Genomic DNA, 72,089 nt, shown 5'->3' on the forward strand with positions numbered 1-72,089 from the left:
TATAACGAATGATTCAACACGTTACCAATTACAAAGCAAAATATAATACTCCCTCTGTTCCTTTTTAAGTGTCGTTTTAGCAAAAAGCTCTTCAACCAAGATAGTGGGTTATTAGAGTTACTTTTCCTATTATATCCCTATTTATTTTTCTCTTTCTAAATAAATTCAATCATACACTCTCTTTTTCCAATAATTAATTGAAAAATTTGAGGTTGAGTTATTGAGAAAATAAGGGTATAAATGACAAATTATAACATTAAATTATAAAACGACACTTAAATAGGAACAAAAAAATTCTTCTAAAACGACACTTAAAAAGGAACGGAGGGAGTATATACTAAATCCATATTGGACCAAACTAATTAAAACTCAACACAAAGCCCAAAACAAACTAACAACAAACACTCTAAATGTCAAATTACACTTCAACAAGTTGAAACTATTTGATATCAGAACTGACTCTCGAACCAAATTATGCGGTCAGTGAGCCGGATATTGATGGTGAATAAAAAAATGACCATAAATTATAAGTTATTTAATATTAATTTGTAAATTGTGCCTTGGGTTATAAATTTTAGTATGGAATTGTAGTTGTTTACGACAATGGTTATTTAAGCATGGTACTATACTACAGAGAAGACAGTGGATATCTAATGACCTTTTGGACCCTGTAGTTACAATCTTTGCATATTGTATATTTTTCACTTAGCTTTGGATATTATATTTTGGTTAACCAAAACTGTTAGGAAAATATTCCTCAGAGCCGTCAACACGTGTATCTGAATTCTGGATGATCATCATATATGTGGAGGTGATATGGCCACATTGGCGGGTAGAGAAGATATGGCGCATAGAAACAAATTAATTAACTGTGGGAAGGTTTTCCTTGTACAAGGTGCCAACAGGGGGTTGGAATTTTCGCCATTCCTTATTTTCCATGATTCCTCGGTTCCTTCTACCCCACATTTTGCTTAAATCTCCATTTTACGCTTTTAGACCACCTACAATGGTTTCAACACTCAACACCCACTTTTTCAACTTCCAACACTCCACATTATTTTCTTTTTCTTCCACCTAATAACTCAACACCCATTCAACTTTTACCCTCTCCAATGGTTTTTCCCTCAACACCCTATCCTACCACTTTTTATTTTGATATTCTTATTTAAATTTTATTTTTATGATTACATAAAATTACAATTATCGATTAAAATTAAATAAAAATAATAAATACTTAATAATTTATTTTTTAATTTTTTATAATAAAAACAAAATTTATTTAAATAATTGGATACGATACAAAAGACACTTAACTTCAAAAAAAACACTAATAGAAAGATAATAATAGAGAAAGATAGTGAAAAACTTGGTTTTTTTTTCTGTGTCCAAATCAAATGAACCAAGTCTCTATTTATAGAGAAAAAAAATTCATGAATTTTGGTAAAAAAAAAAATTAATTTACAACGAAATAATTGAGTTCAAAGTATTAAATGGATAAAAATCTGGCCAGCCAATCAAGACCAGCCACGTCAGCCCCTGCGTCAGTGTACATGGTGTTGAGTTTTCTCAACATCTCTCTCCTCCAACACACACTCAACACTACTCTAAACTAGGGGTGTTCATTGTTCATGAACTGCACTGAACTGAACCATATAAATGGTTCAGTTCAGTTTTTAATAACTACATTAATAACAATTCAATTAATTGTTAAAGCAGTTTGAATTCAGTTATAAATTGGTTTAAACCAGTATGTATATATAAACTGGTTTAAAACCAGTTTGTAATTATAAACCAGTTTTATATTAGAAAATGTTTTGAAATTAGTTTATTTTGAAATTTTATTTTTACAAAATTAATTTATATAACTGTTTAGCATTTTAACGGCCAGCTGAAAAAACCAAAGTCCTTGCTATATTCCATACTAATCATATTTTTTTTTTTACAAAAACAAATTTGTAAGTAAATTTATACATAGTACCAGTAGTAATTGAAATTAACATTATGAATCAAATCGATTACTATTTTTTTAGTAATCAAATTTTTTAACGAAACAATTTTATTTAATTATATTTTTTAGTGATCAATCTTTTTACTATTTCATTTTAATAAATTTTGTTGTGTATTTTATGAACATTATGAACATGTAATATCTCTATTTGTAGTGTATTTTAACCATCAAAATATTTTTTGACAAAAACAATTTTATAATGAAAAAAATAAATTCTTTGTATATTTTTTTGACAAACACTTTAAATTCTATAAAGTTGTTTCAGTAAAAAAATTGAATATTTTTTGTTTGAGTTATAATTCAAAAAATAAAATTATCAAAGTTTTTTCTTTTGGTTATAATTATTATTATTGGTACTAAACAATATGCACTAATTTAATTAAAAAATGTTTTTGTAAAACAGCCACGTTAAAGGACTTTGTTCTTTAACCACCAAATTGATAGGTAAAGTGCCAAATAGCTACATTAATTAATTGATTGCAAAATAAAGAGAAATTTAGTTTTTGTTCTTCACACTATTCTTTTTTACTTTCAGACTTTCTTTTACAAAATTTTTATTTTGTTCTGAACTTTTTTTAATTTCAAAAAAAAATTATTTTCAGAAATTTTTATTTTTTTATTTTAAATTTTAAAAAAAATTGGAAAAAACATGATTTTTTATTTTTAGAATTTTATGAAAAATTAATTTATATAATTAAACTAGTTTATAAAAGAAAACTGGTTTTGAACCGGTTTTAAACTGAATCTGAATTGTTTAAATTAAACGGTGCAGTTCATTAACCATTTAAGTGGTTCAGTTTTTTTATGGTGCAATTCAGTTCAGTTTCAATATACAATTCAATTAACCATATTTTCGAACACCCCTACTCTAAACACACCATTGCACATGATTTTGCCATGTTGAGTTCAATCAAACACACCATTGCACATGGTCTTAGAGATTTTTTTTTTTAATTTTTATTCTTCAAATTTATTTATTGTTTTGCAACAAAAACAATTGCTTATAATTCATGTTTTGAAAATTGGTGGAAACCGGATGGATAATCGGTTCCATTGGATCAAACATGCAATTAAATTGTTGGAACTGGCACGAACCAGAATAAATTGATAAACCGGATGTTTTTGCAATTAGGAAGAATTGATGTTTATTTTTTTCTCTCTCCCAATGTAGGTTTAAATTGATGAAATGTAATAAAATAGAATAGAATGGTATGATATGTATTTATATTATTTTGTTTGAATTAATTAAAAATAGATGAAATAGAGTGGAATTGAATTAAACCACTTTGCATCATTTTTTTTATATTTTTGAATTGAGCGGAATGAAAAAATTTGTCTATTTTATTGTAAAAAATCCAAACAATAATGAAACCACTTTGCATCATTTTTATACCATTCAATTTAGGCAAAATAATAAATTGGTTTATTCTATTATAAAAAAAAAAAACTAAATAATAGAATAACATTTTTATTCTACTCCATACTATTGTGTTCAGTTTACTTTACCTATTTTAATGTATTCAAACATAGCCTTTAGATAAACAAAGCCGTTTTAAAATACTAAATAGTTTTCAAAAAATATAATTTAGAAAGTAATAACAAAAAAAGTGTCATCAATCTGACATTTATCTCCGTAAAAAATTTAAAAGAAAAAGTTTTATATACATAAAAAAAGAGTTTATGTTTTGATATTTTTGACATTTTTTATATATTATAATTTTTAAAAAACTTTTAAAGATTAGATTATCTAATTTAATCTGATTTAATATTTATATAGTAACTTCTTTATTCAACCATTAATTTTATGATCTCTTAAATTCCTATGAGATTTAGTATAAAATTTCATAGTGAAATATTTAGATACAATTTTTTAGATGTGATTTTTATTATTTTTTAATAAAAATATGATAATTGTATAATTTTCTTTTATATATAATTTTTTTTCTTCTTATTTTCACTTCTTCAATGATATATAAATATACTTGTTATATTTTCACTAAAAAAATAATAAAAATCACACAATTAAGAAAGGTTAATTTTCTCTATTTTCATATTCTTGTTTCGAAAATTGACCTTAAGTTAATTAAAGTGGTGATGGTGAATCATTTTATTCAATTTAGTTGTGACATCATAAAAAGAGGAATTTTATCATTATAAAAAATTATCGAAAAAATAAATTATAGAAATAAGAAACAAAAAGTTAATTTTAAACAAAAAAAAAAATAATGCAATTAAAGTAATTTTTAAATGTAAAAAAATACTTTTTTTTTCCTGAATTACAACTCTATTTTTAACTTTCTTTTCATTTTGGGAGAAAAACATTTTAGGTCTGGGCCACCTTAACCATTACTTTCTAAGGAATGATACATTATTTTTGAGGAATGGCACTTTCATAGTTGTACATAGCACCCCACATATTTTAAAAATGTCAATTGTAAATCTCCTATAATTTATTTTTCACAAAGTTTAAAAAAATTGCTTTACATGAATCAGTAAAAACGAAAAAAAATTGGATAATTGTTATATCAATTCGATGAAAATTGAACATGGTTTTGGTGAAACTGTTGAAAAATAATCTGATTTTTGAGGTTTATGCTATTATTAGTAACTATTTTAACTAGATTTTTTGAAAATCCGGTGAATATTATATTTTTCACCTGATTTATACAAAATATAGTTTACTGGATTTTTTGACACCATTGTAATGTCTGGTAGGATGGATTATTATCTTTTTATTCAAGTTGTCTTAAATGGATGAAGATGGAATTGATGGAGCAGTTATAGATTGTTCACATATTTTCACCACTATAGATGTATGTTTCATTAACATTTCATCTATGTTCATTTGATATTATGTAGGTATGTCATTAATTTGTTTTATGTTATGATTGATAGATATTTCAATCTTGAGGAGAAGTACTTTTATGGGCACAAAGGATTGGTTGACAATATAATACTATTATATTACCATTTGCTTTTATACAATGAATGTGATGACTGAAAGACGCGACAAACGAATTCTTGTTTGTGAGTGTGGAGAAAATTACATGAATAAATGGAAGTCAAATATCACTTGTAGCAAAAGAGTCAAATGTCATTTTCGGTTGAGATCTGAGTTAGGTGGTTGTGGTCGGAACATAAAAGTTAGATGTGATATTCACAACCATGACCTAGCTGAGGATTTTGAAGATCATGATATATATTTTCATTTAAAAATTGGCGAAACACAATTTGTGTATGATATGACAAAGTATCACCTGGAGTGGAGGTTCATAATAGGTGCATTGAAAGATCGAGATCCAAAAATTCAAACAACAGTAAAAAAAAAGTGTACAAAGCAAGAGACACATACCAAAATACTATGAGAGGTCCATTCATGGAAATGCGACACCTAATGAGTTTAATTTATGATGAGAGGTATTTGTGTTGGACAAGAAATAGGAAGGACTCAAATGTTATTAGTGATATGTTATAGGCACATCCTAATTTAGTGAACTTCTTAATATGCTTCATTTGGTTTTGATCTTTGACTTCACATATAAAACCAACAAATATTGGTTACCACTACTTGGGATTCTTGATGTTAACGGTGGAGAAAAACACAAGAAATGGGGGTTTGAATTGGGTTTTCTAAAAACTTTTCTTCTTTAGACAAACTATTAGCAAAGTTAACGAGATAGTTGTAAGGGAGAAGAAAACGAACACTTGTGGTTATCCAAGTTCACCTTAGAAAAGGATAATCCTGTCCATCCACCAAGATGATTTTGTCTTAGAAAATGACTTAATCCACTAATCTTGAAAGATTACAAACAACCTCTAAGAGTCTAGAAAGACACCTTAGCCATCTCAAGTATACAGACTAATAACCTAGTCACTTGAAGAATACAAATCTCAACAGATTTACAAAGGTAATGTTTACATAATATTGCTTCTAAAAAGCAGATTGAAACATAAACAGTTTAGCATAAATGATAACACAATTTAATGAATAACAACTCTTGTGTTCTTACAGATTCTTAGAAACTAGGTTTCTCACAATAGAGTGTTTAGCACAGTTTCTCTAAGATCTTTCTTTCTCCTTTTCACTTTGATGTTTATTTGTTGAGTTTTTTGAGATATCTTGAATAGCGTTGTTGATTCGTTCTTTTTTCAAAAGGAGAGTGTCTCTTATATATAGTCCCATGAAAAAGTTACCGTTGAGAAAGGACAAGACATAGCTTTCCTTGACGTAACGGCTCTAAAAAGTTGTGGGAAACAAAGAGCTCACCAAAGACGAAATCATATAATACATCCTGAAATAGTGGAAAGGGTGATGTACTATTGTACCATATTGCTTCTATTGCAAGTTTCTGATCTTTCTTCATTTGAGATGTACTTCTTATCTGAAGTAGAAAGTGCAGTGAAGAGATCACATCACGTAGACGTTCCAATAGACAATATCCTTCAGAGCCAGAAAGAAGTCTTTAGAGTTATTAGCAGCAGCCTATTTGAACGGCATTTTCTGAAATCTAAGTTGGAGGCGAAGAGCATATCTGAGCTGAATTCTTGATCTTGAAAAGTAGTTTCGCTTCAGAACATTTGTAAAACCTTTTTCTGATGAGTCATTCAACATTCTTTAGAACTGCTGATGTCATTTAAAAATTGAGATGAATAGTTCTTCTAATTTGTGATGACGCAGATTCTTATGATTTTTCTGGACAACAATCCTAATCAACCAAAATAGTGAATCTGCACACTTAAGAAACTATTAGACTACAAAATTGCTCCATAACAAATAAATGTATTGTTATCATCAAAGCTTAAAGATTGAATGCAGAACCAAATCTTGTTCTAACAATCTCCCCATTTTTGATGATGACAAAACCATATATTTTGATGAACAATTTTTACAGGGTAATATCACAAAAATAAACAAATCAGAGTTAAGATAGAGAAAACTCCCCCTGATATGTACTATCTCCCCCTATTCAAAGACTTACAGATTTTAGAAGGAAGGGATATCTGAGCATTGTTTGGAAGACTCCACCTGGGTTAAACAATCTCCCCCTGAATCTAAAACTTAAGACTTTAACAGAAAAAATGGTTTTTTGAGCCTTGTTCACATTTCATATGATTTTGTTATAAGTATTTACTTAGTCAGAGCATCAGATATCAGAGCAGTTAGATATTTAAGTATTAGAGCTTGCGATTATTCATAAGTCAGAGTACATATTTCTCATGTATCTCAAAACTTGAAGAATTATTTTAGAGCATGATACGATCAAAGCATTGCTTGATAGAATAGTATCAGAAAATATGATTTAACCATATCAGAGCGTTTCTCGTTGAGTTGTATCGGAGCATGTGATTCATCAATGTCAGAGTGTTAAGATTTGTGAATAAAATATTTCTAAACATCAGAGAAGTTTAGATAGATTTTAGGGATAATAGCTATTTTGCCCCCTGTCATATGGGCGAGGTTTGAAAATTCCCTTGTAAAAAAAAAGTTTGAATTCGCCCCCTAACATATGAAGATTCTCCTGTTTTGCCCCTTCAAGAAATTTAATCATCAAAATTATTGACCTGACAACCATTTTTTTAATTTTTAAAATTATTTTTAATGACCTGGCAGGCTTAGTTGAAATTTTTGTATTTTTTTAATGATGTGGCAGACTTAGTTGGAATTTTTTTATATTTTTAATTATTTTTAATGATGTGACAGACTTAGTTGGATTCCACTGTTTTGCCCCTTCAAGAAATTTAGAATTTAATAATCAAAATTATTGATCTGATAACCTTTTTTTTAAAAATTATTTTTAATGACGTGGCAAGCTTAGTTGGAATTTTTTTAATGACGTGGCAGACTTAGTTGGAATTTTTTATTTTTTTAATTTATTTTTAATGATGTGGCAGACATAGTTGGATTATTTATTTATTTTAATTCTATATGGCATGGTTTATTATTATTTTATTGTTTGGTTGTTAAAATGACAAATATTGAAGCTAAATATTTTGTCTCCCATGAGTATTGAACATGGGTGCACCACCAACCACTAGACTACTTTGCTTTTGTTGTCTTATTTCTTGCATTAAGTATATATATTATAATAATTTCTGAAAACATGTTTACTAAATATTTATTTAGGTCCTTATGTTTTAATATATGTTTTATTATTATTGTTAATCAATAGTAATATTTTATTAACCAATATATTTACGTTAATATATTTATTTAGGTCCTTATTTTTAATAAAAAATCCAACTAAGTCTGCCACGTCACTAAAAATAATTATAAAAAATAAAAAATTCCAACTAAGTTTGCCACGTCATTAAAAATAATTAAAAAAATTCCATCTAAGCTTGCCACGTCATTAAAAATAATTAAAAAATAAAAAAAATGGTTGCCACGTTAATAATTTTGATGATTAAATTTTTTGAAGGGGCAAAACAGGGGAATCTTCATATGTTAGGGTGCGAATTCAAACTTTTGTTTTTACAGGGGGATTTTTCAAACCTCGCCCATATGGCAGGGGGCAAAATAGCTATTATCCCTAGATTTTATCTTATCAGATAAATTGAACATCATAGTCTCTATATATCTTTAGATATTCTGAGCAACCGAATTTTATTAGATAAAGCTCTTCAGATATGTCTTAGATATTTCTAACTGATCATCAGAAGTTTTCTCATCTTTCTCAGGATATAATTCTGTTTATCAGAATTGGTGTATTCCTGAATCTCATTTTAAATCTTATTTCTTTAGTTAAAATGTAAGCAACGAGATTTGTTGAAAATAGATATTGATCAAAATCATCATTATATTGATCAAAATCATCATTATATTTCTCCCCCTTTTTGTCATAATCAAAAAGTTAAAAGAGAATGAAAATGTTGATTTTATCATAATTAAGAATTAAAGAAGGAACAGAGAGAGACAAGCGAAGAACAAGTATCTTCATTCTTTGATCAAAAACGCAAAAAAAAAAACAAAGTGACTTAAAAGATATTTTTAGAAAACATCTCTTTGAGTTATATGTTCTGATATCACTTCTTTTGTGGATTATGTTAACCAAACGTGGCTGTCTTCATACATAGAAAAAGTATTGCAGCATGGACCAACCAAGTCACTCACATAGGGAACACGACAACAAACATGCAAATATTTAGCACGAGTTTATAGTTTATTTAAGTTGAGTTAATTTTTTTAAAATAATTATCTAATAAATTTTTATATGGTTGCGTCTTCTCATTTGAGACTTAAGAACATGTTGAATTCTAGAATATGAGACCTTTGTAGAAGCTGGGATGCGGTTAATTCCATGTAGAAGCTGCAACTTAGTGCAGCCAAAGTATCATGTCAAAAACATATTGTGGACATCGAGCATTGACATAAAACTCATTTTTGTGTAATGTTGCATGGTCGTGTCAAAGTGTAAACAACACATTGCAAAAGAGTTTGAAAGATTAAATTGACTAGTTCTTGACAAGGTTTCTTGTGGGTGCTTCATAAGGACAACTCATGTCTCTCTTGTGCATGTGAACTTGCTTCACTTAATTTACAAGGGGAACCAATTTAACCCGGTGCAATTCATATATTTATATTTTTGAAGAAATTACACATTGAAGATTATAAAGTTATTGAAGTCGAAAGTGGCACACAATTAGACTTAAACAATAAATGTGAAGAATTAAAAAGTACTTCATCACCTTAGATATTGTTTTCCATAAGGTATTGAAGAAAAAATGAGCATTCCATAGGGGCTATGTTTGTTTAGTGATTCTTAAAATCATGTTGATTAGCTAAAAATAAGTAGGAATTGCTAAAAGAAAAAGTAGGAATTGACTACAATAAACAAGAGGGAGAGAAATGGTACCAAAAGAAGATTGAAGATGTGAAGCTTAAGTTATAAATAAAATCGCCCAAAACACAAGGAACCAAAGGAGTTGAGAAATTTTAAACATTCAAGTAGAATAAGTTCTCACCAGATTTCAGGAAAAGATGATCGGAATTAGAAAAGAAAGAAAAAGACAGTTTTTGCAAAAGGTGAAATGTAACATGAGAAGATAAACTGCATTTATATAACACATTGAGGGAGAATAATCAACAACATAGAACAAAGGAACACATGCAGACAAAAATAAATGAACAAAACTAATGGCACTCGATTGCACTCAAACACCAAAAAGTGTAGTGTTACCCTTATCCAGGAGTTTAGGGCCACGTGGGCGAAACATTTCAGTGACAAAACTATCATTTAATGCGTGTATTCCCAAGGTTACATGCTCCCATTCTCCAAGCCTTTCAACTTCTACAAGATATGGATGTGTCACGAGGACCATGGTCGAATGAGATAATGGCCCGGTACACTAAAAAGTCTCTCCATTCCTACTTAATTACAGAATTTGGGGCTATTAATTGTTTCAGACCTACCACATGCCCAAGGATAGTTAAGCCCAATCATGACAAATCTTGGTCCAAGAACATGCATGCATGCCTTGACATTAGTGGCTCGTGGCCCGGAGCGCTCACCATTGTGAGATATAATCACCCTCTCATGTATGAGGTGCCATATCACACAGGAATGAATCTAACGGCCCATATTATATAAAGTCCAACACACACCATTTTATATATTCTCTCATACACACACTCAAAATATTTTTCTCACTCATCCATAAACTTGAGCGTTGTATTAAAGTGTCAACCTTACAGGTTCACTCTCGTTCTTTCGTATCGAAAACTCATTTCACCGTATCAAAACTTAACTTCATCGAATCTCTACATATTTCTAATTTCAGTACGGAACAATGAATTGTTATATCTTGTAGTTTTTCTAATAAATAAATAGAACATATTTGTTGGAAATCCACCAATATCTATGATGAATTTCTATCAATCTTGATGAACAAGATTGTTACTACCGCACAATAACAATGAAAAAAATATGAAAGAAAGAAAGAAAGACAATGATTTTCTGCAGAGTTTCTCTCTACCCACAAATTGGTAAAAAGTTCTTATTCACTTGTAACTGCAAATTCTATGAATACAACTTGATTACTAAAATAAGGGTTACTCCCTCTATTTATAGATTTAAGTTAGCTTGCTATCTAAGCCAAAATCCTAAGCCTATCTAATCAAATCTATGTGTAACTAAATCAAATCTAACTAAATCAAAATCTAGTTCGACACACACATTATTCGACACTATGAATTACAATTAAATACACCACTTAATTCATTGTGTCCAAGCTATCCACATTCATCATAACTCTTAGCCTTATGAATATTTCGACCACCACTCCCTTTGTCATGATATCTGAAATCTGATTCCCAGTTCTGCATTGTTCCAAGTTCATCTTCCCAGCTGCTACTTACTCTCGAAGATAATGGAACCTCATTTGGATGTGCTTGCTTCGACCATGTGCTATCGGGTTCTTTGCTAGGTTGATAGCTGACATGCTGTCGATCTTCATGGTAATTGCTCCATGATCTTTACTTGTTATTTCTTCGACCAAGATCACCATCCATGTTGCTTGACATGCACAAAAAGAAGCAGCTAGGTACTATGCTTCACACGATGATAATGCCACCACTGGTTCCTTTCTCGAACTCCAAGCAACTGGTGCACCACCTAACATAAACACATATATTGTTGTGGATTTTTTATACTCAGCATCACTACACCAACTTGAATCAGTGTACTCCAAAACTTGCATTCTTTCCCTTTATTAGCTAGAGGAAATAAAATTCCATAGTTGAGTGCTCCTTTTAGATACCTCAATATCCTTTTCTCCGCTTTTAGTTGTGATACCTTTGGCTTCTGCATGAATCTACTTACCGTACCTACATTGTATGCTAAGTCAGGCCTCATATGACAAAGGAATCTTAGTGACCCAATAATTCTTCTGTATAGGGTTGGACCGACATCATCTTCAGTTGCATCTTTCGATAGTTGTAGTCTTGGTTCTGCAGGTGTCAAAGTCGAGTTGCATTCTTCCATCTCAAATCTCTTGAGAATTTCTCCTGCATATCTTCTTTGATGCATCATCAAACCTCTACCTCTCTTGTAGAATTTAATGCCAAAGAAATATGAAATGTCACCCAAATCCGACATTTCGAATTCCTTGCTGAGATCACCTTTGATGTATTTGTTCTTTTTCTTGCAGCTACCAATTATCAACAATTCATCGACATAGAGACATAGTATAAGAAACTCACTCTTGCTTATACTCCATGCTCAAGTGTGCACTTCACAAACTCCTTCTCACTTCGGAAACTGTCGATCTTCTTATTCCAAGCTCTTGGAGCTTGCTTTAGTCCATACAGCGCTTTATGCAGCCTGTACACCTTCCTCTCTTCGCCATGTTTCATAAATCCAACTGGTTGTGCAACATAGAATTCTTTGTCTAAGGGTCCATTCATGAATGCACATTTAACATCCATTTGACACATGTGCCAATTGTTCATGTTTTCCAAACCAATAACCAACCTGATTGTTTCGATCCTGGCAACAGGTGCAAATACTTCATCGAATTCGATTTCTTCCTTATGAAGAAAATCCTTTCGCCATGAGCCTTTCCTTGTGTCGAGTCACCTTGTATACCCATTTCACATTAATTTCCTTCTTGCCTTGAGGCAATTCGACAAGTGACCAAGTGTTATTGTCTTTGATGGACTTCAATTATTCATTCATATCTTTCACCCACTTCAAATCCTTCAATACCTCAGCTGCATTGACATGTTCGACATCTGCGTAGAAAGCGTAATGTATCAGCTCACCTTCGTTATCAACCACATCATCTGATGCAATTACACATTCTTGCAACCTTGCAGGCATGTGTCTTGTTTCCCGAGGTCTGCTTGGGCCTACATCACCTCTGACTTCTTCTTGTTGAACTTCTTCTCTTTCAATTTTAATGGATAGTTCTTCATAAAAGATTCTCACTGAGTCATTCTTGACATTCTCAGTCCAATCCCATTCTTTTAGCTCATCTATGATCACGTCCCTGCTGATCTGTACTTGCTTATTCACTGGGTCGAACAACTTGTAACCTCTAGTCGAATGATATCCTATTAGGATCATCTGACTCGACTTGTCATCATGTTTTCTTCTCAACTGATCTGGCATATGTCTATGTGTTATAGATCCAAATACCTTTAGATGACTCAAGATAGGCTTTACACAAGACCAACATTCTTCTGGAGTAAGTTCTTCTAGCTTCTTCGACGGACATCTGTTCAGAATATATGTTGTAGTTGACACATCTTTACCCCAAAACTCTTTAGGTAAATTCTTGCCTTTCAACATACTTCTCACCAAATTCATGATGGTTCGATTCTTCCTTTCTTCAGTTCCATTCTGCTGTGGAGTGTAGGGTGGCACCACCTCATGCACAATCCCTTCTTTCTCACATTACATGTCGAAGTCTTTCGACACATATTATCCACCACCACCAGTTCTCAGAACTTTGAGCTTTCGCCCACTTTGTCTTTCGACCATAGATTTAAAATTGGAAAATACCTCGATCACTTCACTTTTCTTCTTGATCAGGTAAGTCCATAGTTTTTGACTGAAATCATCAATGAATGTAACAAAGTTTTTGTTACCTCCATTTGAATCCACCTGGATTGGACAACATACAACAGAGTATATGACTTCAAGGATTGCCTTCGACTTGCTTCCTGCATCCTTGCTGAAATTGTTCTTGTGCTGCTTCGCCTGCACACATTCCTCACACACTTCTCTCAGAATGTCGATCTTTGGTAACCCTGAAACCATATTTCTTCTTTTCAACTCTCTAATGCCATTGAAGTTGAGATGACTTAGTCGATAGTGCCATATCCATTCTTCTCTACTAGTTGTAGTTGCAAGGCACTCGTGCTCCATCACATTGATTTCAATCTTGAAGGTTCTATTATGAGACATAAGAGTCTTCAAGATTAACCTCCCACTTGCGTCGACAACTCTCATCATCTTGTCTTTGATCGAAACCTTGTAGTTTTTTTCGATCAACTGCCTAATGCTGAGCAAGTTGCTCTTCATGCCTGGTATGTACAACACATTGGAAATTACTGACTTTTTTCCATCTTTACTCGTAATCATAACATCACTAATACCCTCGGCTACTAGAGTATTGTCATTTGCAAATTTCACCATGTTCTTCATTGAGGGCTTTATATTGACAAACCCATCTTTCCATCCAGACATGTGTGATGAGCATCATGAATCTAAGTACCTTTGGTCCTTGAATTTATCTTCATCTTTTGTTGTGACCATCAGCAACATCTCTTATTCTTCTTCTATTTTGCAAACTGTGCACCACTTTCTTAATTATTTTGCTTTTCTGGACAAACTGTAGAATAGTGACCATACTTCTGACAATTGAAACACTGAATGTGACTCTTGTCAGGCTTTTGACCACCACCTCTTCCTCTACCTGCAACACTACCTCTTTGGTTGCTTTGGTATGAGGACTTTCTGATTCGACCATCTTCCTTCTTGTTGACTTCCACCAGTCGAATTGTTGTAGGCACCTCTACATTTTTTTTCCATTCCAACTTCCCTTACCTTTCTTTTCGTTTGCTGACTGAGCCTGCAGATCCACATCGCTCTTCGACTTACCTGTAGCTCTTTCAGCTATTCTTTGTTCATGAGATTCAAGCGTCCCTTGAAGCTATTCTTTTGTCAATTTCGACAAATATTTTGATTCTTCAATGGTTACCACTATGTGGCCGAACTTAGGAGATAAAGACCTCAAGATCTTTGCGGCAACCGATCTTGATGTCAACACTTCTCCACATACGTTGATTTGATTCACCAGTTTTGTAACTCTAATGAAATCAGTTATGCTTTCACTATCTTCCATCTGAAGCAATTCATACATTCTCTTGTGAGTTTGTAGCCTCACCTCTTTCACCTTTTCTGCACCTCCAAATGACTTTTCAAGAATCTCTCAAGCTTTTTTTGCAGATTCTATATCACTAACCTTTTCAAAATTATCTGGATTCAGACGTTGATGAATTATAAAGAGAGCTTTATAATTATTCTTCTTCAATTCTTTATGTGCAGTCTTTTGTTCTTCCGTCGCGTCTTCTGCAAGCGGTTCTATCCCTTCTTTCACAAGATCTCAAAGATCTTGACAGCAGAACACAATCTTCATCTACTTGCACCAATTCTCATAGTTATTTCCTTTCAGGATTGGAAGAGTTGTTGGAAAATGCTCATTCGAATGATTCATTGTCATCGTCATTCTCTTGCCTTAAATCGATTAATCGGAGCTCTAAATACCAGATGTTGGAAATCCACCAATATCTATAATGAATTTCTATCAATCTTGATGAACAAGATTGATACTACCACACAATGACAATGAAAAAAAATATGAAAGAAAGAAAGACAATGATTTTCTGCAGAGTTTTTCTCTGCATACAAACTGTGGAAAACTTCTTATTCACTTGCAAATGCAAATTCTGTGAATACAACTTGATTACTAGAATAGAATTACTCCCTCTATTTATAGATTTAGATTAGTTAGCTCTCTAAGCCAAAAATCCAAACTTATCTAATCAAATCTGTGTGTAACTAAATCAAATCTAACTAAATCGAAATCTAGCTTGACATATACATTATTCGACAATATGAATTATAATTTAACAATATTCACTTTATATAAGGTAAAATAGATATATGTCTAATTGGTACATATTCACTTTTATTATAAGGTTCTAATAAACTCCTACTTCAACCCCGATTTTCAACGTCAACGCAACTGCCATCACTTTCCTATGTGGGGCTGATGAGCAAACCCACTATCCACTACCAGACATTCCATATGTTATAGGTGTAAGCATGCTAACTACGTTTACTTTTGCAATTTGCAAATTTATTAGTAGTACTATTTTGCATGCTTAAGTAATCTCTAAGGGTATGTTTGGATCACAAAAGAAAGTAAAGGAAAGAAAGTGAAAGGAAAGAAAGTGAAAGGAAAGAAAGAAAGTGGAAAGTGGAAGGATTGTTTAATGGTTTGGTAGGAGAGAAAGTGAAAGGAAAGATAGTTAAAAAGTTAGTATAAAAAATATCTAAAATTATACAATGACAAAAATAACCTTAACAATTTTTTATGATTTTTATTTTATTTTTTATTAATTAACTTAAAACAATTTTTAAATGAGGTTTTTTTAATTTTAAATTTAAATAAAATTAATAGTCTTTCAACTTTAGTTACTTAATTTTTTCCAAAATTTATTTTTTAAATTTTAGTTTTATTAATATTTTTTTAAATTAACTTTTTACAATATTTTTAATATTACTATTTTTATTTTTAAAACATGACTATTGTCAAGTTTTCATAGTGAGGCCAATAAATATGTATCATAAAAAGGAACAAGAAAAAAGGATCGTAACTTTTATAAAAATAATAGAAAAAAACAGAGCATTTATTAATTAAAAATATTGCATAGTACTAGTTTGAGAAAAAAACCTTGCATTAGCAAGGTTACATATTATTATTGATATTATATAAGGTTAATAGTGTCCTTTTAAATAAAAGTTGGTCCAATACTTGTTTCCCTTCATTCTAGCGTGGAAAAGATTTTTAGGTGGGTCCCATAAGAAACTTTCTTTCCTTCCATGTTTTCATTCATTCCAAACAATAGAAAATAAACCTTTCCACTTACTTTCTTTCCTTCTTTATATCTTTCCTCAAAACCAAACATAGTGTAAGATCTTTCCTTTCTTTTTTTTCCCACTTGGTCAAATTAAAAGAAGCTAATTTGTCATATCAGTTTGACGTGTTTTACATTTCTAAGAATTTTAGCGACGATCGCTGGCTTGGCTGCTTTGATAAGATTGCTGGTAAGTGGTTACCATTCACTCAAAATAGAGTAAACCAAAAGAATAATATTGGCTTCTTAGACTACTTTCTCGTCATAATTTTAAATTGCAAAAATAAATAATGTATTTTCTACTAATTACATTATGTATTTAATAGTATTGCAATACTTGACCGTTGACTTGCAGTTGGCTGTGTGCATGATCTTTTTGTAGTCTGACTTTTATGTGAGCTCTCTCCATACTTCCACTGTGAAGGATCACGATGCACGTCACTCTCTTGACCCTTTCAACTCTTATTAACTTCCTTCTTTGGTTTGTAGTTCACCCACTGTTGACAAATAGAAGTTGTAGATGGATGTGTTAGTTGCCGAAACTTTTTCGTCAACACCCTCTAGCCTACAATATCCAAACTACTAAAATATGTCTTCAACTCTTCACACTCTGCATCCAAATTCATCACTTTCTCCATCACTTACCTCATGCTCTTCAATGAATAATTTCTTCTAAAATATATGAATTAATTTTAAAGAAACGAAATTGCCATTTATTTGGAAACCTGCAAGCTGACACGTACAGGACAACTCATGTGTTATTCTAATGAATCAATCACATGCATCTTGGCTTGCACCAATAATTTTTTTTAATGTAATATAATAATTTACTAAAATTAATATATTTTTATTTAAATTATAATAAATATTTTATGATGAAAATATATTTATTGAAATTATTAAAATTTATTTCCCTTAACTTATATTTTTCACTGGTAATAAAATCAAAATCAAGCCATTTAGGTGCTCTTCTCATCATATTTTAAAAAATTACTTTAAATTAAAAATAAAATAATAAATATCAAATATTTTGTTACATAATAGGTGATAAAATTTTGTTACCTATAAAAGTAATCTTTAAATTAACTAAGACACAATCTAAATAATTATTAACATTTAATTGTTATAAAAATAATTTAAAGAATTATTGATAATTTTTTTTTATGAAAACAATTATACTATATCATATAAGAAAAATGTGTTGAGGCTCTAGATGGTGGCCTTGGTCGCTTACCCCTATAGTCGGGCCTGATTGTGTTCACAAATTTTAGCTTTGACTTAAATCTCTCCGGTTTGTAGTTAACATGTGTTTTAATCTCTAATGAGTAGATCCATCCTAAAAACCATAAATATAAATATATGTTAAATTATGTTTAGTAATGTAATAACATCAAACTGACCTATTTTGTTTACCTGTTCGTTGTTGTGTTCTCTAAATGAGTTACTCTGTTAGTTCAGGCAATAACAAACTTTTCTTTATAAGGTGTCAACCATGTTTCACTCACATACTTATAAATAAAGGAATACCAGCACAAATAGTCTCCAAGTGTACCAAGTGTTCGACTAACTCAGTTTCTCTATTTGAATACATGATGTTGTTCCATAGATCCATGACATGTTCTTCTCTTTCTGATTTAACATACTTTTTACATTTCATATTAACATTTTTTGAAATATGAATCGAACACAACAGATGAGTTGAATTTGGGAACACAACTTCCATGACATTCATCAAGGCAAGTTTTCGGTCCATCTACACAACCTTTGGTTGCAATTTCTCAAAAGAGAACAACTCTTTGAGATTCTCTAGTGTCCATTTAAAGTTCTACTTTCTTTCATGTCCAAATAGGAAAAGCCAACCAAAAACGTCAACTTCATGACGTAACACCAACAATATCAAGAAGTGGCATCCGATAGATGTTGGATCACGATGCACATAATCAAAAAACTGTTAAATCAAAATCTGCATTTTTTTAATTAGCAGTTGCCATTACCTATTTGTATTGTATGTACAATTAAAAATCAACATCGATCAAATGGAACATATTAATCAACTTTACTGAATTAGGATGTGTCTAAAAGATATCAACAACATATGAGTCGTCCATTTTTCTAGTTCAGCACATGTATTTCTCTCTATGAATAAGACTCAACAGCATCTGCATTTTCGTCATTAGACCTCTCTTGCTCGTAGTGTATGTAGCTCTAGTTGTATATGTTAGTGCTTGAGGCACTTTTAGTGAGGAGAGAAAGAGAAAGTAATAAGGAAATAAGGGTTATATTATTCACTTGAATTGTATTGTACAAATAATGATAGAATAGTCAACATATTTGATATTATATCTAATATACATATAATATGTCAACATACCCCCTTATAATCCAAGTTATCGAACATACGCTAAAAATAGTCAATTTGAACTATTCCTAATTTCTTTCTCAAATTTAGGAATCTGTCGATCTTCAATCCTTTGGTGAAGATGTCGGCCAACTGTGCTTCACTTGAGCAGTTCCTAACTCCAAGTTCACCTCGATTTACCTTTTCCCTCAAGAAGTGAAACTTAGCTTCGATATGCTTACTCCTTCCATTCAGAACTGGATTCTTTGCCAAATTTATGGCTGACCTGTTGTCGATTTGCAACACAAGAGGTTTCTTTACTTTCACCTACATTTCTTCAAGTACCGATCTGATCCAAATTTCTGGACATGCAGCCAGTGCAGGAACGTCGTCGGTAACCACTTCTAGGGTTTCATGAAAGTCAAACAGAAATTGCATCTATTTTCTTCATCGGATCCATTTCTTGCCGTCAAGCATTGGAAGAGAATTCAGAATATCATTAGTACCATTCATCTTTGCAGCGATTGACTTACGTTCCCTGGAAACACAAGCAACTTGTGTGAAGTTCTTGAAAACACGATCAAGAACAATAACCGAAAACTCTGGATACCAATTTGTTAGTGCGTGAGGCACTTTCAGTGAGGAGAGAAAACTGCAAATATACCTTGGAACCACACTGTACTTTACATTGTTATTCTCAACATGCCTTTCATTCATTATTTTATAGACGGTGCAATATGTCGTGATCTTCTAATTAATTTTTTTTTTAATAAAAATTGTGTCTAGTTTGTATATTATATATTACTTTTAAAATATACGAAAAGATCAAGCCTCCTTGACACTGCTCCATGTTAAAAAGAAATTTCATAATTTATTCTATACTATGATCCATGATCCATCCTTGGTCATCATATTCTCTCTTACACATATTTAGGCAGAATCAAAATACAAAGCAACTAATATATTCTCAACCCGAGTCTTTGCTATCTACTCATATGATACAATCTTACATCCAAAATAATTCCCCAAATATTAATCCAATGAATCTAAAGCAACCAAGTAGAACTTAGCAACTTAGGGATTGATTCTCTTTATTCTTCTGATCAACCAGATTTTCTTTATTTCTTTATTCTGCTTGAATTGGCAGAAACCACTAACAAAGCATTATACTAGTATGAATATTTTCATAAAACTAAATGAAAAATAGCTACAAATATAGCTCTACTGCTCTAGTACAGTGCCGGCCACTTGTGCTTCAGTAGGTCCACTCTCGTGGCAGAATCATCTCATTCTGAACTTGTGTTGGTTTCTTCCGTGATTGGCGTTTCTGTAGGGAATACATGCCATCCCTATTAGTACTCACTAAAACATCTGCAATTTGGAATTTTCTAGTCAGTAACTGTGACATCTAGCATGTTGTTGTCACTTGGTATTTTTATATTTATAGGAATTACACCAATTTCTTGAAAGACAAGAAGTCAAAGTAAACTTGAAAAATAACAAATAATAACATTGAAAATAACATAGAAAAAACAATAGTATAAAATTGACTCTAATAAAAACTCTACAAACCCTAGTGCTACGTTTATTAGCGACTTGGGTCCTGAGCATGGTTGTCAAGATCTCGATCTAGATCTTAAAATCTTAAAATTTTACGATCTTATTCACCCCCAACGATCTCGATCTTAAGTAGAATCGCATATTGTAGTCAAATTGTAAAAAATATCCTTAATGTCTAGTAATTGGCCAAATATGTCCCTAATGTCTAACAAATTGTCCATCGGGTAGTAATAACGTATAAAAACTCAATCATACATGTCTAAAGAATTTGAAAAGGAGTCATTTTCTCACTAATACACTTGTCTAGTAACATATACCATGTAAAAATACTTAAAATATATACTATTATTTTTTTCATTTTAGTAGGATCATATGATTTCGGTTGCGATCTTTTGTTTTACGGTCATGTTATTCCCTCTCGATCTTACAAAAATAATTGTGTAGGATCTTCCGATCTTAGCTACGATTTTATATTTTACGATCTTGCTATTCTCTCCCGATCTTATATAAGATCTCGATCTTGACAACCTTGGTCCTGAGAGTATTCATTTTAACATTTCAGATTCAAATTCTATTATACAAATTCTATTATACGTAAACAATTTTTGTATTGAGTCAAATTTATATAAAGTTTTATTTCAATAAAAATCATTTCTTTGAATTAGTCGGTCACAAAGCTCAACAGAAGATTTAGAAAATTAAAAAAAAAAATCTACTAGATAGAAATTACCATGCAGGGGAGGGATAGCACGTGGTTTAGGTCCAGACGTGGCAGCAATTTGTTCAAAGTGAAGTTGCAAGGCTTGTACTACTCTCTCAGGTATAAGAACAGTTGAACAACCTTTACCTGACCAAATCACATGCAAACATTAAGTTTCAGTACAATGTGTAATTGTTTAGGAGAATCCGAAAAATTGGTCACATCTGGTACAGAAAGTATCTTTATAATAGATGTCCTACTTTAATAAAAAGAAACAATCGAAGGCATCAAACATGTGCACATGGATAAGATCAGAGAACACACTATGGTTCAAACTGTGAAGAATATTTCATGAAAATAAATATCTAGAATAATACAGACACATGCAACGTCGGTCACAACAATAAATCACTATAGAGTTGAAAAATTAAAACTAATCCGCATATATTAGACTTTATTGTAAGGTTGATATTCCTTATCAGTTTCCAACTACCTCAACTACAACCTAACAAACAACTATAGTAAAGTAAACATTACAGTTAAATTAAACCAACACCAAAATCTTAAAATTTAAGTATATGTTTGGTTTTGAAAAAAATAATAACACAATTTAATTTTGAATTAAAAAAATTATAAAATAAATTTTATGACAATTACCTGGTCTTTTACTCTGTGACTGAAACATAGTACTGACTCCGCCACGTGGCAGGAAAACACCTGTCCCACATGATGGGCCTCTTGAACCGGTAGCTTCCTGAAAATGCGGAAGCTTCTCAGAACCGGTGCGCCGGTTCAGTGAACCGGACCGAGCCATCTTAAATCCAACATCAACCTCTTTACCGTTCTTTTGAAACTGAGGCGGTGATGCATAACTATGGTTTTCTCTATACGCCATGAGTTTTTGCTTCAAAGACAGAATCTGTTCTTGCCTGAGTCGAGACAACTACACATAACAGCACAAGAAAATTCATTAAACATGAACAAACATTAACAAACATTGTTGGTTGTGTTGTAAATTTTCTATACTTGATTAGCTCTTATTTGTTCGTTGAGGATGTATTCGTGTGATGAACCGACTCCAACATGGTGTTGTGATTCTAGTGAATGAGATTTGAATTTAGAATTTCCATTTTCTTCGAGATTCATTTTCTCAAGCATCTTAACCATGTCGTAGCAATCAGAGTCATGGACGCTTGCAGGTTCATTAGGAGACAAAGAACCTTCAGGACTACTTTGGTTTGAGTACAACGGTGACCAAAGAGATGATTGTTGAGACCAACAGCATGATGTTTCCAATGGCTTCAACTGTAACAGAAACAAATATTAGATCACAGAAAAGTAAAAAAAAAAACAAAAAAACAAAAAAACTAGTAAGTACTCTACCGAATCTAAATCGTCGGAAGCAATGCACGAGGAACCGAGTTTATGGTTTTGTGGAAGAGACATCTCCATATGTTGATGGGTTAGTTCACGAGGGAGTGAAGTTGTTGTTGTTGTAGATGTATGGGATCTAATTTGGCGAGAAATAAGGAAGTGTGGATTTGAATCTGAACCGTTAAAGTTGAAGTTGTTGGAGCGAGTAAAGTCCGAATCATAAGGAAACGATGAGTCATGAGTGGCACTAGTGTGTAGGTCAACAGCCATGATAAAGAATGAATGGTAATGATCGAATAGGTAAGGTAGGGAGAAGGTTTAATGAGTGTTACTTAGATAAGGGAAACAGGTGTGTCCCCTTAACTAATGCTTTATTTTAGGTTGATATAACTCCCTTGAGGAAGTAACTGCGAGAGACTACTTTTATTTATAGGTGAGAGTTGTTAGAAGATCAAGAAATTAATTTATGCACTGACAAATTAAGACAGCCTAAAGTTTAAGCTCGAGAATTTTCTTGCGGGATTCAGGGATATATAAGGCAAGATTTGCGCTCTTAACCAATATATTAATTTACAAATTTTAAGAAAAAGAATTTTTCATTTAATTTTTAATGTGTCATTAGGATACAGGTAGCATTTTTCATGAAAATAAGATGTGATTGTTAAAGGGTGGGTCAAGTATTAGTAATAAGTTAAAAATCATCAATGGTTGTTGAGTCTAGTAGAAAGAAAAAAAATTAAAATATCCTAGAGTTTTATTGGATATATAGTGTTTACTCAATTAGTTATAGTTGATTTATTTCCATTTTTTATAAGTTAATTTTAAGATTAGTTTGTTATTTCTTTTAGGAATAAGAAATATATGAAAGGTTAAAGATACCACCGCGTAGAAACTTTCGGTATAATGATTATGATTTTTAGATGAATATAGAGGGAATTTAAATATTAATACTCGAATGTTCAAGTTAATATATAAAAAAGATAAACTATTGCAAGTACGACTGAAAGAATACTTAGGTGTGACTCAAGATAACATTTATATAGAGGAGATGTGTAGAACTATTCTCAATTTCTCCAACGTGGGATACAGTCATTCGTTGGATGTGATCAACGATTGAGATGAGGGAGGAAGTCGTGCTCATGTGTGATGTCAAGAAGTGAAGGACACTGGTGCGTTAGTGAGTGGAGTACTTTCACTGGATTTAATTGGCCTTTGGCCAACCCAGAAACGTTACCCTCCAAGTCCTTACTATCAATTTTAAAGTGATCAGTGTTAAAGTATGAATCAATGAGATCAGTAAGAGAATAAGTATTGTTGAGAGATCTTCATCTATTGATGACTTGTGTAACACCCTTCTAAACCCCGCGGCAATTAAATAAATATTTTAGAGCACATGAAACAAGGGTGCCACAATTCAATTTAAAAACAAACATCATACGTCATTGCCATGCATTCACTGAGGAAATTCAACATAATTCATCATAACTCATAAAATAATCTCATGTCAACACAGCGGAAATCCAACATTCGGATGAGTATAACATCTTTAATACCACATCCCAAAATAAAACCAAGATCATAAAAATAGAGTTATTAAAACATGAACCCTAAGCTAACGTTCCCCAGTGTTACAATTATCAGAGCATGACACTTGACGCTAAACTAACACACTGACTCATGAGCTAATCCTCACCAAGTCGAAAGCCGCTATCTTCAATCTGAAAATGACAACATGTAAGGGTGAGTCTCATTCGAAATTAATAAATATTATACATTCATCAGCAGTAAAACATCATACAATTATTATTCACCCAATTATAACATGTATTTTAGATACCCAATAGTTAATCAAATAATCATGCCAACCAAACATATCACTGAACATACTACGCAATCCATCCAGTCATACTATATCATTATGCACATGAATGAACTGACTCTATGCATGTGGTACTATACATGGGCTAAACCCATCCAACAGATCAATCATCATCATACGATCAAAACAATCACCACATGTTCATGTTATACACACACTATCAACATTATAATCATGTTGTCACAACATCACCACTGGACCAAAATGAACAATGTCATCACCAATAACTCGCCAAAAGCAACACTGAATGATATATTCGATTTCAAGATCATCCACAATTATATCACACATAATCATATCAACATGTATTCAATTCTAGCATCATCATTATTTAATTATATCACATATATTCATGTCAAAACACCACCCAATCACAATGAATTCGAAGTGGTTACATCACCATAACAACACATTGTTACATTCACACATATGTGTACACAATGCTACAATCCATCAACTAAATTAAATCAAAATTTAAAATAAAATAGGGCCACTGCCCATTTCATCAATTCATCATATAAAGCTTTAAATCAGCTTCACAACGCTCAAAACGGCGCTCAAAACGGATGTATGGTTTGATTCGGAAAATTTGTGAAAAATTTGTATGATGTGAGTCGACGCACGAGTTCCATAGGTCGACGCATAGAATTTTCTGTCCCCCTCGGGTTTGCTCAGGCCGACCCATGAGTCGACTCATGCTGGTCTTTTGGGAACCTGTAGGTCGACGCATAGATCTCATAGGTCGACGCACGCTGCGCTGATGCAGAATTTTTTTCTGCGATTTTGACATCTTTCCTCCCCCAATCTCAATCAAATCACACCATAACAGTTCCCACACCAAAACATCATCAAATCGCATAACATAACACAAATATAACACATTTTAGGGGTCATCTAACACCAATCATTCATCAATTCATCGATTACATTCAATATCAACATAAACAACCTAAACTCCTCAAAATCCCAAAACCCAAACATGCAATCGAACCAAATAACAATCCTAATCAGTTTTACTACCCTTGATTACATAATAATTACTAACCCAAAGAGCCCCTCTTACCTTAGAGTCGAATCTTCGAAGGTCCTCTTCTTCCTCGTCTTCCCCTCTTTCATGTATCTCTCTGTTCTCCAACTTTGCTCTTTTGCTTCTAATTTCCCTTTTTCACAATTCCTTTATTTTATGAAAACATAAAATAAATTAGTAATGGGCTCACTCACTTAGCACCCCCCACATTACTAACACCACCATTTGGCCCAACGACTAACATTTTATAATTTCACAATAATTCCAATACAAATACCAATAATCCAAGAAATTAATTTAAACTCCAATTAAATTAATAAATGTAAAATATGGGGTGTTACAACTTGTCTCGGGGAGAGAAAGCTATGTTGTGGCACTGAGTAATGGTGGTTGGCATTGAGAACATCTAGAAAGAGACCTTCGCGCGCACCCACATGCAAAAGGTTTGGAGGTAACACATATAGGTGTGCTCGACTGCACTCAAGTGCAATTGTGGGCTCGAGATTTCATTTGAGCTATGGGATGTGCTCATTGATCTTTTGTTGAATCATGGTCGTTGAACTTGGCGCCCTTCCTGCCTATAAAAGAGGAACATGAGTTTCATTTTTATTTTTTAACTTCTTCATTTTGTGTATCACCAAAGAGAGTTTATTTGTGCTCTATTTGGAACTTGTTGTAATTTCTATGTTTCACATCATCCTCCTAGAGCTTCTCTTGCATTTTCACTCAAGTTCTCAGCCTTCTGCTTCCTCCATTCTTTTCTTTATCTTTCAATCTTCTTTGCGTATTTCACTCCTAGGGAACTCAGGTTCTATATAACCTCGTTAAAAAATTTAGTGTTGTAGAAATGAGTAACGATGATCTCAGAGTTGAACTAGGGGTAGTTGATCGTGGAAATAGTGAGTCTTACCCCACTAGGATAGAAATAAGGTAGGTTGGTATTGGGTTGACCTCTAGTAAAATTTCAAAGATTAATCTTATCCTTGTAAAGAATCTCATGGATGATCGTAAGGTTGAAAGTGTTGCTAGGAGTTTAAAGCTTATGTTCAAGTTTGAGATCACTTAGGATGAGTTGAGGAGGTGGTGGCCGGAGGAACGGGCAAGATGTTACTACTACAGAAAACACATATGACAACAGTTGTTATATACATATAAGGACGATTGTATGTCCGTTTTTAGGTAGCGTGTGATTGTATGTATGTTGGTTTCCACCACGGGCGTGTGACCGCGGTGATAACTAGGTAGCACGCTACCTATCACAACAATTATCTTAAACAACCGTTGTGATATATATTTAGGCCATGGGTTCGAAACCCAGCAGCACGAATTTTATTTAGAATAAAATTAACATTTCACTTCAGTTACAAAAGATAATTGTTGTGGTATGTATACTTGAGTTTATTATAAAATATGTGAAATGCTTGTTTTTTCCTACACCTTACTACACATATACAACCATTAAAATTGATGTAAAAGATAATAATATGAAAAATTAAATTATTTTTGCAAAACAACTTAAATGAACCATTTTTTCGAATTGCATGCATCTCGTAATTCATATCTCGCTCTTTAACACGTTGAACTTGGTTCAATGCTCCGAATTCTTCAAAGTAACGATTCAATCTCTTATAGTTTATTTTACAAAGTAGCAATATGTTGACTAATTCAGAGTCATTATCATCACTATCATCATTATTATTTTAATAGATAATGATGATTATTATTATGACAGTGATGATGAGGAATCAAAATTTCTCAACAAATTTGATATTTTGCAATATAAACTAAAAGAGAATCAACCCTAGCTTTGAAGAATTTGGGACATTGAACCAAGTTCTACGTGTTAAAGACTGATAGATGAATTACGGGATGCATGCAATTTGAAAAAGATTGATTGATTTAATTTGGTTTTCAAATATGAGTTAATTTTCATATTATTATTTTCTAAATCAATTTAAATGAATGTGTGTTCAGTGAGGGGTTAGTGAAATAAGTAATCTACATAAGATATGATAAACTCAACTGGATCTTCTAAGAAACATTTACCAACAACAACATAGAACAATAGTCACAACATTTATCAACAAAACAACAACAACATACAACAACATAACAACTTGTAAATTGTTTCACAAACGTACCTATTATTGAAAAGATTCGTTGAATGAAGTTGATCTACTTTATGCTGCTATGAAAAATATATAAGGCGAATGAAGCTTCCACAACAGCTTCATACTTCTTGTATTGTTTCTCCATAGAAACACAAACCATTTGTGAACCACACCCATAGTATGCGCTTTCTTGAGTTAATTTTTTTCACTCACTTTTCCTACAAATCAAAAATATCATGCCAAATGACAACAGATTTGGAAACATAAACTCGATCAGATTTGGAAACATAAACTCTTGAACTAGATTTCGAAATATAAATAGTTGTCAGAATGTTAACCGGATTTAGAAACATAAACTAGCATGATATTAACATCATGTTAACATAAACGGAAACATAACCCAAGTAGAGATAACATAAAAGACAAGAAAATCATATCAAATGAAAAAAACCCTCTTTAAGAAGAACTGATGTCATACATGGATAGATATGAATAACTTGGAAGAAAGGTTAAGAAGAATAATAATAAAGAGAAAGCATATGAACTTGATTACTACTTAGTTTGAAGAAGCTTATGAGGGCATGTTCACTGCATGTGGAAGAGAGAGATGCTAGGGTTTTGTTTTGAGAAAATGGAAGATAGCGTATGAACAACATGGAAAAAAGCTTATAAAGAAGAAGAAGAAATATAAAGTGTATCAAATTGATTACATTTTAGTTTGAAGAAGCTTATGAGGACAAGTACGCTACATGTGGAATAGAGCGATGTTATGATTTTATTTTGAGAGTGACAACTATTCTGTGTTGAAGCTTGATAACTTCACTTATATATATGTAAAACTTATCACCATGGTTGTTAACAAAAAATCGTGATAAAATGTAAGTACCATTCAGAACGGCTTCAAGTAATAACTATGGTAATAAATATTTTTATTTAAATATATTTATAAGAGTATAAGGACAAGCCTTTTTTGCAACAAAAAGAGGAAAAATTGTTGGTGTTGGGAATCGAAGCAAGTAACCTTTCATCTACCATAATGGTTGTTATTAAGGAGCGTTATGAAATGTATTTTAATAAATATCAAAAATTCAAGCGCGCAAAAATGAATGATTACTATGGTTGTTTAAATGGACGTAGTAATATGGTGTTACCAATGGTATATTTTGTAGTAGTGTGTAATATTTATGTTAAGATTTTTTTTTTAACAGTGAAACAAACATGGGGAAGAGAGTTCCACAACCAATGCTTGACTTGCCTGACTATTTTGTTGAATATCCTTGGGTGAATAATGAAGTTTTGGGAACTTCGTCCTTCTATACCAATGAAAGTAGAATGAAGTTTGTTCACTTGGATGTAAGAGCGTCATTAGAATGGCAATTAACGTTCCCTGGAAATGGTAAATTCCTCTATGGCCAGTATGAGATATGTGGATTTCCTTTGCACCAGTATTTATTTTTCAGGATGAGGTTTATCCTTTATTTTAATAACTTTCATGTTGGAGCTTTGAATCATCTAGTAATTTCCCCCTCGGAACTGCACTATATAAGTTGAGCTTATGTGAAGGTGTTTCAACATTTGTGAGATTATAAGAATAGTGTTTCTATGTTGACGTTATTCTTCAACTATTTCCATGTTCTAAGAAATTTTGGTGATAGTGACCACCCTCAAGAGATGATCTCCTTGAAGCATCTTTGTAAGATGTATGAATTATATATGGATAACAAGTGTTATTTTATTGATCCCCTGAATCACCCCACTCACGAGATTCTCTATGAAATTCATGTATGGGCCTTTGATGACAAATAAAGGGCGTGCCTTATGGAAAGACGATGGTTAAATCTGAAGCTACTATTTTTGACAAGATGATTCTGTTAGAACAAGAATTGTTCTGATCAATATTCTTAGTTTTGATGATAACAATGTATATGAATTTTGTATAAGACAATATGGTACTCTAATCCTATGCATTTTCCATTTCAGGAAATATATAAAGAGTATGCACAATTCAGCGCAAGAAGCACTGACTCAGAAGGTTCAAGTATGCAACATCAGAACATGCTCTCGCAAGACATCAGAAGATGGTCAAGCAGAATCAGAACATGGTCTATTGAAGCATCAGAAGAACTTGAGTTCAGAAGCAGAAGCACTGAAGTTCTTATGGTATCACGCTAGAAGCACTTCAAAGTCAGAAGACAAGAAGATGCTCTGCACCAAGCTGTTTGACTCTGATTAATTCAAACATTGTATCTACAAAGATCAGATCAGAAGCAAGTACAAGATGACAGGCTACGATGACTGACAAAAGGAACGTTAGAAGCTATTAAAGGCAAAGTCAGTTAAAGCAGGAAAAGAAAGGCTCGAGGTAGTTGACAAAAGAGTGAAACATTAAATGCAATGTTGTACGGATCACGCAACGCATTAAATGCTCCCAACAGTCATCTTCTCAAAACGCCTTTAAATAGAAGTTCTAATGAGAAGCTGAACACACAACTCTTGCGCAAAAATACAGAAACGCTGTCAAATTCAAAAGCTCTCAAACTTCATCTTCAACCTCACTTCATTTGTAATATCTTAGTGAGATTTAAGCTTAGAACTTAAGAGAAATATCACAGTTGTGATTATAGCTTATTAAGAAGCATTGTAATACTCTTGTAAGAATTTGTTTACATTAATTTGTAAAAGGTCCCTAGAGTGATAATGGTGTGATCAGAATACTCTAGAAGACTTAGAAGGTATCTAAGTGGAAAACCATTGTAATCAAGGTTGATTAGTGGATTAAATCCTCAGGTGAGGTAAATCACTCTAAGGGGGTGGACTGGAGTAGTTTCATTAACAACGAACCAGGATAAAAATCATTGTGCAATTGTTTTTTATCTTAAGAGTTTTTAAAGTCACACTTATTCAACCCCCCCCTTTCTAAGTGTTTTTCTATCCTTCAATTGGCATCAGAGCGCCGGTTCTAAGATGCAAGCACTTAACTGTGTTTAGAAAAGATTCAGGAAGAGAAAAACACATATCTTAGATGGCTGGTGATACTGCAACACCTACATCTACATCTGGCTCTACTGAGCAATACAATGGAAATGGTAACAATGGCTACACTAGACAACCAGTATTCGATGGTGAAAACTTTGAATATTGGAAAGATAAACTCGAAAGTTACTTTCTTGGATTAGATGGTGACTTATGGGATCTTCTGGTGGATGGTTACAAACATCCAGTGAAAGCTAGTGGAGTAAAGCTGACAAGACAAGAAATGAGTGATGATTAAAAGAAGAAATTAAAAAATCATCACAAGTCAAAGACTGTATTGCCGAATGCTATCTCTCACGCTGAATATGAGAAGATATCTAACAGGGAAACTGCCCATGACATATATGAATCACTGAAAATGACTCATGAAGGAAATGCCCAAGTCAAGGAGACTAAAGCTCTTGCTTTAATCCAGAAATATGAAGCCTTCAAGATGGAGGATGATGAAAACATTGAAACAATGTTCTCAAGATTTCAAAATCTAACTGCTGGATTAAGAGTTCTTGACAAGGGATACACAAAGGCTAATCACGTCAAGAAGATCATCAGAAGCTTGCCAAGAAGATGGGGTCCTATGGTGACTGCATTCAAAATTGCCAAGAACCTGAATGAAGTCTCTCTTGAAGAATTGATCAGTGCTCTGAGGAGTCATGAAATTGAGCTAGACGCTAATGAACCTCAGAAGAAAGGTAAGTCTATTGCGTTAAAATCTAATTATAAAAAATGTACTAACGCGTTTCAGGCTGAAGAAGAAGATTCTGAAGAATCATAATCAGAAGAAGAAGATGAACTGTCCATGATCTCCAGAAGGGTAAACCAACTCTAGAAAAGCAAACATAGGAAGTTCAAGAACTTCAAAAGTTCTAAGAAGCTTGAAAAAGGAGAATCTTCTGAAAGCAGAAGATATGACAAGAAGAAGGTCACGTGCTTTGAGTGCAATGAGCCAGGTCACTACAAGAGTGAGTGTCCAAAGCTTCAGAAGGAGAAGCCCAAGAAGAAGTTTCATAAGAAGAAAGGTCTTATGGAAACTTGGGATGATTCAGATTCATTAGAATCAGAATCAGACTCTGAAGGCGAGCAGGCAAACATTGCGCTGATGGCCACAGTTGATGATGGATCAGAATCTACATCAGAATCAGATTCTGAAGAGGTATTTTCTGAACTATCTAGAGAAGAGTTAGTTTCCAGTTTAACAGAACTTCTGGAACTCAAGGCTCATCTTAGTATCAAATACAAAAAGCAAAAAAAGCTATTTGAATATGAAACTAAGAAGCTGGAAATAGAAAATTCTGAACTGAAGGAAAAAGTTTTAAAATTATCCAAAGATGTTGGATCTCCTTCTGACTCAGAAAAATCTATTCCTAGTCTGAACCATATTCTTAAAGAATATGACTTGAGCTTTAGGAAGTTCTTATCTAGAGGTATTGGAAGAAGTCAACTTGCCTCTATGATATATGCTGTTAGTGGAAACAAGAGAGTTGGATAGGATATGAGGGTGATACTCCATACAAACTTGAACCTGTAGATGATATGAAAATCACATACAAACCATTGTATGATCAGTTCAAGTATGGCCACTCCCATGATATTAGGCTCACATCACACGCTAAAAGCTTTCACATTACACAAAAACAAACCCCTCGAACTCCTCCAAATATATCTCATTTTTAACTTGCCTTTGTTTGATGTAATGTCTTCTTTTAACAAGCATTAGTTGAAGTGAAATACAAACATCTTCTCTTGATTTTAAGTAGAGAATATCTTACCTCACCCTATGGGGGTTCTCACGCACCATGTGCATTTCCAAAAGTATCTCCTGTTTTTGGAGGTGTATCTTCGGAAACAGTTTTTTTTAATTCAATGTTGATTTATTCCGTAGGTGCATCTACGGGACCTCCTGGACTGAATTATATTGAAATTTTTCCCAATGTTTACCAGTTTAAACTACTTCCGTAGATGTAGATCCGGACGTACTCTAAATTTAGCCAAAAAAAAGGTACTTCCTGATGTGTATCTCTGGAAGTATGGGCATTAATGTAATTCTGCCACATGCTTAAGAGTATTAAGGAGTGGATTGAGATATTGTCTTTTAAGTATGCATTTGTTTAGCTGTCAATACATAATTGTAACTCATGAGAACAATTATTTGACTTATCCCATCCATCATAAACACAGATGTTCAATTTCATGACCTATCATAAAAGTAGATATTCAACTTCATGACCTATCTAGCTTTCTCACAATTCTTTAAGTATTAAAAAAATAGGATGAGAGAATTGTTCATACCTACTAAAGCATACACATCCATCATATTCATTTGAGTTCTTTAAATGGGACTCATTTAATTTTTTATATTATTTCACACTTCTCTATTATTTAAAAACTCATCTACATTTTTTAAATATCCATTCAATTTATCCAAAACTTTAAAATGGGTCCCACTTGATTCCACAATACCTCATAAACCATTAACTGTTAGGCAAGTTTTGAATAAAAAATAAATAAACTTAAATATAAATTAAAGAGTGTGCTTAAACTAAAGCACGTCGTTGAATTCAAGAACGATAAAACAAGTCAATTATCCATGTAACCCTGAGATAGTTACTTTGAAATTTGTGTAGCAACCTCCAAATAACACCGATATTTATGCTCTAAATGCCATGCTTCCATTTTTTAACATTGGATTTTAGTTTCATGATTTTTTGGAAATAATGCCTTCAAATGGCGCACAACGCACTTCATCAACTACCTGTAAAACAATAAAACACACTAGAAATACATGTTAGAATCAAACGCAAACTCAATTGAAGTTATTAGCTTTAATCCAAAAATAACATCTAATGAAAACCGTTGTGAAAAAATTTATCGATATATAAGCGAATTAACGCTCACTTTTTGACTGTATCATCGTATCCTAGCCCTAACACTCATTTTTTCTCTTCTTCTTTGTCATTATTTTTCCTAGGGTTAATACTAATTCACCCCCTATAATGTTAGCGCATTTTGCTTCCCCCTCCCTACCTTTTGGCAACGGTTTTTTCAAAAAAAAAACTGTTGCCAAAACCTGCCTTTGGCAACGATGAGGGTGTAAACCGAAACACGCTCATATTACAGGGGGTAAATTACTATTAACCTTTTTTCCTATTCTACATAATATCCGTCGATCTTGTTCTTCATACATGAAGGTATTATTCTTTTTCCTTATTTTCTTGTTTTCATGTATGTTGTTGTTATGTTTCACATGATTTTCATAGGATTTTTTCTCTTCTTCATCGTCATTAGCTTTGCTGTTGTTGTTGAAAAATTTTGATAAATGTTTGTTGACATGATTTTTTCCGATTTGTCTTCACCACCTTAAAAAAGACGCATGTGTGCTTATCATACATATGGTTCGCATAGGTATGAAAAAAATTTAATAAGTATGAAGTTATTGTTGAAACTTCATCCTCCTTATATTTCTTTTTCATGGTTTCACAAACTAGATGAACTTCATAATTTATTACAGTTCGACAATCATTTTCAATAAAAGGTGCGATCTTGAAACAATTTAATATATCTTGTGATGTTGTATGATGTTAGTGTTTTGTTTCTAAAATGTATGTTTTTTTATATCGTTGCATGTATTTGTTATGTTGTTGTTGACAAATGTTCTCAAAACAAGAATAATACATTACTAAGTCACAAGAATGAGGTTTCTTTTGACTTACCAATGTTTTGTTCCTTAAATTTTTATACAGGTTGACATTAGATGAAGTATAGTTTATTATATGTTCTTAAGATTGTTTGTTTCATTAGCCTTTCACTAAAATTATATTCATTTAAATTGACATAGAAACTTATAATCTGAAAATAAAGTTGTATTTGAAAATCAACTTATACAAATCAGTATTTTCTGAACTGCAAGTGTCTCATCATTCATTTCACGTTCTTTAGCATTTAGAATGTGATCCAATGACCTGATTCCTTCAATACATCGATATCTTCTCTTATAGTTTAATTTGAATAAAATATAATTATTGGCTGGGTCTACATCATTATTGTCGCTTATCATCGTTATTGTTATGAAGATAAGTTATCACAACAATCATGATGATAAGAGACGATGATGAGGTAGACCTAGCCAATAAATTGATGTTTTTCAAATTAAACTAGAATTGAAGGAATCGATGCAATGAAAGAATCATACCATTCAACCATATTTTATATGTTAAAGAGCAGGAAATGAATAATTAGAGGCATGCAATTCGAAAAACAGTAATTTGTTTAAGTTAATTTTAAAGAATAGTTTAATTTTCAGACTATATACTTCTTCATCAATTTGAATGATTATATTTTTTTCATGAGCTGTATGGAAAAACATGCAATCTACGTAGTATATAATAAACTATGGGTACTTACCACAATGATTATCTAATGTAACCGTGATGAATTATAATTTATGTTCGAAATTGTTGTTGCTGAGAATAGAACCTAGGACTTTAGGTCTATAATAATGGTTGAGTTAACTAAATGTTGTGATAGCGCGTGTTTTCCAGTATACCACAATGGTCCCAAGATCGTGATTGTAAGTAACACATTTATAATAACACTCTACATAACAACGTTAGGACCTGCGTGATTATATATCTTTTTCAACCGTTGTTAAATGCCTTTTTGTAATAGTGGTTGATTCCTTCTATTCTCCAGTACTTATAATGATTTCTTATTTCATCTGATATGATACTAGTATTCTCTTGGTTTAGCTAGAAGCCTCAATTTAACAGGTGTGCATGAATGTCTCATGTATTTCTCAAGTCTACTTTGATAATATATCCATTCATATCCCCATCAAGATTTAAGGTTAGATTACATAATACATGTATTCTTCAATAATACAAGATATAATATCCAACTATTGCTCCAGGATGTACATTGCCACATGTATTCTTCAATACTACTTTGATAATATATTAAACAACAAATATATAACCTGTATTGAGAATACCTTGATGTAAATTGTATTTCCAAGCAAAGACAAATGAGACACTTACTTATGGAAGAGCTTCCTGTATTTTTTTGACAGTCAGATTTTAATTTACAAACATATTCAAAAAGTAAACCAAATTGTTAACAATTTCAAATGTCTATTGTACATAGAGACAATAATAAAAAATTAACATCACTTAATAACCAATTAATTGCAAAAGGATTCTTTCATTCTGGTCTTGCATACTAGGGTTAGGATGGTTTCTTTGTTTGTTGGGGTTACTAGAAGATGAAGAACCTCTTTGTATATAGAGAGAGGGACTAACCATGAATGGTGGCAATGACTCTATCTAAAAAACTTGACCATAACAAAGGAAATTGATATCTAGCTTGGGAGATACAAGAAGCACAGGCAAAGTGTTGAACATCGAAATCTCCAATCATTCGTTCCAGGTTTCTCGCGAGCTGCATTTGTTACATTACGTTTGAGGGTTTTTCTGTGTACTAGGCGTGGTGGGCGTGGGGTAAAGAATGAGAGGAAAATTAATTTAATAAAATGTTACTAGAGTAGTGTTAGTAACACTCTCTTTTCAACACTAAACACTTATTTTTTTTATTGGTTGAAATATGTGTGAGTCTCTCACTTTAAAAATAGGACTCACATATGCTTCAATCAATAAAAGAGAGAGCGTTTGAGAGAGTGTTATTAGCATTCTTCATGTTACTGTTAGATTGAAACTGAAATTGGTGTAAGTGGGACGAAAATGTGAGAGGGAAAATGAAATTGTTTGAGTGAAGAAAAATATGAGAGGGAACTGAAATTAATTGAGTGAGAGGAAAGTTGGAAAAGATTGGATTAATCATTATTGTAGATAAAGTAAATTATATTTCTAACTCTGTTAATATGTAAAAAAATTATTTTATTAGACTTTGATTTTTTTTATCATTTAAATTTATTTTTATTTTATGTTAATTCTTACTTTAGTTATGTGTAATTTTGGTCAAACAAATTTTTAATTTTTTTAACATATAATATAACATATTAAATAATATGTTTTGCTAAAATTAAATATTTATGCTTTTATTTTTATAGAATTTTATATTAATTATTTATTTAATAATATTTTTAATTTGCGGATGATTTTTTAAAAAAATAACTATTTTTTAGTTTTTTATTAATTATAGATTTTGTAAATTTAATTTCTATACAAATTTTTAGACTTTTATTTTGAATGAAACTGAAAATTTCATATGATAAAATAAATTAAACTACAATGTCATTAAAAAATCAATTTTTTCATAATCAATTAAAAACATCATAAGAGAAGATATGTCTGTACGATAACATAATTATTTATTTTAAAAAACATTTTTAATATTATTTTGAATTAAATTTTAGTCTATAATTTCATTTAAAAAATCCAAATGAAATTTATATTATATAATATAATATATTAGAGATGGAATATTTCCCTCACAAAATCATGTAACACGTTTATGAGAAAATTTGTGACGGAAACATTGGTAAAGAATAACATTCATCTCAAATTCCTTACTTTTATCAATTTTTTGAGGGATTTTTTGTGACACAAAAATAATCTTACTAATCTCTTCACTAATTTTTATTCATCTATGATTTATCATCTATACAATTTTCTCTAGGTAAATCCATCGCAATTAGTGAGGGATTTACTTCCCTCACAAATTTCCATCCCTAATTTACTTTTTTGTAGTAGTGAGTAGTGAGTTGAGTAAGACTTTCAAATTGCTACGGGCATGTGTTTGAGTCTACCGGTTGACATTTTTTATGTGAATAACACAGTTAAATTCATAAAAATCAAATTCCTTGGTTCAAACTAGGGACCATTTGGTTGCAAACGAAGGTATATTCGTTGCACTACTTTGTAAATTAGTTATTTAACTTGCAAAATCGTATATATTATAACCAAATTATATATGTTAATTAAACTCCTTTTTTTATTGAGGCCCTGGCTCACCTTGCACACCCACAGGGTCGACATTTCATATATATTTGAAAAAAATTGTTTTGTTTTTTAAAAAAAAAAATTTATTTTGGGGTTTTCTTTTTTGAAGTAATTTATTTTGTAGTTTAGTTGACATGGTAAACATGTTTATAAAGTAGAATACACAGACCTAAGTCTACATCATAAGTGTCAGAAGTGGAAGTAAAGTTTGTCTATGTCTAATTGTTGTAGAACAATGTCTCAATTGAAGATTCATACATAGATACAGTTATCTCGAAGTCGGCAAGTTTTACTATAGAAGGATTGAACAATTTTTTAAACTAAGAAACAAGAATAGAGGGATAAGGTTCAACCCTACCAAGAAACAATTGGAAGACTGAAGTGTACGAAAGAGGAAACGACTTGAAAGGTGCACTATGAAATCATAAATTTCATAAAGGGGAAAAGACTAATAACAAATAATTAGTAACAATGATTCATCAAAGGTCACAAAAGTATCATTATTCACTCATTACGATCATACGGGGTCACCAAAATCTAGAGATTCAATGATCATGTCACATATCAAAAAGTAACAGTATCATCATTATGTCATCCAAGCAAATCAACATGCACATTTTTCGCGGCACATAACACATGCAGGACTATGTTATAACATCCCATCACATCTCTCGGACTTCCGACGCCTTTTGAGCTACAAGTACAGGGAGTACAAGTCCATCTCGACTCATCTACTTTGGTGGTTCATCCCAGCTCGGATATTTCTATCACAAAAAATTTTCTTAAATTTTCACACTTCAATGTCTTTTATATCAATTACTTATTAAAATAGCTAAGGGTTTGAAGGGCTTGTGAAATGGTGTGAGCCTAAGCAAGATAAATCAAAATGTTGCACATATCATTCACCTAAAAAGTTCACACGCTTGAGTACAAAACATGCCTAATAAAGAGTCATGAGCCATTTTTGAGGTGCCCACTTTAGTATTACAAGATGATATAATATGGTACCTCACCTCCGAGAAATCCATTGAGGTAATCATGCAATTCCAAACTACATGTAGCATCATCGTATCCAATAGATTCCACCACTTATCTCAGAGTTGATTACTCTAATGAGTATTCACCTATCAACACATATCCTCGATATTACCTCGTTAAAGTTAGCAAGTACTTGGAGCGTATTAGAATTCAATTACTCTACAAATGATTGTCCCACCCCTCATATATGATCACACAACCAACTTACTCATCTTCTACTTGTTAGCACATTGTCTTGGACATAAACATATTTTTTTAGAAAATTTTATCACATTTAAAGAAGCTGTGTAGCTAGAAGATTGGGAGGAGAACTTTGTTATATTTCATATAAAATTATCAGCATTTTAATTTTTAATTATTGTTATAAAAATTTAAACTTAATTTAATTTTTTTCTCATATTAATATTAGTTAAAAATACTTAAACTAATATGTTTATTTGTAACAAAATCAAATACAAATAAAAATATTAATATGTAAAGTAAAATTAGAGTTGTATAATTGAAACAAAAAACAAATAAGTATTTTCATGATGATGTGGCAAGATGATTGATTCTACATTGAGAAATTGATTGAAGCGTTCCGAATCCGACAATTGTACCCACTAGGCCACTAGAAAAGAAAAAGATAACACAAAGACTTTCCAAACCAGAAAGCTTCTACATCAGTTATCATCATCAGAGTTCAGAACTTGTCTTGATTCAACACATGGCGAGTGATAGGAAAATTGGTGTAGCTTTAGATTTCTCCAAGGGAAGCAAGATCGCTCTCAAATGGACTATTGACAACCTTCTCCGCCACGGTGATACTCTCTATATTGTTCACATCAATCATTCACAAGGCACTGAATCTCGTAATCTTCTATGGTCAACCACTGGTTCTCGTAAGTAAACAAACCTCTTCTCAAATGAAGATGTTAGTGTATATGTATAATTCTGATTATTTTGATGTGGTTTTTGTGTGGTTTAAATTTGATGTAGCTCTTATCCCGTTGTCGGAGTTTCGTGAGAAGAACGTGATTCATCAGTATGAGGTGGAACCTGATGCTGAGGTTTTGGATATACTTGATACTGCTTCTAAACAGAAACAGGTTTTTTGTTTTTGTTTTTGTTTTTGTTTTGATTCATGTTTTGTGTTTTATTTGGTTAATTTTTTATTTTATTTTTTAGATTTTTGTTGAGGTTGACTTAACTTGAGTTAAATATAGGTGACTGTGGTGGCTAAGGTGTATTGGGGAGATGCAAGAGAGAAAATTTGTGAGTCTGTTGGTGATTTGAAGCTTGATGCTTTGGTCATGGGTAGCAGAGGTTTGGGTGCCATCCAAAGGTACTTTACTAATCAATGGTTTAATAGATTGGTTGGTTTTGTTCCGACACCGACACTTGTGATTATGTTAAGATTGGTTGGTTTTTGTCTGATACCGTGTCAGTATCAGTATCGTGTTTCTGGTGTATGTGTTTCACCGTTTTTATTTGCTGGTTGATTGTATTGTAGGGTATTGATGGGAAGTGTGTCTACTTATGTGACTTCAAATGCAACTTGTCCAGTAACAATTGTGAAAGAATGAGTCTCTTCTACTGTCTGATATCTTGCTGTGTTTGGTTGATCTCGGTGCAAATGGATGTTCACTTTGTTCTTACATGTACTTTATTTATGGTCTATTAAGACTGGGTTGGTTTATTAAGACTATTTTAAGTTTATATAAGTGCTTATGCTAAAGCCAAAAGTGTGTTAATAATTGAGCTTTGTGCTGGATATGTTTCAAATTTGCTACCTAACATGATGGAGTGGATTGACATGTTTGATATTTGATTCTTACTGTATTTGTGTTTCTAATAATCATAAAAGTGTTGCTTTATGCAAATTCTGTGTTTTGTTTGTGTTCATCTTCAGCAGGTATTTTTCTTTAACTATGTCTTCATCCTTTAACTTTTCAATCAATTTAAACATAAATGGAAATTTATCTTTCTTAAAGTATTGAACATGCATTGCTCTCAGTCATCTAAACACAACTATTAACTGTGATAAAAAAAAAACACAACTATTAACTATTAATAAAAGCAAGTGATTTACACCAATTAGAAATGAGTGAGTTGGTTTTTTTGTTTTGTTTTGAAAAGGTCAATAACTAAACAATAGAATCAGGCAAAAGACATGCCTGAAAAATATTATACAATGTACACATCAACAGGCCACCCAACAAGCTAAGAAACCAAAGCTACTACCCAAAAAATATAGCAGTAATTCGAAGCATAGACCACAACTAAGGATATCTATTAGAAAAAAGAAAAACAATTCAGACAATCTCCCACCAATCCCTACCGCTCAGCCATAAATGAAGCGCCATTGAAAACAGCAAAATCAAACGAACATCTGATACACGGAAAAAAAAATCACCATCAAACATAGGAATCCTGCTTCAACAAATACTCGGACACGCCAATACAGATGATGATGATGATGATGATGAGAACTCCAACACCAAAAAGCCGCCTGCAACATAAACGGTAACTAAATACTCCCTCTATCCCACAATGAATGATTAATTTGGAATAAAATGATGTCCCAAAATGAATGATCCATTTCAATTTACAATACACTTTTTCCAATTCTACCATCTAATTAATAAAATTTCATTATTTACAATACATGATAAGGGTACTATAGTAAAAACAACATTCTCTCTTACTTTTTTTACACTTTCCTTAGTGTGTGAAATTGTCTGCTGGGTCACTCATTGTGTGACGGAGTCACAGAGAGAGTAACAACTATCGAATTAAGCCTATGTGACTCAAAGGCACGCCTTTGGATTCAAACACTATAAAGTTGCGTTATATTCCATGCTATTTGCTTTAAATTTCAGCCGATTCCACGCATACATTTTCACTTTCTCTATCAAATTTTCAACCTTAATCAATGTCTTTGTTTTGAAATGATTTTTCATTCTTTGCTTTCTAAATACGCCACACACACAAACTATATTACTTCCGCCTGATTTGAGACTTTTAAGCCTCCACCTAGCAGACCTCCAAACTGATCCAGATGCGAGATATTTGTCATAGTGGAGAATCGGAGAAATATTTAACTAGCGGAAAATAGCAGACTAGATTCCTGCAAAAACTAAACACTCAAAAAATAAATGAGACACTGATTCTTCATTACCACACTCTCCAACACATTAGGGTTTAAGATAAGGTTTATGTCAAATGAGTTTTCAACGAAGTTGATGACATGAGCTACAAACAAGTTAGAAAAAATAACTTCTCATGTTTTTCAAAAACAATCTTTAATTTTTATCTCTTACACTTTTCATAAAATTGTAAGAAAAAAGTTTTTATCCTTCCTCTAATGAATCGCATTATCCAAAATATTATATCACGTGGACCGAAATATACCTTTCAAAGTCTCAGAAAAATCACATGTGTATTATCAAGAAGGTCCATAACAACCTCCACAAAATCAAGGACCTGGAACCTGAAGATAGGTGTCTCTGAATAAAAGATTTTAGGGACTTGAAACCCTAGACTTTGACTGTAATGTAGGTATTAGAATTCATGTACATACTTTCTAATTCTAAAATACCTCTCTTTTTCAATAGTCACTAATTTGGGCGTAAAGTGTACATACTTTCTAATTCTATAATGTAAGTACACTCCTGAACGTTAGACCGAAACTTTAAGAAATCTACAAAATCGGAGTATATCATTAAATTTGAGTTGATCTCTCCATTGGTAAACATCTTGGGTCCACGCGAGATCATTGACTCTATATGTGGGAAACGATTCAATGATGTTTTTCTTTCCTTAACTTCCAGTCTAGGTGGTGCATTCCGATAAAAGAAATCTTCAACAGAATCTCTCTAGAAGAATATTAGCACAAACACGAAGCGAGTGTAAACGAAAGAACCACTCTAGAATGGCATGTGTGAAGAAAAGGAAGTTGATTTTTCCTCCTTTTCTTTGCTAACACTCTAGGGAAAATTTCAATGGTGGAACAATGTCCGTATTATAACTTACATTGACACACAAATGTGTACCGTTTAAGAAGATTTAACTATATATTCTTTCCTCCAATACATGGCAGTGATTTAAATCCAATCCTTCGTTGGAGAAGATGACCCCCAATCTTCATACGGAACAAACAATGAGAAATTAATAGGAAATTCAGATGACACGGTATCTCCTGAAGACTCGTGGGCAGAAGAGAGACTCCATTGTCGTTCTATGTCGACAAACTAGTTAACAGTGTACTAAACCAACAGGACTAAAAGGAAAGAATTTGATTTAACAATATTTTCTCTAGACAGAAGTTAAATGTCAATAAGGCTAAAAGAAATATTTTTATTAAAATATTAATTTTTCTAAAACAACATATTATATTATGTTTGCTTTCATGTAAGTATTTTTCAAATTATTTAAAATAAAATAAAATATTAAATAGGCTAAAAGAATGAATTTTGCTTACTTAACTATTTTTTATAAGGGATGGTAGCTACAATATCAATTGGGCTAAAATGAGAAAAATAAAAATATCACCTAATTTTGTGTGTTTTTAATAAACTTTAAAGGGTTAATACCACTTTACGCCCCCTGCCATATAAGCGTGTTTTGCTTTACCCCCTCTAAAAAAAAACTTATTGGACAAACCTTGCCAAATAAAGATTCCCTCAAATTTGACCCTGATCAATTTTTTTGGCCAAGTTTCTTAGAATCTTGCCTACGTGGCATTTTTGGTAGTGCTGACTGTACAACACATAAGCGATGTGGCACAGTCAGCATTGCCACGTGGAAATTATTTTATTAAAATTTTTTTTAAAAAAAAAATATTTTTTTAAAAAAAATTTAAAATCTTTTTTCTATTATTTAAAAATTTTTTTTTTACGTTTTTAAAAAATATTTGACAATACCTGCGGATTTACCTACGAATTCGACAATACCCGCGATTTACCTACGGATTTAAAAATAGCTGCGGATTTACCTACGGATTTGACAATACCTGCGGATTTACCTACGGATTTAAAAATACCTGGGGATTTATCTTTAAAAATACTTGCGAATTTGACAATACCTGCGGATTTACCTACGGATTTAAAAATACCTGCGAATTTTCCTATGGATTTACTTGCGGATTTACCTACGGATTTAAAATTACCTGCGGATTTACCTTTAAAAATACCTGCGGATTTACCTGCGAATTTGATAATACCTGCGGATTTAAAAATATCCGCGGATTTACCTACGGATTTAAAAATACCTGCGGATTTACCTACGGATTTAAAAATACCTGCGGATTTACCTACGGATTTGAAAATACTTGCGGATTTGACAATACCTGCGGATTTACCTACGGATTTGACAATACCTGCGGATTTATATATAATAAAAATAATTTTTAAAAATGAAAAAAAATATAAAAATTTGGAAAAAAATTAAAAAAAAAATTAAAAAAAAATAATTTAAATAAAAGATTTCGAAAAAAAAAAACCAAAATTCCACGTGGAAATTAAAAATAAATATAAAATAAAAAAATGCCACATGCGCATGTCACGTATGCAGATTCTCTTGGAATTTTGATCCAGGGTCAAATTTTTTAGAATCTTTATTTGGTAAGGTTTGTCCAATAAATTTTTTTTAGAGGGGGATAAAGCAAAACACGCATATATGGCAGGGGGTAAAGTGGTATTAACCCAACTTTAAATGATTTACTGTTCATTCAATCAAAGAATAAATTGTGGTATCCTAATTTATTTTGCTTAATCTTTTCAAACTCTTAAAAATTCAAATCACAATGTAGTCAACCATAAAATATAAATCTTCAAGAATCAATGTTGCAGAAAAATGCTTTTTGAAATCATAAACTTTGTATATAAACCCTTTTAAATAAATACTTGAAAATATTCTTTGAAACTTCTGTATTTGTCGTCAATAACTCTTCTTTTTTTCAAGATTTTGGAACTAAAAATTCAATAATGTGTAGGAGGAAAGAAGGAATGAAGAATAATATTGATGAATATGCTATGAGCAATTTGATGTGTTTTAAGATTAACGAAAATTGGTGAAAATAAACAAATTGTTCAAAAATCAAAAGAGAAAATGAATAATGTAGTAGACTAATTATTTCTCTATACCATATTACTTTCTTGAATGAAATGTAAGATGAAAATGAGAAATCAATTCATTATATTGAATTACATTAAAAATATGATATTACATCACTAGATTAAAGATGGTTGCATAAGATGCTCTATAAAGGAAGGATTGTTTTTAAGAGCGTGTAAAACGGTCTACCGCATTGGGTTTTAAAGTTTTTAAGGTTAATTTATAATTAAACGGGGCTTCATAAAATATTTGTCAGATCCAATCTTGATTATATAAGAGCTTTATTTATTTTATTCTTGCTAAATTGTTACTAGCCTATATTAAGAGTGTTCATGGTTCATAAACTGCATTGACTCAAATCACATTTATAGTTTGGTTCAGTTTGCAATAACCATTTCAATAAAAATTCAGTTAACTGTTAAAGTGGTTTCAATTCAATTTAAAACTAGTTTATATTTATAAACTACTCCCTCTGTTCCTTTTTAAGTGTCGTTTTAGCAAAAAGTTCTTCAACCAAGATAGTGGATTATTAGAGTTACTTTTCCTATTATACCCTTATTTATTTTTCTCTTTCTAAATAAATTCAATCATACACTCTCTTTTTTCAATAACTATTTGAAAATTTTGAGGTGGAGTTATTGAGAAAATAAGGGTATAAATGACAAATTATAACATTAAATTATAAAACGTCACTTAAATAGGAAAAAAATTCTTCTAAAATGACACTTAAAAAGAAACGGATGGAGTAGTTTATAATCAGTTTGCAATTTTAAACCAATTTTATATTTTAAACTTTTTTAAAACCAATTTATTTAATTACATAAAAATATTATATTAATTTTTTTTTAGAATATATATTTTTAAAAAAAAAAAATTATTTTCATAAAAAAAATTATTTTCAGACTTTTTTTCAAAAATTTTATTTTAGGGAGAAAATATATTTTTATTTAAAAAAAACGTTTTTATTTTAGAAATTTTTTTCACCACTAACATCCATCTACTATTTTCAACTTGATCCAACTCTAGATCAAAACCACAGTTCTCAAATTCAAAATGCACAAACTGACACTTCAAAAGAAAATATACATATTTATTATACATACAAATTATTCTCAAATTGGATCAATTAACGACATTAAGATATATAACAAGTTATGTAATGAAAAACTCAAATTCTTAAATATGTGATGCAACTTCTAAAAGAAGGAAAAAAAAAGTGATGCAACTAGGAAATTAATGAAAGAATAAATTAGAATCACAGTTAATAAAAAAAATACTGATTTTTATTAGATTTCAATTTCAATCCATGTAAATTGAATATGCATTGATTCAGAGACACGTCTGAAAGATTTAAGTAGTGAGAGTAAATTTATACATAGATTTATAATATTAAAAATACAATATCATTTATTTAAACATAAATATTTTTTAATAAGTTTATAATTTCAAAATGTAGTGATTTATTTATTTTAATCACTGTAACAATATTTTTTGTAAAATATTTTCTGCATATATTAGCAACTTCAAATGATTTATCTATCATGTGATTTTTCATTTGATTTTTGAAAATATTCATAGCAAAAAAATGTTACACGTTATTGATTTAAAAGTTAAAATGAAGAAATTCAAAGCTCCTCCCTATAGAAATAGACATTAAACTAGTGTACTTGCCAATTGCGCTACCAAATTGTTTTCCTTATTAATTATTATTATTAGTTTGAAAACTAATTCATAATATATTTTTTTTTGGCTTCCAAAACCTCATAAAAAGTTTATTAAATTAATGACTGGTGTCCAAGAAAAAAAATTGAGGATGTGTTATTGAAGTAATTTTTTAATTTAACATAGGTGTAGGTACTATTACATATGGATATATATAAATATTTTAGAAACTTTGTGGGGTCATCTGCCCCCTTAGACGCATAAATTATTTTCAAGATTTTTTTAAAAAACAATGTTTTATTTTTATTTTTGAAGAAAAATATTATTTTTTAATTTCAGAATTATTTTACTCTTTTTATGAGAAATTAATTTTTATAATTAAATTAGTTTATAAAATAAAACTGGTTTTGAACCGGTTTTAAACTGAATTTGAATTATTTCAATTAAACTGAACTGAATTTTTATTTAAATGGTTCAGTTCATTAACCATTTAAATAGTTCAGTTTTTTTTATAGTGCAATGCAATTCAGTTCAAGTATACAATCCAGTTAACCATATTTTAGAACATCCCTAGCCTATACAATACCTCTAAAAAAAATGAGACGGCTGTGAAATAGAGTATGTAGTCTATATTAGAGTATCTAAGATATTAACTAAACAACTTATAACAAAATTAATTCTAATTAACGTTATTCTTTATTCTATTACTATTTTGTGGTATAATTTTTTTTTTACACTTTATAGAAAATGTTTTGTTCGAAATTAAACACCAGTTTAGTATAGTGGTAATAATTTTTTTAACCTATCTCTCTTCCTAAGAAGGAAACAAGTGGATTCCAAACTTCTACGCGATGCACTCAAATAAATAAATGTTGCTTGCAAGCAATAGTTTTGAAGGACGCAAGCAATAGCTATAATGTAATACAAATGCTGAGTTATTATTTTATAAAAACTACATCTCCTTATCATATCAAAGCACATATTATTATGCAATGTTTCTTCCTCCGGTTGCTTCTACCACCTCCATCTCACCGGCAATGTCCGATGTATCACGCCGGAAACTAACAACAACCAGCATTCACATTATGGCCTTGGACGGGATCGTCAACGCAAATTCCCTCTTTACATTAGCGCTCTTCCTCGGCATCACATCCACCAACACCAACAACACTCTAATCGACGACAACCCTGCCTGCATAGCTGGACCCTCCATATCACAAAGTCTCATGGCCTTCCACGTCTACTCGTTCAGCTCATTTCTTTTCTCAAGCCTCATCGCTTTGGCTATTAAAAACGTTATCAGCATCAGCAAAGGCGTTGATGGAGCTGTTGCTACCAGGAAGTTGGTGCATGGTTATGAGTTAGCTGGGGAAGTTAACACTGTTGCTTTGAGGCTTGGGACATTGGTTTCGGCTTTTGGATCGGTTTTTGGATGTGGATTTTTGGTTATGGCTTTGGTTGATTTGGTGCAGATTAAGTTGGGAACTTTGGCTTGTGGGAGTCATTATACTTTGTCTGCTATTGCTCCTTTGCTTATTCTTGTTCCTTCTGCATTACTTATCTATGTTGTTCTTGTTCTCTACGCTTTTACTCGTTAATGATATGATTGCAAACATGTATGTATTAGGACAATGTTTATATGAATGTTGATAATCAAGGAATTAATCAAATACATGAGATATTTAAAAGGAAAAGAACCATTCCAATAATTCAGGAAGGTGTAGCGTTCAATTTTGTTTCATATATGTTATGTGAAATTTGATTGTATATTATGATCATTGAAACCAATGTGGATTACATTTTGTGAAGCCAATCTAAATTCAACTCTTTCTCTAAGAACCCAATAGCAACTTATTGTGACTGCTCCAAACCAACAACTGCTGATTAAATGCCAAACTTTACTATGAAAGCAAGCTCAAACACCGAAGCACAATTGGAGGCTATTTGACGTGTTATTACTGTAAGTGGTTGGTATAGGTGTACTGATTTCCTAACATCACCAAAATGGCTACCATTTGACATGAGATTTAATTCAAAGTATTTCATTCTCATATCATTTAAGAACTTCTAAGAAGCTGGCAATAACCTAAACAGGGAAGTGAGATTGTTAACATAAAACTTATCATCTCTCAAACAATCCAAACAAACAAAGAGATTAACTCTAACTTAGTTTGACATTTTTTTCCTGTACGAGGCAGTTTTGCAGGTTTGCATGTAGAAATAAAATCTGTTGGCATTAAAATGGGTAATGGGCTATTTCTGTTCACCAAAAGAGACTTTTGTGCTATCTGAAGAGAGGCGGAAATTTGAAAATCCAGTCTAAACTGATACATACATTTAGTTAAAATCATTCCAGTCAATTCTTCCTATTCGTCACCAAGCAACAGCTAGAGGAGAAAAGAGTAAAGATTAAAACCTCAGCGAGCACCAAATATCTCTTGTGGAGGATCATAGATACTTGAATCAGGAAAGATCTCCTCGAAATCTTGTTTCACTTTGTTTCTCAAAAGAGGATGAGGCAGGAGCCCTTTCAACAAAATTCTGAACGGCAGTTCCTCTGGTGGATCCGGAGAACTCTTCATGTCCTCATATATGTTCATCGCATCTGCAGGAGATCCACTGCTCAAGAAGCCCCTTATGACTTCAGTATAAGTTTGCGAATCAGCGAAGAGGTCCTCCTTCTTCATGCTTTCCCACAATTGCAACACGTCATCCATTCTTTTAGCCCTTGCCAACGCAATAATTAAGTCCTTGTACAGGAATATATCCGGCTTGTACCAATCCTGCCTTTGCATCACCTTAAACACCTGGAAATCAATTGAAGTCATTCTAAAGGGCAACATTACAAGCATAAACCACCACAATTTGAAAAATGTTGAGTAGTAATACATTTTCACATTCTTGAAGCATTATTGAAATTGAATTAACATAATAATAAACAAACAGGTTCTCAGAAGCATTATAACAAACAGTTTACATGCATCTAACATAAGAATAAAAAAAGCACAACATTTTGAAGAGGGAGTGAGAAGATACCGTGAGAGCGAGAGAAACTTCCTCTTGGCGCTCAAGTTCAGTAAGAACAGCAATCAAGTCCATCTTCAAGAGCCGCAAAACATGAGTTTTGATAAACTTGGGAAGCTTCTCCTCATCATCTTTAAACCTCTTCAACCCGGAAATGACAAAGAGAGCTTCTTTACCAATGAGCTTCTTTCCCCTCCAAAGAGGACCCCTTGGTCTTCCGTCGTGATATTCCCTGAAACTGCCGCACACGTTTTTGTATTCAAACACTGTAACAATTTGTCTCAATGACAGTGTAGTTGAAACGTCTATGACAGGGTTTAAACTTTTCGTGAAGTTTGACGTTAACTCTCCGAGGAAAAGTGAAGCTAGACGACAGGTTTTCCATTTTCTAGTGAAACACCGAATTGACATCTTAGTTCTGAAATAATAAGGTTAAGGCGGAGACGCGAGTGCATGTAATGTTTGCGACCTCTCACCTCTGTATAAGCAATCACATAAGTATGCTAGGCATAAGTGACCCAAATTCTAGTAAAAGGTAAACCTGATATTGGTTAAAAAATAAATTGAAAATAAAATGATTTATAGTAGAATAAATTTAAGTATAACAATATAAAAAATCAAAGTTATATAGTTGGAGCCTTGGAGGTAGAATCAATTTTGAAAAATGCTAGAAAAATTAGGCATCACACTATAACTAGTGGGATACCCGTGCGTTCGCACGGTATTGGTACGGTACATATACTTTTAATTTCAAAATATAATTAAATTTAAATAAGAAAAATAAAATGAAAAAAAAAACAAAATTGTCTAATCAAAATAGTTTATTATTTTTAAAAGAGATAATAAATTAGTTTCTATATTTTCATCCTTATGTAAAAATATTTGAATCAACAGTATAATTAATCATATATATATATATATATATATATATATATATATATATATATATATATATATATATATATATATTTTGAAATTATTTATAAAAATAATTCAATCGTTAGTAAATTTGTTATCGTTATTATTCAATATTTAAATTAATAATTTAATATCAGTATCATATGTGCATATCATATCAGTACATGTGTATTTGCACAGGTGCTGGTGTGGTACGTATGCTTTTTGTTTTCAAAATGTAAATCATAGAAACAAAATTGTTTTACCAAAATAGCGGTTATTTTTAAAAGAAAGACATATATTTATAATAGATAGAAAATTATTTTACATCAATAATATATATATATATATATATATATATATATATAAATTTTCTATATATTTTCTTTAAAAAATACATTTTTCTCGTGTTTGTATTAATACATTATTTTTACTTTTATTTTTTTAAGTATCAAAAAAATAAAATAACCTGTGTGTTCGTAAGAATTTTGGTATTTTTACCCGTGCATTCACACAGTACTGATGTGTTACCAGTGCGTTCGCACGGGTACTGTGTGATATGCATGCTTTTGTTTTTAAAATATAATAAAAATGTAAATAAGAAACGAATTTGTTTTACCAAATAGTTTATTGTTTTTAAAATAAAAACATATTTTTAAAATAAAAATAAAATTGTTTTATGAAAATTATTTTACATCAATAATATATGTTTCAATTTTTCATATATTATTTAAAAAAATATAGTATCTAAACTTAAAAAAAAAAATCAAAATCAAAATATTAGTAACATAAATAATTTTAAAACAATTAATTTTTCCGTTTTTGAATTCATACATGATTTTAAATATATTTACTTTTATTTTCTTTAAATGTACATAAAATATCAGAATCCGTGTGTTTGCACGAATTATGGTCTAGATATCCGTGCGTTCTCACGGATACTGGTGTGTTACGCACATTTTTTTTAAAATGTAATAAAAATGAAAAAATAAAATGTCAAAATTATTTAACCAAGAAAGTTTATTAATTTAAAATAAAATATATTTTTATTTATATTTAGAACGTAAATACAGTTTTTTCATATATACAAATATTTAGATCAACCGTATTTTTTCCCATATGTAAATATTAAATTTGTTTTGACATTATTTATAGGATTTAATAGAAATACACCGACATTATAAAGCAGTTTTACACCGTCAGTGAAATCATTACTGTTAATATTTGTAGAAGTTTGACTTTTTCTTTAAATCACATACTCCCTCCGTCCCATTTTATTTGTCGCATTGGACCATTTCGCATAGATTAAAAAAAGGTAATAAATGAAAGAGAGAGAATAATGACTTTACCAAATTGTCCTGATTAAGTGTTGGTGTATTCAAATTAGTATTAATATTAAGTGGAAAAACAATAAATTAAGAGTATTTATTAGATGGTACAATTGGAAGATTAAATATAAAATTGCATTGATAATCTAAAGTGACAAGTATTTTGAGACAATTTTTTTTCTTCTAAATGTGACACTTATTTTGGGACGGAAGAGTATAAAGTATTTCTTTTTAAGGGTTGTAATGCACTGACCGTGTAATAAATTTTATCATAAAAGTGCACTACCTTTAAGCTCTTATTTATAATAATATACAAAAATCATTTAGTTTTATAAATATCAACTAATAAAATAATATTTAAAAATATCATTTTAATTGTATAAATAAAATATTAGTAGTAAATTGAAATGATTGGTTACTAATACTAAGTGTTGTAAATGCGACAAACTTTTAGCATATTATGAGTGCCTATCAATTGTTTTCACAATTGTCAACCACATCTAACACACGTATTCAGTGTAAATGTCCCTCACATAATTGGGCATATTATATCCAACTTTCTCTTAATTGTGTGAGCAAAGCAAGTATGACATTATAGCTAGAAATATCTTACTTGGTTATTTGCAAAATATTGGCTTACTCCTAACTGACTACAACAACCAACATCCAGTAACATTTTATATATTGCATAAATTAGATTTGAGAAATCACTTTTTTCACACCTCAAGTTTTAATGTGGTTTAGAAAACCACCAATATTCATAATTGCAAGATTGAAACAATAGTGTGTAACACAACAACTTGAATTATACCACTATTCTAAAACTCATTCATTTTCTATGCTTTCAGTAGTAGAAGCATTGGATTTAGAAGTTGAAAACATTCTAAATGCTTTCAGTATTAGTCTACTTTACTATTTTACCAAGACATAAAGCACATACAGCCAAATCTTTTTCAATTGTAGAAGAGACCGAAAATCAAAAACAATGTTACTTTAAGTCGTATGGCAGCTACACCAAAAATCAAAAACAACATCTAAATTTTCTTCAAACTTAAAACAATCCTTTTAGTTGATTACGTATATCAACCTAAGATAAAATGAAATTTTTAAGTAGAAATATATACAATAAGGAAAAATATTTAGGCAGAAACAATTTAAGCGGTAAGAAATTGGAGAGGCATGTGTATAAGATAGTAAGCATCAATGATTGTATTTGATCATTGATGACAGAGATAAAAAACAGTGGATCCACATACACAGACAAAATGCATGAGATAACAAATAATTAATTCCAAGAGAGTATCATTTTTTCTTGGGGATCTTCTGGAAACGCGCCCCAGATAGCACCAATTGAAGCGATCGACCAATTGACTTCAATCCTTCAGATCCCTTTCTCATCCCATTTTTAAAAGACGTAGAAGTTATGTTGATTCCATGATTACCATGGCTTAATTTATCAATACCAAATGCAGATTTTGTAACTCAAACATCAAAAGATGAAGATAGTGTGGAATCCAAGACATCCCACCTAGAAAAAAATGAACATAAAACACATAGATGAGATCAGTTTCCTAGCAAAGTAACTTCCATTTCATGAACAGGAATATGAAGACACATTTTATATCAGAGGAATAGATAGAGAAGATATCCATATATGAAAAAAAGTTGCCAAATTTTGTGCGCATATAGTAACACTTAAGATTATTCTTAGTTGAACAACAAAACATAAAATCGAATTAAGTAAAAATATATCCTAGAATATATTGGATACCTAAAAGAGCTTTCTCACTGGCCACCCACAGTATGATTTGAAATAACCGCGATCAAACATTTTCAATAGTAGATAACAACATATGAAACAAATACTTACAGTTTATTTACAAAAATAATCACGACAACATTCTAATAATGGTGATATCAATAACTCAGGAAAACAAAAAAATACTTGCACATTTCTTTTTCTTCATATAGATTACAAGAAGCCTCTATATATCACACTATCATTATACAATACTGTGACCAAAGTAATAAGAAATGAGTGGAAACGTGATAACACATCTTCATCGTTCAAAGTTCATCACTTCCAACTTTGAAAGTAAAAAAAGTGACTAAAACAGTTAAAAGTTCAAAAATCAGTTTGTGAAAGGATTTACCAAAATGTAAAGATGATGAAATCTATTTCCAAATATTTACTTGCCAATGCCAACCATACCTTGATCCATGCTGACATCAATCTCTAAATCGGCTCAAGCTCTAACCAATTTCCATCAAGCTGTGTCAATGGAATGAATTCAAAGTAAGCAATTTGAGGAAGAACAATATAAATAGCAAATTCAGGATTAACATTTTGAATAAGAATACTGGTTTGTGAGGTTGGTAAAGAGGTGTTTCATTGCATAGCATGAAAACAACTTCTAACATTGATGATCTACTCATGGCATTTTCTTGCACTTACAAGAATCCAATTTGAATGCATCTCAGAACTATAGCAGGAGGATAAGAGTGGTTCAGTGTTGGATCAACTGTATCCAAGACCTTTCTTTCTGTCCATAGTGTCCACACCTACAAATGCCTAATACATTCTTTAAATAAATACATCATATATCATTAGAGTTGGCCAGGGCTACCTCTTTTAATTTATATAACTTACATGTCCGATTAAATTTAGGGATGCTCTTCCTGTTTCACTATGTGTGTTTCTTTTTGTCCTCAATACGTCGATGCTCATCTGAAGACAGATAAAATAACTTTAGTTGAACAAAAAAATGATTATGAATTATAGTGTAGTTGATTCTGATGCATATATACTATGTGTGAAATGAGAAATAACATAATCTATGCTAACCCTTTGTTTGGTAGAACCATCAAATAGTGGCAATGAATCATGCTAATTATGAATCGCGCGATTTTCTGTAGATATATATACACTAAAGACGACACACCTAAAAAAACAATAAACCTAAAGCTCTTCTCTCACTCTCAATATCTAGAAGAAATCTCAAAAAGCTTCTTGTATTTATCTGACATAAATGATTTCACCACCATAGTCTGATTCCCATCACTTCCAAGAACCAAACACTTCACCGCAATGACAGTACTTAAACCTGTACAAATAATGCCAAAAACAATCTAATGACACATATTCCCATAAAGAAACAAAAGTTTGTACCAAATTTTTACATATTAAAAGTACTATCATTGTACTCACTCTCATGTACACGACCATACACCATTATTTCCTCTTTCCAATATTCCAAAGGCCTTGTCTTGAACCTGCTGCTTCTTCTTACTCCAGATTCCCATGATGTACCAATATTTGGGAAGATAGAATAAGAATATAGCATGACAACTAACAAAATTCTTGAAAATTAATGAGATAAATAAGTACAAACCCTGTGAGGCTCTTCCTCAACCAAAGTTTCTTACCCTTTGACTCTTTTTGTGCACTTATTTTAACTCTCTTTTGCACATTAAAAGGTACCACACAACCAATTGTCTTTTCCTGTACCAGAAAACAAAATTCTAATTGTAAAAGAAAGAATTAATAATCACTTAATCACATATACTAACCATACATACCAATACTAAAATTCTCAACACAACACGAACCAAATCCAAAAGAATGAAACAAATGAAGGAAGAGAAGAACAAAATGGTAAGGAGCTAAGAAAATGAGAGTTTACATGTGTCGGAAACCAGTATGATGAAACAGAAAAGTGATAATAAGATTTGACATACATTTTCTAAAACCATTATATATTACGGGCCAACGGTAAATGACAACCTCGTAATTTGTCAAGCTCTCTTAATCTGTCAAGCTCTCTTTCAACCGCTCATACATATCATCAACAAAGGGATTAGTAGAATGTTGTGTTCTAACTCCAGACCACTTTACCTGTATAAACAAAGTATTTAAACATCATATTCAATACATCAACTCAGAAAGTTTTGAATTAGATACGTACCAGAATTTGGATTTGGCACGAACCTCATTGGTAGCCCAAAGCTTCATGCAGTAAATTTTCGGGTGCTCATCGGTTTCGGTGAGAAGAACCCTTCCGACGACCTAGTATTGGTGAAACTGTTCAACAAAAATCAAAACCGAATTAGATTTCAAACAAAAATCACTTCAAAATAGAAGGAATTTAACAATTGATAGTACTATTTTCTACGACCTACCTTTGCGTTAACCATTTTTCCGACGAGATTCCGTTTGTTACTCCCCGCTGATTGAAGTCGTGCTAATTTATAAAGGATGGACTAATTTAAAGTATAAAAAGTATAGAAAGTGATTGTTCAAATTTATAAAATAAATATAAGTTTATTAAACTAAGATTTTGTCAATTCAAATAATCAAGATTATACCTTCTTTTTCGGTCTCAGTCCCATCCTCCTCAGATTCTTCATCATTATATTCGTCCTCATCGTCGTCATCTTCATCCATATCGTACTCATCATCGTCATCGTGCCTGTTTGGTTTGGCTTTTCCGCGACCAAACGCACGTGCAAAGTCCTTCCAGACGCGATTTTGAAGAAGTTTTTACCGTGATTTTATGAAACTCGCCGCCAAACCAAACATAGCTATCGTCAGTGTCATCATCAGTTTATTATTCAAAGCATTGAAATCTCTTGAATACTCAAACTCGTTTCCACCGAAATCGTTGAAATCGCTTGAATACTCAAATTTGTTCATCATTGTTCTCTCACGACATATTTTGGTGTCAGGTTTTTGAAGAAGAGTTAGAAGGCAGAAGAGAAGAAAGGGAGAAGGAATCAGTTGCATAGAAAGACGTAAGAGAGAAAAAGAGATACGATCGTGAGAGGGAAGATTTTTGGGATGGAAGAGAAACAGTTTTTGAGAAACCGTGGAAAGGTTGTGGAATGAAAGAACATAAGGAGTTGGGATATGAGACATGCAATGAAAGAACGTGGATGATGAGTGAGAGTAGGGGTGTAAGCGGATAAAAAAAATCCAATTAAACCGACAATCCAAACCAAACCAAACCGAAATTAAACCGATTATTATTGGTTTGGTTCAAAAACCGAACCAAACCAATAAAAACCGATGTGGTTTGGTTCGGTTCTCGGATTTAGTTTTTAGGAACCGCCAATCCGATGAACCGAACCAATGGAAATAATGACGCTCTAAATATTTTATTCTACCCATCATTAAACTCAAATTTTTTATCGGTCCAACCATTATCCATCTTTGTTTACACTTCCTTCCTTTAAGCAAAACACGCATCTAGAATCAAACTCTAAAGCATAGACAGTAGAAACCATAAGTCACAAAAGTTATGCTTTCACATAACTGCTGCTCTTGCTGCCCACAACTATTGTTCCTTTCACTACCTTCATTATGATATGTTATGGTCGTCTTCTTCGTGTTCAAGTTCTCTTTGTTAATTTTCATATATTTTTGTACCTTTTTCTTCTTCTTTTTCTTCATCAAAACTTATTTAGACCTTGTTACAAAATAGTTTTGATGTGTGTTTGAGGTGTGAAACATGTTAATGAGTGTGCGTTTTTTTATATTCTATATGTTAAGTTTTGAAATCCCTTTCCAACTTTCTGATACTAAGTGTTAACTTTTATATTTGATAGGAAACTTATTTCATGATGCAATGGAAATCATGTCACCATTTCGTATGGAATAAGAGCAACTTGTAATTTGTTTGAACAAATATAGCATGAAACATATTATTTAAAAAAATAATAGTATAAAGTACACCAAAAAATATGATAATGGAGAATATACAGATGAATATAATGTTTAAAAAAATAATAGTATAAAATACACCAAAAAACACGATAATGGAGAATTTACGGATGAATATAATATTTTAAAAAATAAACATTGTACACCGATCAACCAAACCAAACCAAACCGAACCAAACCAATTAGTTTGGTTCGGTTCCATTTTTGAAAATTGTTGAAAACCGAACCAAACCAAACCAATGGAAATATCATTGGTTCGGACCTTTTTTCAACCAAAAACCGGTCCAAACCGATCCGATTACACCCCTAAGTGAGAGGCGATTGTTCCGTTACACAAAGGATACATATGTTGAAGGAGTTTGGCAACAATTGGATTTTTCTTATAATAAAACATGATTAATTGTTAACCTAGCCACCTGGCTTATTTATGGACTAATAAGGGTATTTAAGAGTTTTAATCAACACGAGGGAAAGTCACCAAGTCACCACATCACCAAAGTCATCCAAACCCTCTCCCTTTTCTTATATGATAGATGAGGCGTGGACAAATTTTATATTCTCTACACATGCATTCATGGGGAAATTGTATTCAGGTTGTAGCTTTAATCCTAGTGTGGAAATGGAAGCGGTGAACTATTAAATTCATATTGTTGGCTTGGATCCTAGTCTGGATCGGGAGCGTGGCTTTGATGTTCACGATGGTACCACATGCATGAGTCGCATTAAATTGCATTTGAGTCACATTGGTTGCTATGTGTTGTGTTTTAATTTGATGTGTGCTTATGTGATAATTGGAACTTGCTATCTTGGTTGAATATCCATGATAATTATGTTATGTGTGATAATTGTAGAACTCATGTGATTATGAAGTGTGATGAATTGTTGGATATTCATGTTATATTCATTGTTCATATAATATACGCTTATAATGATGTGGATTCTCACCCTTCTGTTGTAATGATGTTCTATGCGACATCGCGCAGGTTCCGAAGAATAGTTATGCTTGCACGAAGATTAGCCGATGAGCTTGTTCGGTTATTTTGCTTATTTAGGTAGTGAGTCGATGCTCTAGTCATATAACACAGTGGGTATTTGAATTCATGTTTGTTGCTATGAGATATTGTTATATTCTCTTATTTGACATTGTATTTAGATATATTATGTTAAATGGTCTTGGTGCCGATGTTTGAATTCATATGATTTATTAATGAGATGATATTGTCATTATGTTGGTAGATGATCGTAGTATGGCATATGACCATTGAAATTGTTTTAAGAAGAAATATTTCGTTGCGATATGCATATTTGAGAAAACAAGAAGTTTAATATGTGTTATAAATATGACCAGGTGTTTGTTTATGTTTGTATTGTTGGTTTTCATTGTTGTGGAAACAACATGTGGTACCCTTTTGTTATATGCATGTTATACTACTCACTTATCATATTGAAATTATTTGGGGTTAGAAAAAGGGTGTTACAGTCACCATCTGCTACACTGGCTCCGGATGCGTCTCTGTCTCTGGGGCCGAGCCTAAAGGTGTGGGCATAGAGGTACTAGTGTTGGTTTATAGGCGGCACTTGAACACTAGGGCACAACACATCAGAGCAATCGGGCTACACACGGCGTTATAAATTTTGAACTCGAAAATGGCAACACTACATGAAGTGTTGCAGAATAAAAACATGGTTAAAATGGACATGTGGCGCAATCTAGATCACCAAATTAATCACACGGTCAAAAGTTTTCAAAAGATAGAGTGACTTTGGCGCGTTAACGTTAGACGATCCGGTTCCAATAGGGGGGGTGACTATTTTTATTTAGTTTATTTTTTGGAGATGACTAAAGTTTAACATAGAAGAGGCTAGCATGAGAGGAGAAGGAGCAAAACATTGTGTGAGAGAACACATTTACAAAAGATTAGGGGTGTTTTAGATGCAGTTTTGACGATTCTGATGCTAAAAATTATCTGAACTGCAAGAGAGAAAAACATATGATTCTATTTGGTTAAGTTTTAAAAATAATAAAACAAACCAAATACAACTAATGCGGTTTGAGTTAGTTCGGTTGATTCAATTTTTATATAAAAAAAATTATTGAACTATACATACATGTATAAAGGAAAATATAACAATGTTTAATCATTCCTATATTACCATAAAAAAAATTATTATTATCAAAATAAATTTATAATTTCATACATAAAATTGCATCTTAAAATTTTATCTTAGTCTAATGAATGATATCCATGAAATTGCATTCTTAAATATCATACAAATAATGCGTTAAAATATATTTTATCAAAATAATATTTATAAATGAATAATATTTTATTTGTGTTGATATGTAAATTAAAATAAATATCATACAAAGAATATGATAAAATTAACACATTAATTTCTCTACAAAACTCTTAAATTGAATAATAGTAATTTTATTTTGGTAAAAGTGTCTTGTAACATAATAGATTCTCCTTAGAGATCTGGAATTCCATAACAGTCGTCTTCATTTTCCGGGACCATATCAGATGTGCTGGAAGCACTATCACTTTCGGAAAAGGCAGACATAACATCTTTTAATTTCTCTACGAATTCACTTGGATCTGCCGTAGAGGATAATGTGGCTAATACCTTGGATTTGTCTGCTAAAAAAGAAGTATCTTCAGAAGTAGATGAAGTTTTACATAATCTTGGATGATCTTTAAACCAGTTTTGTAAGGTTTTAGGTGATAGTAATTCAGGGTTAAACCTAACCCACCATTTAATAGATATCTGTTTGACTAATTGCTGGGCGGGGCACTCTGCCCATATTTGTTCAGAGGAGAATGTCCAAGAGGTAATCCAGTTAATTCCAAAAACGGCGCAAAAAGCCAGTAAAGACTTGTGTTTAGGGCACGTAACAGTGGAAGTAAATTCCCTATAAGCTTTAGCGGCATAATCTGGAAATATATCTTCATTGAGTCCATACACATTGAACCATTGTATAAACCAGTTAGGAAAAGATAATGAAATATTCTTATTAAACCAGATGAACCAGGTATGTTCAAAAGGTTTAACACAGAGAAAATTGGACCAAGCATCCATGTAATCAAGATAGCTGTAATGTTGAGGAGTGTATTGTCTTGAAAATGATTTAACAGCTGTTGGAGGAAGATTCCAATCAGCGGGTGATAAGACCTTATTAATTTTAAATTTTGAAAATTTAATAACTGAGTTATCATATTCATGAGTGACAGTAATGGAGTCTGAGTCTACTAGAATAAACTCATAAAATTCTCTTGTTTTTAATGTATCTTTTGGCAAAAAGAAGAATCCTTGAGGAAATATTTTTGTAATAACCTGTGTCAAAGAAGAGCCCTGAGGGCAGTAATGTTGTTCCAAAGGAATAATAGGCAATGAAATTTTTTTTGTAATAAAAGTTGTCCTATCCGTAGGAGGAGGAGTGTAATATGCTAACTTTGATGGCGAAGCCTTCTGAGGAGAAGGGGAAGCCGTAATTTTCTGGGTGAACTGTAAAGGAGAAACCAGTTCAATTTTTACTCCAGACCCCTTTGAGGAGGAACTAGGAGGGCTAATCTTTGATAAGTAGGTGGGTGAACCCAAAATAATCTGCTTATCATTTGAGGGTAATGGGGGGCCATAAGACGCTTTAGTATTCGTCTTTTTGTTGTTCATGGTTACCCTGCAGAAATTCTCTTGTCAAAAAATCAGGCAAAGCATTTTTAATTACTTCAATATGCATGATTTCAAAATCAAAACATGCAAGTAAAGATTGCCATCTGGAAAATATATGTTTAGAAACTAGATTTTTTACATCCTTTTGTAAGACATTTTTTGCAGATTTACAATCAGTTTTTAATAAAAACGATTTTGAAAATAAATCATCTTGAAATTTCATAATACATAAAACAATTGCTAAAATTTCTTTTTTAATAGTACTGTAATTTAATTGGGCAGAAGACCACGTCCTAGAATAATATCTAACAACTTGTTCCTTATCTGAACCCGGAAGTATTTGTTTTAAAATTCCTCCAAACCCAAGGTCAGAGGCATCTGTTTCAACTATTAATTTGGCACTAGGACATGGGATTCCTAGACATGGTAATTTTTTGACTATTCTCTGTAAATGAATAATACTTTGAGACATAGAGTCATCCCAAGGAGGAGGATTTTTCTTGAGACGTTTAAATAATGGTGCACAAATAGTCCTAAGGTTGGGAATAAAATCTGAGACATAATTAAGACAACCTAGAAACCTTTGTAGCTGGTTTTTATCTTTTATTTCATTTGGGAATTTACTAACAAATTCTAGAGACCGGCTAATAGGAGTGTGCATTCCCTGGCTGATATCAAAACCCAAAAATCTAATTTTTGATTGGAATATTTTTAATTTCTTTTCAGATAAAACTAGACCATTAGTCTTAATTATTTCATAAAATTTATTCATATGACTTATGTGTTGATTAATAGAATCTGAGAAAACTAAAATATCATCTAAATAAACTATGGTGAAGTGAGAATAATCATTAAATATATTGTTCATAATATTTTGGAATTCTGAAGGTGCATTCTTTAATCCTAAAGGCATAACATTCCATTCATAATGTCCAAAAGGTACTACAAAAGCGGTTTTGTACTTATCTTCCTCTTTTAATTAAATTTGGTAATATCCAGATTTAAGGTCAAATTTAGAATATACACTTTTATTATGTAATCTATTAATTAAATCTTTCTTATTAGGAATAGGATACCTAATCCATTGTAATGCGGTATTTAAAGGTTTATAATTAATTATCAAACGAGGACTTCCTCGCTCTAATTCAGAGGCATTGACAACATAAAAGGCAGAACAACTCCAAGGAGACTTGCTTGGCCTAATTAGGCCCTATTTTAAATAATCTTGTATTTCAATTTTGCAATAATCCAGATGTTGTTTATTCATCTGAATCGGCCTAGCTTTAGTTGGTATATTCATTTCCTTAAAATTAGGTTCATAAGGTAAAGATACAACATGAACTTTTCTTTTCCAAAAAGTGTTAGGTTGTTCTGAACAAAGGTCTTTAACAAATTTATCTTGTATTTCCTTGATTTTTTCTTGAATTTTCTTAGATTGTAATTGTTCATCTATTCTTTTATAATGAATTTCTTTATTAATAAAATTAATTTGTTTTCTTTTTATATCTATTTGATTCACATGGAATATACTTTTTTCTTTAATGGAATTAAGATCCCTAATTTTTGGCTGATTTAAAAATTCAAATTTAATGGTTCTTCCCAGAGCATTTGTAGTTATTGCGGTATCGCTAACAGTAAAAGGATATAATAAGGTTAGAAATGGTGTTCCAAGTATAATAGTTTCATGAATATCTTAATCTTAATATATATAAATGGAAGGTTGTCATGATGGCAACCCTAGGCACGTGTCATCATGATAATCATTCTTAACAAAAATCCTAATGTGTTATTTACTAAATTGACCATATATTAAAAATAAATAATAATAATAATAATAAATATATAATAATAATATAATATAATATTCAAATTGACACTTTATTAATTATAAATAATTAATAATAACAACAACAATAATAATAAATAAATAATAACAACAATAATAATAGTAATAATAACAATAATAATAATAATAATAATATTAAAACTAAAAATAATATAATTTTATATCTATATTTTATAATTGAATGCCTCTCAAGTAACATTTTACTACCTTTATAACTCCTATTATCATTGAATGTTACTATTTTTTATTTTAAAAATTAATAATAATAGTAATAATATAACATTTAGATATCACTATTAAAAATAAATATAATATATATAATCAATAATAATAATAAATATATAATAATAATAATATAATATTTTGACGCTACTATTAATAATAATAATATAAATATTATATATATAATATAATATTTAATACAATTCAATATATAATTATTAATAATAATTATCAAATTGGCACTATATTAATAATAATAATAATAATAATAATAATAATAATAATAATAATAAAAATAATAAAATTTTATATTTACATTTTATATAATATAATATTTAATACAATTCAATATGTAAGTAAAAAATTCCTAATAAAAAATGTCAGAGAAATCTTTTATATAATAATTTACTAAGATTATAAAAACAATATATATTAAAATCTTATTTCATGAAGAAACAATTCATTACAACAACATATCTTCTTTGAAATTAATTTAAATAATTTGTTTATATTATATAAAGAGAGACTCCAAAAACATATTAATATCATGTCATAAATAGCTTTTAACATGATTTTGCCATTTCAACTAAACCTTTTCTACATAGTATAACGTAATTAATTAATTGAATATTAAATTTTTTTTACTCTACATATTCATAACTATAACGGATCTATTTAATTGAATATTATATCTTTTTACTCTACATTTATCAGACGTTACGTTTGCAATTTTACATGTTTCCACTTTCACTGTTTTTTCTTTATATAAAGTATTCCATTCACTTCCCATTTATTATTATATATGAAATGAAATATGAAATGTCACTATCAGTGAGGTATAAGGTGAATCCCAATATTCATAGTAAATTCAACCATAAAATAAGACATAATTTGGTTTATTTATATAATTTTTATTTTGATAGATGAGAAGACATCAAGACTCATTAGGATCATGTGGTATAAGGTAAATCTATTTACTTTTTTATTCAACCACTACACATATTTATGTTCTATAATATGCTCTTAAAAATTATAAATATTATTGTTCCAACTTATTTTCTGTATTTTTTTTTTTTACATTCTAGGTCAAGTTTGTTATTCTTTTCTTTTTATAATTTGTATGTGGATGAAGATCATAATTTGTATGTGGATGAAGATCACGTTGAAACCATGAGGCATACATTCTAGGTCAAGTTTGTTATTCTTTTCTTTTTATAATTTGTATGTGGATGAAGATCATAATTTATATGTGGATGAAGATCACGTTAAACCACGAGGCAATGTTGTTGCGGAAGTTGTTATAAATATGTTAGATCATCTATAAAATTGTGATCATATAGTGTTAGACATATTTCAAAGTATAAATGAAATATGTATGTGGATGAAGATCATAATTTGTATGTGGATGAAGATCACGTTGAAACCACGAGGCAATATTGTTGCGCAAGTTGTTATAAAATTGTGATCCTATGGTGTTAGACATATTTCAAAGTATAAATGAATTAAATTACTTTGTAAGTCATTTTTTATATGTTGTATGATTATTTTTTTATTTTTCTATTTTTTAATAATTATTTTATTTATTTTATAATGATAAAGTGTAACCCTTTTTCTTTCCATATTCTTGAGCTAAAAACAGATAAAGGTAGAATAGTTTTTAGATTTTAAATATTAGTTAATTTTATTAAGTATTAATTTAATGAGTAATGTATTTCTTATATACAAAAATTTCACTCCTCCCTTGATAACCAGTCAACAAGTTTATACACATGTCTTAGATAAAACTTATAACTTTATTTTTTGTTGGACATTTCATTAAGTTTTTAAATATGCATTCAAACCAACTTCTTTATTGCTAATTCATTTACTTAGTAATTAAACCTATTATTAATTGTAGTATAATATTAGAATTTGAACGAAGCGTGAATTTAGTTATATTCTAATTCATCATTAGTTTGTTTCACATTCTTCTTCTATGTCTAGAATTCCAATCCATTTGTTAATGATCTATTTACATGTATGGTAAGCTCTTACCTACACTCAAAATTATTTAATTTCATTGTTAACACAAATTTTAATGTATTTTTAAATTTTTAATTTTTAATTTTACATATTATTTTCATTATTCTGAAGATTAAAAGAACTCCAAGATGTCATCTTATATTTTATGTGTCGTAAATCATAATTGAATTTCTGCTAAATCATAAAAATATTTAATAATTTGACAATATACATAAAAAAAGAACGATAAATATTTAAGACAAATTGAAAATAATATGAAATAATAGTGTTCAAGTATATTTCTAAATTTAATAATCTTATTATGCACATAAAAACTAAATGCATATAATATTTTACAAAATATAATGTCACATTATTTTATATCAACATATTCCAGATAAATTTATATATTTATCATAATTATTTTAATTACTCCAAAAAGTTGAAAAAATCCCGCGCATCGTGCGGGTCAAAATCTAGTTCTTTACTAATAAAAACGAAGTTTTATAACATATTTGATCTTTGCAGATCTTAGCACTAGGTAATTTATAAGAAACCTGCAATTTACTACCATTTCCTCCTCGCAATGATTCTTTTGTTTTTTCATAAAACTGAGTTGGGATTAATCCTTCTTGAATACAATTTAAATCTGCTCCAGAATCAATTAACGCAATTAATTCATAAGTTTGATTTTGAACATTTAGTTGTTTATGGGATATAATCCTAGCAATATTATCTATGTAATTCTCAGAATTATTAGTATCTGATATTGAAGGACTCTCAGTTGGTCTACTCTTTTGTTCTTAACTAATAATAAAATTTCCTTGTAGCTCCAATACTTTTAATTCTAAATTATCTCCACGTTCTTTTAGATATCTAATTTCAGTCTTTAATATTTTTATTTCGTTATTTAAATCGTTAATAGTAACTGTTTTAGGTGGTTCAAACATTTTCATAATATCTTTAAATTCTATTTTGTGAATGTCATTTTTATGAACATCATTATCTTTAATAATATCTTTTATCTGACGCATGAAAGCTTCTTTACTTTCAGAGTTTTGCATTTTATCTAATATGGTGATTAATGTATTTGCTTGACTATTTGTAAGGACATTAATTCTTTTTGAACAATTGTTACAACTACAAAAATCTAACCCAAAACATTCATCAGAATCAGAGGCAGATTCTTCCGAATTGTTTAATTGATTCACATCATCATAAGCTAATTCATAAGATGATTCTTCGGAAGACGAAGAATCCCCATTGTTTAGCATAATATTTTCTAAAGTGTTAATAAGACTTTCTTTTAACTCATCAGAAATATCTAAATTACTGATTTGATTGATTTTTTCTTTAACATTACATTTATTAGAGTAATGACCAAACCGACCACATTTAAAACATTTTACATCTTTGTCTTTGTTATAAGATTTCTTAAAAATTATTTTATTCTGTGGTTTCTTACCATGATTTCTCTTGTACGGCTTGTTAAAAAATTCTTGATTATCTTTTTTATAATGTTTTTTATGGTAATGAGAGTTTTTCCTTTTATAACTAATTTGCTTTTTACCTTTGGGGTTACTGGGAGCCCTTATAGGGGCAACTCCATATTGTTCACAAAATGTTCCCATTTCGCGCTTACTATTCATTTTTTCATTTTTAATTTTATTTTGTATTTTATAATCAGTACATATTTGTATACCTGTTTCTATTATATAATTGGAAATTTCTCCCATAGACAAAGAATTGTAGGGAACAGTCCCATTACAATTTTGTTTAATATTGGTTTTAACTTTTTCAGCGAATAATCTAGGTAAGCCACTAATAAATCTCTCTTTCCAATAATCTGCCGCTCCGTCTGATCTAAGGCAGAGTTTAGAAAGAAACATGTCTTTATACCAACGATAATCAGACATGGTTGGGCAATAAAGGTTCATTAATTGATCAGAGGCTCTTTGTTGAAGTTTTAAAGGTTCTCCTACAAAGAATTTAGTAATTGCATAAAGGAGGGTTGTAACACAATTTTCTTCATTATTCTCTCCTTTGACTGCCATATCAATTTTTAACTTATCATCTGGGGCAATGATGTTATCCCACCAACCTTTTAATTGACCAGTAAAGCCCATGACTATCATGTCTTTGGTCTTCTTATCGCTATTTCTTCTAATTTTAAAAGCTGTAGCAGCCATTGTCATTTGTTGAATGGTATCTAGAATTTGTTGCTCTGAAGCACCATCTATATTCCATTCAACTATAGATTCTCCAGAATAGCTATCTCCTACAAAACTACTTCTTTCTTCAAATTGCAAATCAGCAAATGAAGGTCTAGGATAATAATTTCTAGTTTTTGGCCTAGGGCCTCTATTTCCCAATTTATTTAATGTACTACTACTTTCTCCTTCGTGAGAAAGGGTGTGTAATGTAGATGCGGATCCTAAATTTAAACCATTTAATCTTTTAATTGATTCATTAATTTTCTCATCAGACTCTTATCCTAGCAGCATACCTTGTAGTTTTTCTTTTGAGGGAATATCATAATGATATATGGGTCTAGTAGGATCAAGTGTGTTGGAAGGTATATCAGTAGTATGAGGAATAGACTCCTCAATTCTTTCTAATTGTTTTGACATAGTACTTAAAATTTGGTTGGTAAAGTTAAGTTGACTATGAACTTATTGAATAAAAACTTATTAGAAAATCATCATCGTGAAGGTTACAAGTATATACACTTAGGATTAATACAAGTGGCTATAAAACCTCTACATAAATTAGGTTTGAATACTCCAATCCTTCTAATATTACGAGATACTAGAATAAAAGATTTTCATAATTCAACTATAGCTGTAGTTGAGTCAAACTTAAATGATGGTCCAGTTTATTTTAATTGCCATCCCAACTTTAGTATGAGCTTATCCAATGAGTTTACTCCAAGCTCTTTAGTTATCTATGTTCAAACTCTTGGAGACATTTTTAATCCTGGAGTTGCTAACATAGATGTCATTAGTAGGATAACCTATAAAATATCAAAGGTTAATTATGATTTTAAATCTCTAAGATCAACCCCTAGAAACGAGACTTGTATTATAGAAGCAAATTTGAGTAAAGCAAATGTTATGACCCCAAAAATATTAACTGCTTCTGATATAATAGATAAACTTCCAAAGGAATGGATATTAAGAGATGTTGTTAAAACTGACAAGATAGAATCTAGAACCATTAGAGATGTTATTCAAGATATTGATGGATCGGTTAGAATTCGAATGAATAAAAGTCAATCCCACCGATACTATGCTTCGAGTAGTGTTAGTGCCTCTTCTAGTGCCAGGCTTTCAGCTGCTAGACAATCAACTGATTCCACCATTAGAATTAATTTAGCTGGTGTGGATTTCAATCCTGATGTTCCTATCCCAATTTATCAAGAAGAAACCTCTAGATCACCTTCACCTACTACTTCACAAGTTTTAGGTACCTTAACTAGAGAAGATCCATTTATTATAGTTAAAACAAGGATTAGAAATGAGTTTAACTCAGCTTATAATAAAGAAAAAAGAGATTGGTATTTCTCTTCTTTTGATAAAACATTAACAAAAGTATATTTAGAAAATTTTTATGAATTTTTAAGTTATCATGAAATTAATACATATTTCTTTACTTGGTTTGAATTATACTGTTTAGAAGAAAAAATTAAAAATCCATACGCTAATAAGATGTTTTTAGATGTTAACACTATATATATATATATATATATATATATATATATATATATATATATATATATATATATATATATATATATATATATATATATATATATATATATATATATATTGATTAGTAAACTTTTGTAACAAAATGCGGTTTTATTTGATTCAATTTTCAAAATACAAACCGCGCGGTTCTGTTAAAAAATGGTTCAAACACATCCGAACCAAATGCAGTTTTTTACAATTTTAATTTGATTTGGTTCAACGGTTTTCTATTGAGCCGGTTCGATTTTGAACAACCTAAAAAAATAAAGATGGGTGAAAGAGGGTTCGAGTTCCCAGTACTTATTTCATGTGTTCATAGAAAACAAAAGGTAAGATATTTTAAATATTTAAAACAGACTTTAAGAGAGACTGCATTGTCCCATATAAGTAACATTGGAGGAAATTCATTTCCATCATATAGGATTCTTAACAATCTTTGACACAGCTATGGAAAAGTCGCGGAATAGTGAGGTTAAATCCATCTACGTTAATGTTTACAAAACATAAAACACTAATTTAATATAAATTGTCATACATATCTCTATAAAGATTTAATAAATTAGCTACTAATAACTAATGGAAAAAATGCCAACAACTGCTCTTGAAACATTGTTAAAAGAATCAAAAGAGAAGACATCTACATAGAGAATTATGTATTTATTCCTTTAACAAGTATTTGACTGATAAATCCAAGACAACTTTCTTTTATAGTTTTCTTGAGCAATGCCTTTAAAGCACTTGTTAGTACCTATACGTAAGTAATCTTCACTTTGAATTAGACAAAGCACGACCAACTGACAGAACCAACTAGAGAAACAGAATTAGAAAATCTAGACATGGCATCAATCGGGTCAGTCTAACAACTGAATCTAACTATCATATTATCAATCAGGTCAGTCTAACAGCTGAGTCTAGCTATCAGCCTATCATATTATTTTCAACAAATATTAAGGGTCGAAGCCCAAAACTAAAAGACTACAAAGAAATAAGAGGAGTCCACACTTCCATTACATGTATATTCTAGTTTATAACGAGATAACAGACAATAGTAGCTTATATTTTTACAGAGCCCAGCAAAGCAACAGCTTCTTCTGCATTACCTATACAAGGGCAACAAAAGGAAGATTGCAACAGAAATTACTGTGAAAATTAAACAATACAGAACAGACTGTCATACTCCAAGAAATAAAAAAAGCCTACAGCAATAATGAAAAGGACGCCAACCTTTGGGAAGTGAATGTGCTCAAGTATGTAGGTAATTGGCAGCCATCATTAACTCCAGAGTTAATTCCGGTTCAATAGGAAACTCTCTGTCCTTTCCACTAGCAAAAACAACATAAACAAGTCATTTCAACTATTTAAATAACACGAACAAAATTTAGGGCTTTAAGGAGCTTAACTTCTTCTGTATGAAAAAAAAAATCCCATTCCGATACCTAAAACAGACTTGCATTTATCACAAAATCAATATCTAGATAAATTATAAAACGATGATGTGAATGTTTCCTGCCACCACCACGGGACGCAGAATAAAAATGCAGACCAGCAGGTCAAGTGCTAACTAGAAATAGTAAGGTTGTTTTGTTAAATAAAGGTCACTAAGTAAGTTGTAACCAAACAAAAAGAGGTCACTAAGTAATTTTCAATTTCAAACAATAAATAAACACCATGGTCCTAAATATAGGACGTACTAATTATTTAATAGTTCACAAACTGTGTTAGTATCCGAAATGTGGGTTCATACTCTCTAATCCACATGGGAGATTAAGCGAGGAATAATAGAGAATAGGTAGTTACCACTGATGTGGCAGATGGGGTAGCAGGGTGGGAATTCTGTTATAAGGAGTGAAGTAAGGATGAGAGAGGGTATGTAACAGTGTATTTCTGAGGAGCCTTGCTCTAGGGGTAAATTGGGATCTTAATGCCATCTGCATTTGCCTTTCATATTGCATAATATACACATATTTTTGTTTCTTGTGCTTATTCTCTTAATTTTTCTGCACTGCTGTTTGAGGTTTCCAACTGCATCAGGATTCACATTTAGACTGGAGTTGTTTTACAGTTTTAGAGCTCAAAACAACCAAAAATCCTCATACCACAAGTAGCCAAAAAACACGTGAGTATGGCCAACTGAATGGACATAAATTTTAAAATTTTCTTCAATTACAATTCTATCATCTTCCACTAAACCTCCCTTTTGTGATATATGCTCAGTCAAAGATATATAACAAAAACTATCCAGCATTTTTTAATTACACCATTAAACCCAATGTTAACGAAATATCCATTAACTACATAAGATACATTTAGGAAACGATAAAACATAAACTTGGAAGTAGGAATGCAAAATTTAGTCATTTAGAATTGTATCAAACTTCCAAATTCCAGGTTTAAAATTGAAACACTTAACAAGTGATACAACTACACATAGAATCAATAAATCAAAAAGCACCGCAACAACACCAACAAAATCCAATTCCAAAATGAAAATTAAAAAACCTTAAATCAAAATGGAAGATGATATGAACAATGAAAACTAAAAATGAATTGTAGGAGAAAATCAAATACCTGGCGAATTCAAGATGCCAGTAAAAATACTGACAAATCTTCTCAAGAATAGTGGTACTGATCTCAGGAAAAGTCACTTCTCCGTGCTGGCTTTCAGCGAAACTCCCTATCAAAAACGAAATTAACGCTTTAACAATCTTAATCCTACCTAAATTAACGCTAATTTGGGAATTGAAACCCTAATCGCACTAACCGAAAACTAGAAAAAAAGGTAAAGCGATCGAAGGAGAGAAAACCTGGAGATGTAAGCATGTTGCGAATGGTCTGAGAAACCATGGCAGCTTCTTTGTCAACCACGAATTCGAAACCCTCGGAACTGATCAGTTTCACTGTTTCTTCTTTCTTCATCTTTTCCTTTTTCGTTTCGTCGATGCGTTCTCGTGAAGGAAATCTCAAATCCCGGTTAGAAACGGTTATTACCGGGTTGTTGTTGAATTGGAAAAGGGATGGGTCCCACTAATTACCCGTTTATCTATATAGATATGGACTGGCCCATTATATTGATTTGGGTTTTATACATAGGAAAATTTTACTTTATACCCCTACAATTATACCTATACCCCTACATAAAAAAGAATTGGACTGAAATACCCTCGTATAAATAGTATATATTTTAAAAAAATTCATTTTTTCCTCACATTTC

General features: G+C 31.2%; 5 protein-coding genes and 1 long non-coding RNA gene across 9 annotated transcripts; 2 read left to right on the plus strand and 4 right to left on the minus strand.

The window, feature by feature from the left end:
- Positions 1 to 19,870: 19,870 nt before the first annotated feature.
- On the minus strand, positions 19,871 to 23,067 carry LOC131636025 (uncharacterized). The gene is made up of 5 exons (XM_058906670.1): positions 22,634 to 23,067; positions 22,277 to 22,555; positions 21,908 to 22,193; positions 21,281 to 21,397; positions 19,871 to 20,361 (listed from the first exon to the last, which is right to left on the minus strand). Exons 1-5 carry the CDS (start codon positions 22,892 to 22,894, stop codon positions 20,246 to 20,248), a joined length of 1,059 nt encoding a protein of 352 aa, XP_058762653.1. The 5' UTR covers positions 22,895 to 23,067; the 3' UTR covers positions 19,871 to 20,245.
- A 16,181-nt stretch (positions 23,068 to 39,248) lies between these two features.
- On the plus strand, positions 39,249 to 40,524 carry LOC131636019 (universal stress protein PHOS32-like). The gene is made up of 4 exons (XM_058906665.1): positions 39,249 to 39,543; positions 39,641 to 39,750; positions 39,868 to 39,986; positions 40,155 to 40,524. Exons 1-4 carry the CDS (start codon positions 39,369 to 39,371, stop codon positions 40,225 to 40,227), a joined length of 477 nt encoding a protein of 158 aa, XP_058762648.1. The 5' UTR covers positions 39,249 to 39,368; the 3' UTR covers positions 40,228 to 40,524.
- Positions 40,525 to 47,346: 6,822 nt separating this feature from the next.
- On the plus strand, positions 47,347 to 48,249 carry LOC131636021 (uncharacterized). The gene has a single exon (XM_058906667.1). It carries the CDS (start codon positions 47,413 to 47,415, stop codon positions 48,016 to 48,018), a length of 606 nt encoding a protein of 201 aa, XP_058762650.1. The 5' UTR covers positions 47,347 to 47,412; the 3' UTR covers positions 48,019 to 48,249.
- Positions 48,250 to 48,635: 386 nt separating this feature from the next.
- On the minus strand, positions 48,636 to 49,949 carry LOC131636020 (protein THYLAKOID ASSEMBLY 8-like, chloroplastic). The gene is made up of 2 exons (XM_058906666.1): positions 49,457 to 49,949; positions 48,636 to 49,227 (listed from the first exon to the last, which is right to left on the minus strand). The coding sequence occupies exons 1-2, from the start codon at positions 49,853 to 49,855 to the stop codon at positions 48,838 to 48,840; spliced, it is 789 nt and encodes a 262-aa protein (XP_058762649.1). The 5' UTR covers positions 49,856 to 49,949; the 3' UTR covers positions 48,636 to 48,837.
- Positions 49,950 to 52,816: 2,867 nt separating this feature from the next.
- LOC131636030 (uncharacterized) lies at positions 52,817 to 56,595 on the minus strand. 4 transcript variants are annotated; one of them, XR_009293931.1, is made up of 10 exons: positions 56,035 to 56,595; positions 55,849 to 55,929; positions 55,658 to 55,750; positions 55,454 to 55,564; positions 54,878 to 55,171; positions 54,515 to 54,773; positions 54,320 to 54,397; positions 54,125 to 54,231; positions 53,882 to 53,941; positions 52,817 to 53,197 (listed from the first exon to the last, which is right to left on the minus strand). It is a non-coding gene; the product is annotated as an uncharacterized LOC131636030 (long non-coding RNA). The 4 variants fall into 4 exon arrangements; XR_009293929.1 differs by having other exon boundaries at positions 54,125 to 54,241; XR_009293930.1 differs by having other exon boundaries at positions 54,125 to 54,241; positions 55,408 to 55,564.
- Positions 56,596 to 69,735: 13,140 nt separating this feature from the next.
- On the minus strand, positions 69,736 to 71,881 carry LOC131636022 (uncharacterized). Its single transcript, XM_058906668.1, has 4 exons — positions 71,683 to 71,881; positions 71,447 to 71,552; positions 70,103 to 70,200; positions 69,736 to 69,978 (listed from the first exon to the last, which is right to left on the minus strand). Exons 1-3 carry the CDS (start codon positions 71,792 to 71,794, stop codon positions 70,122 to 70,124), a joined length of 297 nt encoding a protein of 98 aa, XP_058762651.1. The 5' UTR covers positions 71,795 to 71,881; the 3' UTR covers positions 69,736 to 69,978; positions 70,103 to 70,121.
- Between the last annotated feature and the right edge of the window lie 208 nt (positions 71,882 to 72,089).

This window comes from Vicia villosa, unplaced genomic scaffold (genome assembly GCF_029867415.1).
Source record: "Vicia villosa cultivar HV-30 ecotype Madison, WI unplaced genomic scaffold, Vvil1.0 ctg.001617F_1_1, whole genome shotgun sequence".
NCBI classification, from domain to species: Eukaryota; Viridiplantae; Streptophyta; class Magnoliopsida; order Fabales; family Fabaceae; genus Vicia; species Vicia villosa.

Excerpts from the sequence above, each read along its gene's own strand:
- LOC131636025 (XM_058906670.1), bottom strand. The coding sequence starts at position 22,894 with ATGGCTGTTGACCTACACACTAGTGCCACTCATGACTCATCGTTTCCT. Across the intron at positions 22,194-22,276 it reads AACAAATAAGAGCTAATCAA|TTGTCTCGACTCAGGCAAGA; the intron begins GTATAGAAAATT and ends TGTTATGTGTAG. Across the intron at positions 20,362-21,280 it reads TGCTATCCCTCCCCTGCATG|ATGTTTTAGTGAGTACTAAT; the intron begins GTAATTTCTATC and ends TCCAAATTGCAG.
- LOC131636019 (XM_058906665.1), top strand. The coding sequence starts at position 39,369 with ATGGCGAGTGATAGGAAAATTGGTGTAGCTTTAGATTTCTCCAAGGGA. Across the intron at positions 39,544-39,640 it reads ATGGTCAACCACTGGTTCTC|CTCTTATCCCGTTGTCGGAG; the intron begins GTAAGTAAACAA and ends AATTTGATGTAG. Across the intron at positions 39,987-40,154 it reads GGTTTGGGTGCCATCCAAAG|GGTATTGATGGGAAGTGTGT; the intron begins GTACTTTACTAA and ends ATTGTATTGTAG.
- LOC131636021 (XM_058906667.1), top strand. The coding sequence starts at position 47,413 with ATGTTTCTTCCTCCGGTTGCTTCTACCACCTCCATCTCACCGGCAATG.
- LOC131636020 (XM_058906666.1), bottom strand. The coding sequence starts at position 49,855 with ATGTCAATTCGGTGTTTCACTAGAAAATGGAAAACCTGTCGTCTAGCT. Across the intron at positions 49,228-49,456 it reads AAGTTTCTCTCGCTCTCACG|GTGTTTAAGGTGATGCAAAG; the intron begins GTATCTTCTCAC and ends ATTGATTTCCAG.
- LOC131636022 (XM_058906668.1), bottom strand. The coding sequence starts at position 71,794 with ATGAAGAAAGAAGAAACAGTGAAACTGATCAGTTCCGAGGGTTTCGAA. Across the intron at positions 71,553-71,682 it reads CAACATGCTTACATCTCCAG|GGAGTTTCGCTGAAAGCCAG; the intron begins GTTTTCTCTCCT and ends CGTTTTTGATAG. Across the intron at positions 70,201-71,446 it reads TGGCATCTTGAATTCGCCAG|TGGAAAGGACAGAGAGTTTC; the intron begins GTATTTGATTTT and ends TGTTTTTGCTAG.